The sequence below is a fragment of the Mus pahari genome, chromosome 6 (assembly GCF_900095145.1).
Source record: "Mus pahari chromosome 6, PAHARI_EIJ_v1.1, whole genome shotgun sequence".
NCBI lineage: Eukaryota > Metazoa > Chordata > Mammalia > Rodentia > Muridae > Mus > Mus pahari.
Window position 1 is genome coordinate 100,461,966 of NC_034595.1, and position 70,507 is coordinate 100,532,472.

The 70,507-nt window shown below is 50.0% G+C and overlaps 1 protein-coding gene and 1 non-coding gene across 3 annotated transcripts; one reads left to right on the top strand and one right to left on the bottom strand.

The window, feature by feature from the left end:
- Positions 1-8,329: 8,329 nt before the first annotated feature.
- LOC115064381 lies at positions 8,330-8,433 on the bottom strand. Its single transcript, XR_003844199.1, has one exon. It is a non-coding gene; the product is annotated as a U6 spliceosomal RNA (small nuclear RNA).
- A 1,411-nt stretch (positions 8,434-9,844) lies between these two features.
- Positions 9,845-57,382, top strand: Ctnnbip1 (catenin beta interacting protein 1). 2 transcript variants are annotated; one of them, XM_021200390.2, is made up of 5 exons: positions 9,845-10,056; positions 30,523-30,607; positions 36,791-36,911; positions 37,531-37,621; positions 55,214-57,382. In XM_021200390.2, the coding sequence occupies exons 3-5, from the start codon at positions 36,816-36,818 to the stop codon at positions 55,270-55,272; spliced, it is 246 nt and encodes an 81-aa protein (XP_021056049.1). In that variant the 5' UTR covers positions 9,845-10,056; positions 30,523-30,607; positions 36,791-36,815; the 3' UTR covers positions 55,273-57,382. The 2 variants fall into 2 exon arrangements, with proteins under 2 accessions (XP_021056049.1, XP_029396291.1); XM_029540431.1 differs by lacking the exons at positions 9,845-10,056; positions 30,523-30,607 and adding an exon at positions 31,986-32,042.
- The last annotated feature ends 13,125 nt before the right edge of the window (positions 57,383-70,507 follow it).

Below are 70,507 nucleotides of genomic sequence, written 5' to 3' on the forward strand. Positions count from 1 at the left end.
CCATTCTTACTATAGTCCTACTGGTGTAGGGGTGGGGCGTGCTGAGGTTGAACTTTGACCTTTATACTTGCTATACCCACAAGCTTCCACTAAGCTACTCTTCTAATCTCCATCATTATCTATTCGTATATAAATCTGATGATGTCATACCCTTATTTAAACCCCCTGCCTTAGTTACTTTTCTATTAACACGACAAAGTTCCATGACCAAGGCAACTGACAAAGAGAGTGCTTAAGTTGGGGCTCATGGTCTCAGGGGTTGAGAGTCCACAAGAAGCTTGGCAGCAGGCAGGTAGTCATGGCAACGGAACAATAGCTGAGATATTACACCTTGATTGACAGGCATGAGGTAGAGAGCTAACTATGAATGGCATGGGCTTTTGAATCCTCAAAGGCCACCGATAGCGACATACCTCCTCCAACAAGGCCACACCTCCTAATCCTGCCTGAATGGTTCTCCCAACTGGAGATTGAGTCTTCAAATATTTGAGCCTATGGAGGTCATGCTCAGTCAGACCACCATGTAGCTCAGTAGTCCTCTTTACTGTTGGGATAAAGACCGAAAGTGTAGCTTCTGAAATCTGAAAAGACCTGGACTTAGCCTCCTTGACCAGCCTCCTTGGTGTCTCTCCATCCCTCTACAAACAGCCTCCAGCCTTCTCTCTCAGTTGTATGGGCCTATTGCTGCTGCTGCTGCTTCTTCTTCTTCTTCTTCTTCTTCTTCTTCTTCTTCTTCTTCTTCTTCTTCTTCTTCTTCTTCTTCTTCTTCTTTTATTTTCTTTCCTCCTCATGATCTTTGCCTGGGCTAGACCCCCTGATGACAGCACATTTCTCCCTGTTCCTTGCCAAGTTAATTCCCAATTCATAACTTCAGTGTAAACTTTTTTTTTTTGTTTTTTTGAGGCAGGGTTTCTCTGTGTAGCCCTGGCTATCCTGGAACTCACTCTGTAGACCAGGCTGACCTCGAACTCAGAAATCCACCTGCCTCTGCCTCCCAAGTGCTGGGATTAAAGGTATGCACCACCACCGCCCGGCTCAGTGTAAACTTTTTTTTTTAAGCTGGATGTAGTGGCACATGCCTTTAATCCCAGCACTCAGGAGGCAGAGGCAGGCAGATCTTTGAGTTTGAAGCCAGCCTGATCTACAGAGTGAGGTTCAGGACAGCCAGCACTGCAAAGTGAAACCCTGTCTCAAAACAAAGTCCAACAAAAATGGTTTACATTTTTATTAGTCTTTATTTGGGTATTGTGTTTTGCTTTGCCTTGCTTTGAGGCAGGGTCTTCCATAGCCCAAGCTGCCTGCAAACTTGTGCTGGAGAAGATGACTTGAACACTATTCTCCTGCCTCAGCCCCTTATTTCAGTGCTACCACATCCACTTCAAGTGTAAAGTTAAATGTGACTCTTCTATGGATGAAGGACCCTAATAGAACACAAGGTTTTATTCCTACAGGAGTTCAGCTTTTAGCACTTAGCCGAAGTTACAAAGAATTCCCCTATGTTCATCTCCTTTGGCATGTGTCACATCCACCACGAAGGCAAAGACAATGTAAGCGATTTGCAGAAGACACCTGCAAAGGTGATGCTCTCAGCAGGCCTTGGAGACAGGTTAGTGACAGTGATAATGAGAGATGTCTAAATGGCGCTGAGTTAGAAGTGAACACCGTGGTAAGAGAAATAGCATTAATATTAGGAAGATGGGTCACATGGGAAGATTACACTGGGAGGGGGCCTGGGAGTTTGAGGTGAGTGGCCGCAGCCCTGGAATATGAAAATAACATCAAAACCATGCCCCCCCCTTTGGTTCTTAACTTTAAAAATGGTGTGAACGCTTTTGAAAGACACTGTCGTAAGTACCCAGGATGTGCAGAGGACAGGCAAGACCTGTAAGATTTGATTTTTGAATTGAAATTCTCAGCAGAGCATGATGGTGCACACCTGGAACCCCAGCCCCTGGGAGGGAAAGCAGGAAGATCAGGAGCTCATGAGCACCTCATGATGCCAAGAACAAGTCAGGCTGGCGATCTGACAAGGGCTAGGGAGGTGGCTCAGAAGCTCAGAGTTCTTACTACACTAGCGTGAGGACCAGAGTTCAAATTCCCAGCACCCACATAAAAAGTAGGTGTGGCTCCAAGAACCTGTAGCCCCCATACAGTGATACAAGGTGATCACAGGTTGACTAACTGCCAGACTATAAGAAAAGCTGTGAGCTCTAGATTCAGAAAGAGACCCTACTTCAGGGGAATAGGTCGGGTGGAGTTAGAACAGGATACTAATGTCCTCCTGCGGCACACATGGTCGTACACCCCTACACATAGGTTTGCATGCACCATGCATACATATAGCACTTGCGTACAAAAATCTCATCAACATTTCATGCCCTTTCCTTGATATCATAAAAGGAAGCCTGCTGAAGCAAGTTTATTTTAAATTCTACTTTGTCCATGCTATTTCCAAACATAACCCAACTTGTCTTTTTTTAAAGGGAAAAGAAAGTACTAGAAAAAAATGAAATCATCTTTTCCTAGTATCTTGATATAGTTCTCTGAGCTCTGTAGCTTATGTTAATTAAAGTGACTTCAACAGAGGATCCAAGAGTGTAGCTTCCTTAAAAAAAAAAAAAAATGGCCTGTGTTGGCTCGAATGTTCATTGCTTAAATAATTAATAATCATGGCTGCCTGTCATGCACCATGTGGGAGCAGAGTGAGTCCTCTCAGATCACAGCATATGTGCACCATGCACGTCTGCATTAGCTTCTGTGTGAAGCTCTTCATTAGCAGGCATCAGGGCCAAGATGTGCCACCCTCAGCCTTTAGTGTTTATTACCCTTAAAAAAAATCGAGGCCTCTCTGCTTAACCAGCTGGGAGGCCTCTGCTGCCAATGGGAAGTAATTTCCCACAAGAATTGTAATGAAGCGACAAAAAGGTTGGGTTGTGGAGAAACACAACTACAAAGTTCATTTAGATTGAGCAATCTCTGCTGGACAGAGTAAAATCTGTCTGTCACAGCGTGCAAGGTGAGAAGGCAAGGTTAGACCCGAGCTGCATACATCAGAGAGAACTCCAGACCACCAATAGCAAAAGATGTCTGTGACACAGGAAGGCCCGGTGTAGGGGAGGTTTGCTGTTTCCTACCATCCTGTGAGGGGAAAGGCAGAACAAGGGCTGCAGATAGCAGTGACCGACCAGCTCTGGGACCTCACACTGCTGAGCAGTCCATCCCTCTAGGTGGCCAGGAAGGAGCTGCTGGTCAGTCATGGTCTCAGCCTCTCCAGATACTCTGATAATCCCGCAGCATCTGCAGGTATGAAATCAGGTAGCCATGTTCTAGGAGGGGCATGGTGAGTGTTTTAGCATTCACTCACACACAGAGAGTGGAAGCTATTTGCTTTTAGGGATTGTCTTTTTCTTTAGTCCTTAATTGGACAATAACCAGCGATACAAAAGCATTTAAAGGCAGCAGGCTGAGTGTTTGCATTCAAAGTGAGATCTCATCGTTCTATCAAGTGATTAGAATGTCCGAAGTTGTACCTGCAGTCTAACCCAGTGCACTCTCACAAACACGCAGGTCTACAAACTACTAGGCCCAGGAATGAAGCAGTAACTTCTGGATACTGATCCTGAGCACATATATCAGGGCTTTGTGATGTGATGGGCACCTCCTTATCAAATGTTGTGGAGACCAACATTCTGGGAGCAGGCTGCCAGCCAGCCAGATGTTCACAGCTGCACCTACCCTACTCAGGACACAAAATATGTATGTTCGCAGATCTACAAAATGCTTTCATCGGCATGCTTAATAATTCCTTGTTATCTCCAAAGGAAAATTGGTTGAGTTTTTGCCAAGTCACAACCAAGGAGGATGGAACCTGACTGCTGTCCCCTGTCCCCTGTGCATCTGGCCTCCAAATGTTCATCCTCTGAAAAGTTAGAGCCATCCCAAATATAAGTAGATCTCAGGAGCAGGGACCAGAACAAAAGGCACTTGTTTCACTTAAACATGCACACATGCACCGTGATGCACATATTAAAGTCTACGGATAGTCTTGAATCAGTCTTCAGCTCCCACCTTGTTTGAGACAAGATGTCTGTTCAGCTACACCCACACCAGGCTAGCTGGCTGTGAACTTCCAGGGGTTCTCAATTCTCTGCCTCCTGATCAGGCCCTAGGATTAGATATGCACTACCTTGTCTGCCTTTAAAGGGTTCTGGGGATCAGAACCCAGGACAGGGTTATAGATTTGTCATATAATTGTCCTTAGTGCTTTGCCCTCTGTCCAACCCCCTACCCCCACCCCTGTGCGTGTTCGTGTGTGTGTGTGTGTGTCAGTGTAGTGCATGTGTATGTTCGTGTGTGTAGGACCACTGTATGGAGTTGATTCCCTCCTTCCATTTTCTTGGGTTAGAATATCAAACTCAGCTCATAAGGCTTGTGGGTCAAGTACTTTAACCCACCGTGTCACATCAATGGTTTTTTTTGTTGGTGATTTTAAAACAGATTCCCACTTCCATAGCCCAGGCTAGCCTGAAGCTTAATATGTAACAGCAAAGTCTAGTCTTGCTTCAGACTTGTGGCAGTCTTCCTGTGTCAGGCTCAGGAGACTGAAGGTGTGAGCCACCATGCTCAGCCTGTTCACTATACTTTTTGTTAGCTAATAGTTGCTACGTTTAAATTTTATTATTTAACTTGTTTGTTTGCGCATATATATATATATATATATATATATATATATATATATATATAATTTTGGTTTCTTGAAACAGGGTTTCTCAAAACAAGGTTTCTCTGTAGAGCCCTGGCTGTCCTGAAACCAGCTCTGCAGACCAGGCTGGTCTCGAACTCATAAATATTCACTTGTCTTTGTCTTCCAAATGCTCCCAGTCACTACCTAGTACAGTTATCTTTTTTAAAGATTTATTTATTTTATGTATATGAGTACACTGTAGCTGTCTTCAGACACACCAGAAGAGGGCATTAGATCACGTTCCAGATGGTTGTGAGCCACTATGTAGTTTCTGGGAATTGAACTCAGGACCTCTGGAAGAGCAGTCGGTGCTCTTAACCACTGAGCCATCTCTCCAAGTCCTTTAAAAAAATTTTTTTAAAGATTTATTTATTTATTTATTTATTATATGTAAATACACTGTAGCTGTCTTCAGATCATGTTACGGATGGTTATAAGCCACCATGTGGTTGCTGGGATTTGAACTCCAGACCTTCGGAAGAGCAGTCGGGTACTCTTACCCACTGAGCCATCTCACCAGCCTCCTAAATTTTTTTTTTTTTAAAAACTGGTTTATTCACTCCTTTTGTGGCACTGGGGTCAGACGCAGTACCTGTCCATGCTAGGCGAGCAGGTGGCCACAGAGGTACACCTCAGCCTATGTTTATGTTACTTTCGTGTCTACTTAAGGAAGGGCTTATTTTAATGTGTGGTTGAGCAGTCCATCATGATGGGGAGGCCTGACAGTGGGGTGGGGGCGGCTGCTCACATCACACCTGCACCTGCCGGCAGGAAGCAGAGGGATGGATGCTGTGTCCAGCTCGCTTTCTCCTTTTCATGAGCCTGGGACTGCAACCTGTGGGGTAATGCTGCCCACATTTAATTCATCTCATCAAGTTAATACCGTGCAGACATGCCCACAGATGTGTCTCCAGGGTGAGTTTAAGCCCCATCATATTGACAGTTAGTATTAACCATCATTGTCAGAGTCTAACATTCTTGTTCAGCTTCTGAGGTTGTTTTGAGCTATGTAATGGCGGTGTCCATCCTGGCTCTGGGCTTGTGTCCTTCCTGCTTCTCAAGGAGGGACTGTAACAACTGACAAATGTCCCTTACTTCCTAGGCATAGAGTGGAGCCAGAGCTAATCTAAAGTAATTCTGCTGCCTAGAAATGCCCATTGCCCAACTCTGAACTCCTGGGGTAACGCCGAGGCTGGCCTGTGTTGATACATTTACTGTCAGTTTGAACCCTGAACACAATAGAGAGATGGCTTATGGGTAGGAGCACTGGCTGTTCTTGCAGAAGATCAGGGTTGGGTTCCCAGCACCCACATGGCAAGCAGTTCACAGTCATTTGTAGTTTCACTTCCAAGGAGCCCAGTGCCCTCTTTTGAGATCTGAGGGTGCACATGGTGATCAGACACACAGTCAGGCTAACACTCAGACACATGGTCAAGCCAACACTCAGACATATAAAACCAAATAATGAAAACTTTAAAAAATACATGTGAAAACTGGGGAAAACTCAGTAGCCATTCTTTCTCACCAGCACATGTAATCTGCACTTCCTTCCTGCTTGGTCCTTAAGGATATCTTTATGAGAACATAATCCATGCTCTTACATCCCGACTAGCAAGCAACACCAACAGTGTTTACTGATTTGCGTGTAAACATGGATATTTACAGAAAAACACTGTGCGCGTGTGCTTCTGCATCTGTGCGTTCCCTGGGAAACCTGAAGGCCCCACTGGGAAGCTGTAGTCCTGGCAAATATTTGTTGAGCCTTTGCTCCAGGCACAGTGCCTTCTGGACACTGTTGGAGATCCAGTCATGAGTAAAGCAAATGCAAGGCCTTCGAGGATTCATAATCCCATCACCACCGTGTCACTCAGATATGAGTAAGGTACAGTTTGTGGAATCAAGAGTACAGAGCAATCTGAGCACCTCAGAATATAAGCATAGTGTTTTTAAATGTCTACAGCGAGAGGCGGGGAGGCTGGTAGTGAATCCCCAGCACCCACATAAAAGCTTGTAATCAAAGAGCTGAGTAGGCAGAGCCCTGGGGCTTGCCAGTCTAGCTGGTCTACTCTTAATTAATTAAAAAATATTTTTAACATGTTTGAATGGAGGTACTCTGTGTGGATGGATAATGCTGCTTCCAGAAGCTGTAAGTCTTCAGTGGCAGGTGTGGGCCTCTCTCTCTGAGCTGGTGGCCCGGGAGCCACAGAGGCTTCAAAACAATGGAGGTGCCATTGTGTGGTACTGCTCTTGATCACCTACCTGCTGCCTTGTTGAAGACACCACACACTAGGGATGCTGTACACAGTCAAATCAAAGTGAAACCAAGCTAGCAGCTTTCTGCCTTCTGGCTAGCAAAGTGTACACAGTGCTATGCAGGCTGCTGCTGGATGAGAAAACTCACCAAGAGGCTGGAGAGATGGCTCAGTGGTGAACACCGACTGCTCTTTCAGAGGACCAGTTCCCAGCACCCACGCGGCAGCTCACAACTATCTGTAACTCCAGTTCCAGGGGGTCCAATACCCTCACACATGAAGGCAAGACACCAATACATATGAAATAAAGATAAATAAATCATTAAAAGAAATAAAAAAACCCATGAAGTGTTCCTCAGCTTCAGGACCAATGAGAGAAACTAACTTACTCAAAAAAAAAAAAAAAAAAAAAAAACAAAACACAAACAAACAAAAACAAAAAACAAAAAAATAGAATAGGGCAACAAAGAAAACCAGAAGATACCAGACTTTGACTTTTGACCTCCACACAGATGTACAAATACAAACAACATGCACACATTTAACTGTTTTGTAGCTGTTCCCTCCAAGATGAAAACCTTCTGTCTTTGAAGGAAGCTTCTTTAAACACAGATGTTAAAGGGAAGTCTAAGGGACTGTAGTTTGTTTTAAAGGAAGATAAAACATTCTATCTTACAGCTAAACTCATTAAGCTCAGGAGGTAAACAATTCAATGGCTTCAGGAAGTTCCTGAAATTGACCAGATTCACTAGCCCCCTCCCTTTCCAAGCATATATAGGCAATAAAGCCAACTGAACTGCCTAGAAGAGACATGGGCCAACCAAGCTACAGGGCAAGGACATTCTCCAACCTGCTGTGCTTCCTACAGACTGTGTAGTGTGTCTCAGGTTCCCAGCTTTTAGGAGCTGTCATTCATGCTGGGGTGGACTTTGGTGACACAGCTGTCTTTGAGTCATTTCTGTTCCTGTAACTTCACCCATACTTCTGTAAGTCAAATCAATAAAATTTTTTGGTCTGCAGTTGGCTCCCTGTCTGAGGTGAGTAGATGTTTGCTCTCCCCAGGCATAGTCATGTAACAACAACACACAAGAGTTTACTGTATTTTTAAGGTTTTACTTTTTATCATTTTTAAATTTTATTTTATTTTTTTTAAACATTTATTTATTTATTATATGTAATAATTGTCTTCAGACACTCCAGAAGAGGGCGTCAGATCTGGTTACGGATGGTTGTGAGCCACCATGTGGTTGCTGGGATTTGAACTTAGGACCTTTGGAAGAGCAGTCGGGTGCTCTTACCTGCTGAGCCATCTCACCAGCACTTAAATTTTATTTTTAATATGGAATGCTTTACAGATCTGTGTGTCTTCCTTGTGCCAGGCCCATGCTAATCTCTGTATTGTTTCAATTTTAGTATGTATGCTACCAGGACGAGTACCATTTTTAGGTTTTAAATTTATTTATTCAATTGATTTATATGTGTGGATGCCTGTTGTATGTATACCATGGTTAGGTGCCCATGAACACTAGCAGAGAGTTTTAAATCCTCCAGAACTGGAATTTTAGTCCGTTGTGGGCTACCAGATGTGGGTGCTTGGAATCAATGCCAGGTCCTCTGTGAGAGCAGCTAGTGCTCCTAACTACCGACTCATCTTTTCACTCTTCCTTTTTATATTTTGAAAATCTTATGCATTATGTGTCTATGCGTACGGTTTTGTGCATGTGAATGCAGTGCTCACTGAGGGCAGAAGAGGGCATCGGATCCCCTGGAGCTGAGTTAAGATGGTTTGTGAGCTGTTTGAGTGGATGCCAGGAATCAAACTTGGGTCCTCCATAAGAGCAATATGTTATCCTAACTCCTGAGCCATCCCTTCAGCCCCCGATTTTATTCTCCTCCCTAAGGGGAGGGGAAAATGTACAGAAAAGTGTGGAATAAAAAGCAGAAGACACTGAAAGGTGGAGAAGGGGTAACTGACCCGAGAGTCAGGACTCCATAACAGTGAGCTAATACCCCGGAAACCTGGGGTTGGAGTGATAAATGACTCAGCTAAGAGCTCTTGCTGCTTCTGTAGAGGACCAGAGTTCAGTTCCCAGCCCCACATGGTTGCTCACAACTGTCTGTAATTCGTTTCAGGGAATCCAGTGCCAAGGCATTAGATATACATGTGGCACACATACATACATACATACATACATGGAGGCACACACATAAATATTTCAAAAATGAATTGGAAATGATACCACACTTAAGCATTCATATGTCTTTAAAAGCATGTCAAATACTAAAAGCAATTTTCCGAAAGTGAACAATTTTCCCTTTTCAACCTCTCCAGATACAGCAAGACTGCCCGTAGAAACATTTTAATCACAGAGGCCCTGGGCACTGTGGACTTCACAGACCCCAGGCTAGGCCCCAAATTCAAGAGCAGACCTAACTGTTCCAAGATACCACGCCCACGCCTCTAAATAGTCTGCAACCTCTTCCATTTCAGATTCTTTCCCGGGTTCTGGGTCAAGTGGCCCCAGTGAAGATTCTACCCTATATGACCCCTCACTCTAGCCTCGCCTGCTCCTGCCCTGGGTCTCAGTACAGACAGAGCCCCTACCCACCCACCGCGAGACCCCGCCCACGAGCCGCTGGTCCCGCCCTCAACCCGAGATGACCAATGAGTTGTCCTTCTCGTGGCGAGGCTCAGGGCTCCGCCCTCCAGCAAGCAGCCCGCCCCAAAGGTGTGTTAACCAATGCCTGTTCCTTTCCCGCATTAGGGGCTCCACCCCATTCAGGCCCCGCCCCCGAGCACCTCCCTCTGGGGCGTGGTCGGCGCCGCGCCTCCGCCGCGCGCGCGGAGCCTGATGCCGCCCCCTCCGCCGGTCCCTCCTCCGGCAGCCTGGCGCCTCCCTCCCTCCCGGCCGCGGTGACTCACGGAGAGGCGGAGGCTGAAGCGGCCGCTCCTGGTGCTGCTGCCGCCGCCGCGGCTGCTTCTCCGGCTGAGCGCGCCCCGGAACAGGCCGCCGCGCTCCGGACCCGCAGCCCCCGGCGCCGCGCGTTCGGGCGGCCCAGGTAAGCGCGAGGCCGGGCCGCGACCGCAGCATGGGGGCCGGCGCTGCGCCGGGACGCGGGGGAGCGTCCGGCCCTTTGTCTCCCGGGGAGGGGCCGCGGAAGGCACCTTCGACCCCGCAGAGACCCACCGGGCCGGCTCCGCTGGCGCGGCGCCCTGGGCCTGGACCCGTCGTCCCTACCACACCCGGCGCTGCTACCTCCCGCCGCAGACCACCCTGCTGCCTTCCTCCCTTTCTCTTGGGGGTCTCCTCCACAGGTGTCCCAGTTGCTCACCCCTCTGGGCCCGCGTGCTTGTCATCGTCTGTCCACCCTCCTGGTCCCATTGCCCTGTCTCTCCCTCACCTTACCGCACCTCTTTCCCAGCATCCTGACTCTCCATGTTTCCCTTACTAGATGCTGCCAAGGTCTGTCTGTCTGCCCAGCTGCCCTTCCTCCCTTTCTAGTTTAAATGCACCGTCCGCTCCCCCGATTCCACCTCCCCCTGGTGTTTTTAGAAGGTACATGTGAGAGACACATGTCTCACCTTCGCAGGGCACTTGGGAACGTGAGCCTGCAGATTAACCACTCGGACCTCCAAACTGCACGTATCCCCTCCTTTTTTGCCACATCTAGCAAGGCTGCACTTCCCTTTTTCTTGACTCTACCTGCAGAGGCCCTGCAGCCTTTGCCTGCTTCTGTGGATGGAACTTGACTGAGGAGTAACTCTGTCGGTTAGCTCGGTTAGCTCGTGGGAAGGCCCAAGGGGATCAAGAGTTTTATGAATAATGAGGCGTGCGGCTTGCAGCACTTCCTATCTGAGGATCTAACTGTTAATTATTCTGTCTCCTGTCACTTACAGATCCCAAGGAAGTGTGCCTAGATAACTGCTGGGTAAATTGAGGCACAGAGTAGGTTGCTATGGGATCCGGAGGCAAGTCAGTTTGTCTTGAGGTTTACTTCTCAAGTGGCTTCTGGCTTCTTGGGTTCTGGCTCCCTCCTACCACCTCTAGGCTCTTGTTCCTGGCTGGAAACCCTGTGATAACTGATCTCTTCTGCCATTAAGGTGTCTGGAGACGCCAGCACTTCCTTGGATTCAAAGCAGGACTTTGAATCACAAATAAACGTGCCAACTGTTAAGTGCCAGTGTGTCACTCATGGCTTCCTGGTAGAGCCAGTGTGGTCCATGCAGACGGACAGAAGTTACTTCTGTGAGATGGAGATCAATTCGTGCCTTCCATGCTCTGGGGCATACATAGTCCTTGCCTTCTGGGAGCTGTCAACCAAGGAAGGAAAGAGCACAGATAATAAATGAGTGAAGAAATGAGTGGCTGAAACCATTAGGTGCTATGAAGGGGCCAGAAAACTTAAGAATCGATGGAACAAGAAGTCGTCATGACCCTCTTGAAAAGGAGAAAGGAAGGAAGGGTCTAGGTGGGAAGAGTCTGTTGTGTAGGGTATGATACATTATTCAAAAGAGTTAGAAGCCATTAGAGTGAATTGAACAGAAAGATATTAACACATGGTCTAGGTGTCAAAAGATTGTTCTGAGCAGGAAGGTGGTGGCACGTGCCTTTAATCCCAACACTCAGGAGGCAGAAGCAGGCAGATCTCTGTGAGGTCGAGGCCAGCCCGGTCTACAGGACAAGCTCTAGGACAGTCTGAGCGACATAGAGAAACCCAGTCTCAAAAATAAATCAATACTATAAATGAACAAATGATTGTTCTGTCAGCCATGAAGAGACAGGGTTGTGGGGGAGGGGCATTGGAGGTTGAGACTAGAGATGGTAATAGAAGGAAGTAGAGCCAGTCTGTCCCCGATACTGGATGCAGGGAACTGGGAAGTAACACTCTGAGGAACAGCCCCTGAAAGTTCGCTGTAGAGAGCGTCTCCATTTGACTTCGCTCAGGTTGAGCTCAGCGAGTCTTGTTCAGGGTCTGTTGTGAATCAGGTACTGTGTTGGACTCAGACACAGATGAGATGAGACTCCTGACTGTGAGTTTGCAGTCTGGTGGATCTCATGGCTTAACTGGAAACAGTCCCCATGTTACAGCAATGTACTCACAGAATAGGCCAGCCCCTCTGATGGAGGACAGCTTGTGGGTTTGTAAATCAGTTAGAGGTGGAGGACAGAGGACGCACTGGGCTCTGTTCCCAAGCCTGGCTGCATCGTTTACATGGAAGCATTAGTGCCATGCCTCTGTTGTATGTTGTTGCAAGAAGAAGCTGAAGGGGCTAAGAATGTAGCGCAGTTGGAGAAAATGTGTGAGGCTCTGGGTTTGGTGTATAGCACCCTCAAGGTTAAGAAACTGGGATAAATATTCTCATACACTTAATCCCAGCATTTGGGAGGCAGTCACAGGCAGATTTCTGTGAGTTCAAGGTCAGCCTGGTCTACATAGTGAGTCCAGACCAGCCAGGAGCTACATAGAGAGACTCTGTTATAAAAAAAAAATAAAAATTTAAAGGATGAGGAAGAAGAGGAAAATAAGACAGTTAGGGTGCCTTGATTACAGGCTGGAGAACACCAGAGTGGGCCGTGAACTTGAGCTATTACATAGAATTAAACTTGGTTCTCTGCTGCTCTAATTCTGTGCCGACAGAGAGACCTTTGGAGGTCACCTGTGTGGGCAGTGAGGACCTAGGGCTGGCTAACTCCTTTGAAGTCCCCTAGCAGGTTGTTCCTTTGCTTCAGTGCCTGTCATATCTCTATGTCAGCTCTGTGTATATGCGTGTGTCTGAGCTGTCTGAGGCCAGGGTCTCCACTGAAGTCATCTTGTGTCTTTCGAGGTGTTTGAGGTCAGTGACCTGCACAAAGTGTAAAGGTTGGCTGGCTGGCAGTCCAACCTCTGCCAGTGTCTTTTTTCGTCAGACTGTGCCTCCTGGTAGACCCCTTTCTTAGAGTGATCTGGCGGAAACTCAGCAGGTCGTCAGTGACTGTGCTTACTGGACAGGGCAGCTCTTCTTAGATGGGGTTGTTCTCTGTCCAGCCCTGCCCCCAGAGAACAGCTGCCGAGCGTGCTGACCGTGTAGTTATTTAACACTCAGCAAATATGAAGTGTTGCTCTTAATTAGAGCACGGACTTTATCCCAAACTCTGGGCTTGGATCTCGGTTCTGCCACCATAGGCTGCGTGAGCTTCAGAAAGTCCTTAGCTGCTCCCTGTCTAAGCTTTCCCATTTGAAAAACAGTGATATTCCGTCAGAGTTTTTGAATGGATTCAGTTAAGTAATACCTATTCAGTGCTCGGAATGGCGCCTTGCACGTAGTAAGTGCTTCACTGAACTGCTAGCTACTGTCTCACTTTTTAAAAGGTTAGGGCTGGGAAAATGGCTCAGGGGGTAAAGTATTTGCCAGGCAACAACAGTAAGGCCTGGAGTTCAGATCCCCAGAACCCAGATAAATGTTGGGTGGGTGTGCTGGCCTGATAGTAATTCCAGACTCAGAAGACAGACAGGAGACCCTGTGGTAAACTGGCTAGCAAGAGCCATGAGGAGGCTCTGAGCTTGATTGAGAGACCCTGCCTCAATGAGGGAGGTAGAAGAACAATGGAAGATAGTTCCAGATATTAGCTTTGGGCTACACATGCCTGTGTACACACATGTAACCCTTCACACGTGCAAAGCATGCATGTATATGCACACCACATACGTGAAAAGGGAAATAGAAAGAGGGTGGAGAGAGAGAGACAGGGGATGTGTGTGTACAACGCTCAGAAGTTGGTTCTCTTCTTCCTCTGCCATGTGGGTTCTGAGATTGCTCTCAGGTTAGCAGGCTTGCCTGGCAAGTGCTTCACCCATTGAGCCCGCTCATCGGCCCACTTATCTCTTTGTTCTTCCTTTCTCTATCCATCTCTTCCTTCCTGCCAAAACTTACGCTCTCTGAGAGCAGAGAGCTTTGTCTTTGTCTGTTATTATGGTTCAATTCAGATACTCAGTAAATAATTGTTTAATTGAAGCTGGGCATGATGGCACACACCCTTAATCCCAGGATTTGGGAAGCAGAGGCAGGAGCGTCTCTGAATTTGAGCTGGTCTACACAGTGAGTTACAGACAAACCAGGGCCTTATAATTGAGGCCCTGTCTCAATAAACAAACAAACAAGCAAACAAATAAATTAGCTGATACCAGACAGCAGTCATTATTGTGTTGCAGATGTAGCCAAGATTCATTATCTCCTGGAGTTTAGTTTTAAGATTTGGTTAGTTAATTTTCTTGGATACTAAACTCAGGAGCTCAGAGCAGCAAGTGCTTGAGGAGCACCAAGTGCTACTCAACTGCTGGCCAGGCACACTCATCTCTTCCTTTACTGAGCGTATTTACTGTAGGTCAGCTTTATAACTCGGCGACAGAGCGCATCCTTAAGATCCCTGAAGCCCAGGGTTCTGCATCTAGCAATGGAGAATAACACTAAAAAGTGAGTTAATGAACAGATGCACCTAGGGTGTTGAGGGAATGGAGCTAGCTGTGAGATGGGTGAGGGCGAGGGTCCAGCTTGTTCTGAGAGGTGACTTTTTAATGGTGATGTTGAAAGCCAAAAGGGCAGCTCTGTAGGCAGCAGGTAATGGGGGCTGGGGTGTGGTGAGCAGAGTCAGGGCTGGATCCGTGGTCGTGGTCATAGGAGGGAGTTGGGTTTTCTCTTGGATTCTGGAGAGTGAGAGGTTGCTGCCTGCCCGCCCGGGAGCTCTTCCTGGAGTTTTCAGAATGCATTCCAGGAGAAGGATCAGGAAGCCAGGAAGAACAGTTGGCCTGAGTGGGAGCTGCTAGTTCTGCGGAGGTCTTTGCAGGCCAGCAGGTTCTGATTGGATAACACTCAGAAAATCCAGGAGTCAATGGCTAGGTTGGCCAGACCTGCAGACTTAACTGAGCTTTTTTCTCCTGGAGTCTGTAAATCAGCAAGCATTGTCTAGTGCTAGGACACTAGGTGAGCATGGCCAGCCCTTAGCTTCTTGCTTTCCAGCAAGGGCGTGTCTCACAGACTTTGTTTCAAGCTATGTAAATTACTCCTCCCTCCCACCCCATTCCCTCTGTCCTCTTTCCTATTCTTCACTATTATTATTATTATTATTATTATTATTATTATTATTATTATTATTATTATTATTGCAGTACTGGACTCAAACCCAGGGTCTTGCACATATTAGGCAAACGCTTTAGCCTTGAGCTACACTCCTAGCCCTGACCTTCTGATATAGGATGGTTGAATAGGTAGCTTTCCTGATTTCTCTTCTCTAGACTCCTTCCAAGTATCAGCAGGCCTGCTTTGGAGAGCCAGGCACATTGTCACCTCTGAGCACCTGCTGTCTGGTCACCTGATAAGAACACCGAAAGATAAGTCTAGAAAGAACAGGTTTTCTTTGCTCTTCATGGAGCAGAACTAGAAACTTAGCAGAGAAGTGTGGGAACCAGAGCTGCCTTGGCCTGATGCAGTAGCAACTCCCATGCCCCCTCAGGCATGCCATTGTCCATTATGGTGCGTGTCGCCCATGTCCGCCAACCTGGAGAGGCCAAAGGACTTAGCAGGGATCAAATTGGTCTCTTTTTACAAGTCCCACTCAGGGTCCTAGGCATTTCATTGACAGAGTCCAAAACAACAATTAGTCATATGTCGTCTGTGCTCCCCTAAGAACTAAGCTCAGAGTGGGTGCAGCCTCTCGCTCGCTCACATAGCAGGGTCCCTTATTATGAGAGTGGTGTGTGCTTGTTCAGACAGCGAGAGACACTCTGTGTTCATTGTCTTTTCTGACCTTCATCAGACTTCTGAAGATGCATGGAGTTATTGCCACTTGTGTAACCAGAAACCGAGGCCTAGCAAGGTTAGCGACCTTGTTTGGGGTTCAGCTTGTCAGGGACAAAGAGCTGGCTCCCTGGCTGTGGCAAAGGTTTGAATCCTATGCCCTTTCCTCATCTTTTCTGACCTAATTAGGGTTAATTAGCCTTCCTTTACCTCATTTTCTTTTCCTAGTGGTAAATAGAGATAATGCTGCCTGGGCTTGAACTAGGTTTATGAGAGAGGACTGGGCACCAGCTGCTGACATAGTCACTTACTCAAGGCCCATTATGCTCTGGTCTCCCACAGACAGGAGGACAGTGTCCCTAGAGAGAAGTCTACCTTGTGGTCAGTGTAACTGGACTAAAATGTCCTCCTTTTGAAGTATATGAAGGATTGAAGGATTATGAATGAATCTGTTTGTTTTGTTTTTCAAGACAGGGTTTCTCTGTGTAGCCCTGGCTGTCCTGGAACTCACTCTGTAGACCAGGCTGGCCTCAAACTCAGAAATCCGCCTGCCTCTGCCTCCCAAGTGCTGGATTAAAGGCGTGCGTCACCACCACCACCAGGCAGGTCTGTTTTCTACAGTTGTGTCCTGTGTGAGCATCTGTAAGCAGGTGTGTAAACTGTATGACACCCATGATGGAAGGGTGTTGATGTCAGGGTCACATGTGGAGCTGAGGAAGTTGGTCATTTAGGCAAAGACCAGAGATGAAGAAGTGGTTGCCTCCCATGTGTCATTCTTTTTTCTAGCAAGTCATTCAGTTAGTGAACAGTTGGAGGGCTGAGAGGAAAGGCCAGCAGTGCAGGCTTATCTAGCTCGTGGGCAGCAGGACTACTGTGGTGGGTAGAGCAAAAATATCCCCAAGAGGCTGACTGTCTCATGGAGTCACATGAGTCAAAACTGTGTTCACGGGAGTGTCTGGAACTCCTGGGAACAGACTCCGAATAGAGTTTTCAGATGTGCATGGCAGCCCTGGTGTCATGTCACTGCTAAGAAGAGCAAGGGGAAGAGCTAATAGCCTAGAGCCTTTCCGTGTCAGGCAGCAGATGCTGCACTTAGTGTGGGCTTTGCTGGCCACAAGGAGTACCTTGGAATCTGGGCTTAGGAAGAACTTGTTCCCACGCTGGGTATGCTGGTGTGTTCCTGTGATCCCAGCACTCTGGAGGCAGGAGGAACAAGAGTTTAAGGCCATCTTGGCTACAGAGCTAGTTATGGCCAACCTGTGCTACATGACACTGTCAGAAAGGAAGGAACCTGCTTCCCTTTCGAGGGTTGCTTTGTCTTTTCTTTGAGGCTTCGTCTCACTGAAGGTCTTTTTCCATAAACCTGGTGCCCTTTTGGTTTTTTTGTTTGTTTTTGGTTTTTGGTGTATTGTTTTGAGGCATTGTTTTGTTTTGTTTTGCTTTTGAGGCTGAGTCACTATGTAGCTCTGGCTGGCCTGGAACGCACTGTGAAGGCCAGGCTGGCCTCAAACTGAGAAACCCACCTACCTCTGCCTTTCAAGTGCTGAGACTACAGGTGTGTGTCACCATGCCCAGCCACCTGATGTCTTTAAGTAACAAATGTCCTGCCTTGATTCTCTGGGATTCTTTTCCTACCAGACAGGTTCCTCTGCTGCCAGCTTCAAAAACAGGCCCACAGTGGTGGGTGGGCTGTGGGGCCCTCCGGTGTGCCCACAGAGTTCCTCAAGCAACTCGTGCATGTGGTACCCCTGCTGCAGGTCAATAAGTGCAGAATGGGGTGGGGACCAGATTCTTCTTCCCCAAATCTGCCCAGTGTTAGGCCTGTCTATCTCCTCAGAGACCAAGGTCAGGGAGGCCCAACAGGTTGTGGGAAAGCACACAGTGTCCCCTCCTCCCCGGCAGGGTGGCAGGGTTGAGAGAGCAAAGGGCTAGCAGAGGCAACTTCCCATATTTGGAGGGAGAGGAAGATGGAAGGGCATTATGGCAAAGCTCATTATGGTGCTCATGGATTAATGGGCATAGCCCGATCCTCCAGGCCATGCTGGGGCAGAATCTATCAGATGGTGGGCGCAGCAAGGACACCAGGTCACTCAGTGCTTCTTCTTCAAGTGAGGTTGGAGCCTGCGGTGATCCACTCGCAGCCTGGAAAGTGTGACCCACTTCTGCCTCCTCTCCTGTGTGGGGAGCTGGGCAGGAGGCTTTGAGACAGGCTCCAATTAGGCTTTTCTCAGACCTGCATATCACCTAAGTGTCCAACCATACATTTCCTGCCGCTGGAATCCCATGGTCCTTGTCCCTGAACTGAACAAGCAAATGAGCTTACCGCCTGTTATTCTGCAACCTTGGGCTCCGCCAACGGGGTTTCCTGTGGAGATCAGGGTCCCTCGTGGATCAAACACCTCTCACTGTGTGGTCCCACCCCTGTTCTTCCTGCCAAATCATGAGGCTAATAGTGGACCTGTTTCCATGGCGATAGTTTAGCCCTGCCCATACCTAGGTCTCATAGTCTGCGGCTCTAAGCAGTCCAGCTTCCCAGAAACCCATCCCGGCTCCCACTGTGGGGCTGTGAAATAAGAACTGCTTCTAGTTTCTACCAGATGACAAACACTTCAATGCCCTTTCACTTGTGACATGTCTGGTGTGTGTGTGTGGGGGGGGGGGTTGCTGATGTAAACACATGAAGGAAGAGTACTGCGAAGATAATTCGATATTTATAGCTGATGAGGTCTAATAAATCTGTCCCTGATGGATGCCATTTTGTTTACGAAGGCAGCCATTAAAGATGGGGACAGCAAAGGTCAGCTGTGGCAAGGCCATGGGAACCCTTCCCTAACTGGGTGCTTTCTGCTCTTCTAGACCTATCATCCTATCTGTCAATGTCAGTGACAGTGCTTGTAGCCTTAGGAACATGGCCTTCCTCTGGCCAGACACTGGGGTTGCAGGAAGATGGGGTGCTGGTGATTTTTAGGAGGGCATTGTGGGGCTTTCAGGCAAGCATCTAGCTGTGAGGCACTCCTCCCTGTCCCCCCATTCAGGTTCCTTCTCAGAGTAGCCTGCCGGAGCTTTGGACAGACCCTGATGGGGTGGACTGTTAATGCAGAGCTGGATTTCTTCCCCTGGGGAGGTGCTGCCACCGCCACCTGAGAGCCCTCGGGCTGTGCACTCTCCCTGCACTATGGGTAGTAGCCAGTCACAGTTACTCCTTGGTCCCTGTAGAGCAGAGACTTTTGAGCCTCAGTACAGCGGTGGAGAATGTCAGACACTGCCCTGGACCTGCAGTCCACTCATATTCCTTTGTCTTTTTTTTTTTTAAGATGTACTTATTTTAGTCTATGCGTATGAGTATTCCCCCCCCCCCCGTGTATGTGTGTGCACTATGCGTGTGCCTGGTGCCCAAAAAAGGCCAGAGGAAGGCATCGTGCCTTCTAGAACTGGAGAAAATGATCGTTTTGAGCTGCTTTTCTGGATGCTGGGAACCTACAGGAGCAACCAGTGCTCTTCACTGCTGAGCCATCTCACAGGAGGGCAGGTCCTGATGGCTTAAGGCTTTTATTGTGAAAAGTGACAGTCTTTGGTGAGTCATTTTAATTTAAAACCAGGAATATTTGCCAGCAGGACACTCACACACCAGTTTTGCCAGGAACTTCCACTCCCTTTCTGAGGCTTGGTGGTTTGGGGACTGAAGGATTGTCATTACATGTGGGTTGTATGGATTTAGCTCCTGGATTGCATTACCAGGGTGTATGCCTTGTTCTGAGTATATTATACCTACACTTGTTGACAGTGGGGACAGTTCCTTGGAAGCATCATACCAGTCCCCATTGTTTCTGACCACTTTCCTGAGCTTGGTTATCTTTGGAAGCCCTGGCTGTAAACCCCGCTTACACACCCATTCCCATAGCGTGAGCTAGCTCCTTGGAGCATGCACTGTCTGATCTTCCCTCACCTGAGACACAGCCGGTACTGCCCATGCCTTCAGAGTGGACGAGGCCTGGACCCTCTTCAGTGTTCCTCTTGATGCCGTTTCCCCAGTTAATGGAACAAACACCTGCAGATCCTGAGGTCATCTCTGTCGTCAGGCGGCTGGGAGGAAGGAAGTGAGACCCGCGGCAGCTCTTGATGGGGAGGGCTCCTCCTTCCTTGGACTCTATCCTGTTCCGAGGTAGCTGGAGACGGAGGAAAGGAAAGGTTGCTGGTTGTGGCACGTTACCCAGAGGCCGTCTGGTCTGCGGAGTTACTAGGTACATTGTAACTTACAGGTACCTGTGTCTATGCACAACTTCCCACATTCCTGTGTGCCGAGATTAGAGTGGAAAGGGGCAGTAACCCCACAGCTTTCTCCAGAGTGGTCTCTAGGAGTTCAGCCCAGGAGGCCACTCTGGAGTTCTAAGCTCAGTATAACAATTCAGAATTATGATCCCAAAGATGGACAAAGAAATGGGATTGCTCCCAGACTGAGCCTGTGGGGACATCAGTGAGATTAATGAATCCTCATACTGTAGGCCATCCTATTGATATCTAGTGCTCCATGGTAGAAGGCTTGAGGCTCTGGTGCCTTGGGAGGCTGAGGCAGAAGACCTGTGGAGAGAGATGAATCTATCTATCTATCTATCTATCTATCTATCTATCTATCTATCTATCTATCTAATTATTGTATGTCTATGCACCATGTGCATGTCTGGTGCCCACAGAGGCCAGAAGAGGGCATCAGATCCCAAAATTGGAGTTAGAGATGGAGGTGAGCTGCCATGTGAATTCTGGGAATTGAACCCAGATCTTTTGGAAGATCAGCTAGTACACTTCACCACTGAGCCAGGAAATGGTTCTGAGGCAGTAGGCTGTGCTGGGATGGTTTGGGAGACCCTACCAGGCCTGCTTTTGAGACGGCTTTGACCCATGAGAGTGAAGGGCACTGAGCAGGTCTGTGGCTCAGTGCAGAGGCCATATGCAGTTCGTGAGGAAACTGGAATGGCCTTGCCCTGACAAGTGCATGCCACCGCCTCAGCTTCCTCCTTCCCCTAGAAGACAATTTTCTATTTCTCAGTTTAACTAGAATGGCTAACTGTGGTCACAAGGAGTTGATACAGCTGTGGAGTGGAGTCAACAGCGCTCCGATGGTTCACATTTCCACTCTGGCCTCTTCCTGTGGAGGAGACCCAAGCTCTGTGAACTTCCTGGCTAGGCTTCTTCCTTAAGATTAGTGGGCCTGAAACTGACCTTTCCAACCTAAAACTGACGTACAAGAAAATAAAACATCAGTTTCCTTCAGGGAGCGGGGCCTAGGGCAGCTGTGGGGTCAGTAGGTCACAGAAGAAAGGGCCTTCTGCTGGCCACTCCTGGGCAGAGGCCTCCTTCTGATGTCCTTGCTTAGGGTACTTGCTGCCAGGACCCAGCCCTGGTAGAAGACCTTTTGGGTTGGGATTCGAGAGGTGCTTGCACTCTCTCAAGAGCGGAGGAGCTCACTTATAAATAGACCGAGTCCCCAGACTGCATTACCCGCCCCCTGGGATCCGACAGAGACTGATGGTCCTGGGACAGGTTAGATTAGAGGAGGAGCCGAAGCCGGATCCTGTAGGCGAGTCGGTTCCTGACTTAAGGTCTTAGACCGTGACTTGGCCAGGTTTCAGCGTGCCAGCTGTTCTCTGGGGAGGGATAAAAAGGAGCTATGTCTTTCTCCTTTTCACTGCTGTCTGCTCCTGCGCACAAATGAAACCTGGATGGTCCTTGGTCAGAACTAAGGAGCCTAAGACACGGATGCTTCCACAGCTCAACGCCCTCTTGCTGTGTGCTCTGTCCCCTGCTGACACACCACACCGAGGCTTGCTTGCTGCTTGCTTGTGTCATCCAAGGGGACAGACGGTTCAGTTAGTTGGGCCAACAACAGGTATCTGATTATAGAACTATAAGTATATACACACGTGTGTACACACACACACACACACACACACACACACATCCTGGCTCCCATCAGCCCTTGATGTTTGAGGATTATCTGAAGTTCTGAAGTGAAGTGTCAAGTAGAAGGAGGAGCCACTGTGATGTCCTCTGTGTGTAGTCCCAGCTGTTCAGAAGGCTGAGGCAGGAGAATCAGTTAAATTTAGGTTTAACACCAGCCTAAGTGACAGAGCAAGCTCCTGACCCACAAACAAAAAGGATGAATTTAAAAAATTGATCCTGGCATCTGTCATCCCAGCACTTGGGGGGGCAGAGGGACTGTGAGTTTGAGACCAGAGTGGGCTGCCTAGCAAGACTATGTTTAATTGGAAAAAAAAATAGGGGCCAGTAAGTTGGCCCAATAGGTGTAAGCCTGTGGACTGCAGTTCATCCCTGGAGCCCACATGGAAACAGAAGGAGAAAACCAACTCTACAAAGTTGTCCTCTGACCTCCACACAGGTATGCTACATCCACATATCACACATTCATAATGAGTTCATTCACTGGGCGTGGTAGTGCATGCTTTTATCCCAGTACTCAGGAGGCAGGGGAAGACGGATCTCTGAGTTTGGGAACAGCATGGTCTATAGAGTAAGTTTCAGGACAGCCAGGGCTACACAACAAAACCCTGTCTTGAACCCCCCACCCCACAAAAAGTTTAGTCATTATGGTTTTTTTTTTGTTTTAATTTTAAAATTTAAAAATTAAGGAGGCACTGGGCGTGGTGGCACACGCCTTTAATCCCAGCACTTGGGAGGCAGAGGCAGGTGGATTTCTGAGTTCAATGCCAGCCTGGTCTACAAAGTGAGTTTTCTCTGTATAGCCTGGGCTATACAGAGAAACCCTGTCTCGAAAAAACAAAAAACAAAAACAAAAAATTAAGGAAGCATTGTTCTAGACTAGGCTCCTGCCCTGGATGATAACAGTCTCAGCTGTCAGCTATGTAGTAAGTTCAAGGCCAACCTAGGCTACACGAGAACATGTCTATAAAATAAACAGACAAAAAACTATGAGGCAGAGACAATTGAATCTCTGAGTTTAAGGACAGCCTGGTCTACACAGTGAGTTCTAGGCAGGTAGAGCTACATAATGAGACCCTCTCTTTAAAAAAAAAAAAAACATGGAGGGCTGGAGAGATGACTTAGTGGTTAAGAGCACTGACTGCTCTTCCAGAGGTCCTGAATTCAATTCCCAGCAACCACATGGTGGCTTACAACCATCTGTAATGGGCTCTGATACCCTCTTCTGGTGTGTCTGAAGAAAGCAGTGGTGGTGTACTCATGCATTAAATAAATAAATAAATAAATAAATAAATAAATAAATAAATCTTTTTTAAAAAATGGAGATGAAGAGATGGCTCCTTAGGATAAGGGCACTGGCTACCCTTCTAGAGGACCCAGGTCAATTTCCAGCACCCACATGGCAGCTCAAAACTGTTTGTAACTCCACTTCTATGGGACCTGATGCTCCATGGTACACAAATATACATGCAGGCAAAACACATAAAAATCTTTAAGAGAGAGGAAATGCAGGAAGGTAAAGGTCTTTTGTTATGAGGAATACTATATTTAATGAGAGTCCTTTAGAATGGCTTCCTTATATTTATGGGTCCTTTAGAATGGCTTTCTGAGAACAGGGTCGCACAGGGCTGTGGACTGTCCCTTAACCACCTTCTGCTTGCCCTCAGCCACACTTTGGGCGCCGCAGCCTGAGTGAAGAGGTGCAGGTAGGTGTGTAGACATAGACACACACCGTGGCACGGCAGCAGCAGTCAGTAGGGATGGGTGTCAGGAGTTGGGAGGGGAGGAAGAATGCTTCTGACTGAGGAAATAGCAGATGCAAAGGCCCAGCGGTATGTAGAGCAGGGTGTGGCTGGCTACAGTGATGTGTCCATGCACCAGCTTTTCTTGGCCTTGATTCCTGGCTCTGATGTAGTACAGTTGTGCCTCGTATCCTTAGAGCCATCTGTAGACACTAAAGTCCGCAGATGCTCCAGTCCCTTGGGTAAAATGACTTGGTGTTTCATATTGGGAGTGTATATCTTTCAATGTAATGGCTTTGAGACAGTCTCATAGCTCTCTCTGGCTGGTCTCAAACTCCCCAAGTCCCTGACAAGGATCCCGAACTATATCACACACATGGAGGTTAGAGAGAGGACAGCTCGCTGGGGTTGTTCCCACTGTTGTGTGGGCTCTGGTTACGGGAGTTCCGGCCCTTAGACGAGGGCCCTTCTTCACTGAGCCGCTTGCTGGTCTTCTCCACTCTGCACTAAACCATCACTCTTAGCACCTAATGCCATGGGGTGACTGTGTAAACGGTGGCTATGGTAGTTTCAGATCTAATGACATGAAGGGGAAGTGCTCCACACACAGTAAAGAACTGGCACTTTCCCTCCATTCTCAACTCTAGTTGATTGAATCTGGACATGGATCATGTGGACACAAAGGGCTAATGTAGCAACCTCCAAGTTGAAATGATCAAAAAATACCTTCCATCAGCTGGAAGTGGTGGGACACGCCTTTAACCACAGCATTTAGGAGGCAGAAGCAGCCTTGTCTACAGAGAGTTCCAGGAGTCAGTGCTACACAGAGAAACCCTGTCTCAAAAACCAAACATAAACAAAGGAAGTCTTCCATGGGCTGGCTCTTCAATCAAGGGTAATTGCTGCTGTTGCAGAGGGCTTATGTTCTGAACATTCAAGTCAGGTGGCTCACAACCTCCCTCTAACTCCAGCTCCAGGAGGTCGGATACTTTCTGCATGCATGTGCTTAGACCCACACACAGACCCATAGGCATATCCATAAAAATAAAAATAAACTTTTTTTTAATGTTGGGGCTGGAGAGGTGGGTCAGTGGTTAAGAGTCTGTGCTGCTTTTGCAGAGAACCTGAGTTCAGTTCCCAGCACCCACATTATGTGACTCCCAGCCACCTAAGCTCCAGCTCCCAGGGGACCTTTTGCCTCTAGCTTCCTTGGGCACTGCACTCACATGCACATACCCACACACAACACTCACAATTAAATTAAATTAAGAATTCTGAAAACAAAACAAAACAAAAACAAAAACAAAAAGCTCCTAGCTAGGAATGGTGGTATACAACTTTAATCTCAGCATCCAGGGGAGAGAGCAACCAGGACTGCATAGTGAGATCCTATCTATAAACAAACCAAGTCTTAATGGGCTGGAGACTGTAGTTCAGAGGTAAAGTACCTGCCTTGTATATTTGAGTCTGTTCCAGGGCAAGAAACAAAATATCTGTAGGCATTGCCAAATGACTCCGGGGAAGTGAAATTGCAGGCAGCGAGAGCCACAGTGCAGAAGGGACAATGGTGAACTTGGGTCTGACCATCTGCCCCCTGCCACGGACAGAAGGAGAGCGGCCCTTCTTGCCTCCTCTGTAGCCTACCTGCCCTGGGAAAGCTGTCCCCAGGTGGGTCCTGGGACCCTTTTGTTTTGTGTGTTGGTGTCTTTGGGCCTTGCTCTGAGCCAGGGTCACTACACAGACAGGAAGAGTCACATCTTCTGAACTCTTAGGGAGTTCCCTGCACCCTCTCCATGTTGTGAAGGTGGAGGCTTTATTGGTGGCTTTATTAGTGCTCCTCTTGTGACAGATAGGGTGCTGGGTTAGATTCAGTACTGTCAGAACCTCACTGAGAGACCTTTGTGGGAGCACTGTGCACCTGATTCACCTGAAGGACTGGCACGGCCACGAATGGGGCGGGCAGGTAGCTTGTGGTAGACAGAGAGTTATGTGGAGTTAGAGTCACTCCTGAACCAGAGACCTGTGGCCTGAGAGACTGGCACATCATACATGGGCCTCACGGCCATCCCCTACTTGATGAAGTCTCATACACTGGGACTGAGGTAGGGCCGTTAGGCCTTCAGAGACCTACTGTGTGTCTCCCTCCTGCCTGAAATAGTTATGAGTTCCAGGTGGGTTTTCTTTTCTTTTTTTTTTCTTTTTTTTTCTTTTTTTAATGCTTCCTTTTCTCGATTCTAATTTTGTTTTCAAAGCTATGAAAAATTTGTAATATATACCCTTTGCTAGACTCATCAATTTTTTTGTGTAAAGAAGTGTTATTTGTGTTTGTGATGGCAGTGGCCATGTGTAGGATGTGGCACACATGTTGAGGTCAGAGGACAGCTTGACAGTCGTTTGTCTTCCCCTGTGGGCTTTGTGGTTCACACTGAGATGGTCAGGCTTAGGGGGCAAGGCCTCGACACGGCACTCACCAGCCTAGTTCACCAAGTGTTGCTGTATACACCTTCATGTTGTCCGTCAGCCAGCACACATCCGTGAAGTCACACACACAAAAACAAAGCAAAACACAACAAAATGGGAAGCAGAATACAGCGTTCAGCGGCCTCTGGGACATGAACATAGGCACAGACATGCATAAAGGCATGCATGCCCATGTGCACACTCACAATGTTCATATGTGTATTATGTTATTTTCAGTTGCCCAATAATATTCTTTATAGCTCTACCCTCAGATGCAGCTCAAAGCAGGAACTCAAATACAGGCTCTGCCTTGGAGTCTCTTCATGGCCTTGGGCAGAGTGCTTAGCTTCCCTGAGGCTCAGTTGCCTCATCTATAAAATGGGAATAATTCCTACCTTGCAGGCTCTTGAAGTCTAAATTTAAATAAGACAATGCATAGAACATGGCTTAGTCCATGCCCTGCACTTGGGAAATACCATAGCAGCAGTCATAATCATCATTGTTCTGTTGCACGGCCTGGCTTCACAAGCAGGAAGGAGCTGGGCCAGATTTGAATTTGGGTTGGCATCCTCAGGACAAATTCCTAATCCCAAGCTCAGCCCCCAAGAATGGCACTGCACCCTGAAAACTGCATGACTTGCCTGAGCCGTCATCAGGAGCCAAGCTGTTACAGGTTAATTACTGAGAATGGAGCAGGTGAATTTTTCTGTGATGCCACGTGTTCACTGTGTCCCTGGAGGACCTTAGCTGCCACCCTGTGTGGGATTCCTGCAGAGCTGGAACTCAGGCCTACCTCCCTCTCCTGTCCCAGAGCACATTTTTACTGACTTACTGGAGGGCAACAGAGGAGTCCACATGACCTGGGTTTAAGCCCATATTCAGGCTGTGTGTAAGAAAGGGGTTTATGCAGCCAGTCTACTTCCCACTACGTTCCTGACTGATGGCAGAGGCAAGGGGCGCTGGTACTGTAGCAGTCAGGGCTTGGGCATTCTGCAGGCTCCGTTCCTCTAGCTGAACTCTGCCTTCCTATTTCAAGCTAAGGACTTTGCCTGGTATGATTCTCAGAAGACAATGGCCTTTGTGTTCAGATGGGAAGTCCTCCTTGCACTTCAGTCATCCCACTTCAGCCCACTTGTGCAAGCTCTCAGTCTCTCTCTCTGTCTCTCTGTTTTTCTCTCTATCTATCTGTTTCTCTGTCTCTCTGTCTCTGTCTCTGTCTCTGTCTCTCTCTCTCTGTCTCTCTCTCTCTCTCTCTCTCTCTCTCTCTCTCTCTCTCTGTGTACACGCATGTGAATGTGATATGACCAGGGTTAGATCAAGAGAGCAATCGATGCCTGCCGGTGGCCCTGCTTCCTTGCCTGTGCCCTTCCTGAGTCTCTCAGTCTTCTGCTCTTCTCTCTGTGATGTGCCCTTTGTGCCCTTTTGCATGTGTAGACCGCCCTCATCTTCCCTTGCTTGCTTGAATTGGGTCATTTGTTTGCTTATTTGTTTGTTTTTTGAGACAAGGTCTCAAGTAGCCTAGGCTTGTCTGGTCTCAGCTCCCTAAATAACTGAGAATGACCTTGGACTCTTGCCTCTGCCTCCCAAGTTCAGGAATTATAGGCTCGTGCCACCAGGCCCGACTCCCTTGTTTCTTTTGGACTATGTAGATGTGATCTTGAGAATCCCCCCAAACACTGTCAGCTGGCCTCACCCTTGAGAGCAAAGCTAAGATTAAGAATGGTTACAGACAAGACTCAGGCCAGTCTCCTGCAAACAGTACAGGGGTGTGGGTGGCCCACCTAACAGACATGGGCCATACGGGTAGAGAACAAAGAAGACTGCATCTAAAGGGGAACAGACAGGAGGCTGGCAGTACCAGTGCTGTGCTGGGGGTAGAGGAGGCGCTGAGAGCCAGAAACCTAGGAAGAAGCAGAAGAGCTTCCACCTGAGAAGGGGAGAAGGGAGGTGCTGGCTTGGACCGAGCGGCCCTGCTGCGGAGGGGCTCTCAGTAATGGCTGGGTTAGTGAGTCTGTGAGCAGTGGGGCCTGACTGGGGTAAGGTGGGTAGGCTGTCCTCTGACTGCCACGCTCCCCTGTAAAGGATCCTGTCCTGGATCCTTTCACTCTGCCATCTTCTCTGCTTTCCCTTAGGCTTCACCGCTTTGCTTGGAAGGCCTCTTAGCTCAGTCACCCCTAGACCAGGGATTGATGCTCTGTGGCAAGGTGGACTTGGTTCAGCTGAAGGAGTTTTCTCCTGGCTCCTGCCCTGCTGTGTGCTCTGCTGCAGCCCGGGCCTGCTGTGTTGTTCTGGGCTTCTGACTCTCAAGGCTTCTCTTCCCCAAGAGCCCCATCCTTGCTCTAGGACCACTCAGGAGACCCTCCTGCCTCCCAGGCTGGTTGTCTCCTTTCTGGTCCCAGAGATTTTTGGAGATCCTCACTATGTGCCCACTTTATCTGAAGGAAGAGTCTGTTCCTGTCATCTTTCTGTAGGCTTCTCAGTCCTTCTTTTCTGTGGGCTCTGACTGGGCCCCAGCAGGCCCCTCACAGCAGTCCTCACAGCACTCCTGGAAGTATGTCCCCAGGAGGCCTTACATTTCTGTCCATGTTCTTTGTCACACACAGTGTCTGAGAAGCATTGCTCTAACATGACTTGAATGGAGTCCGTCTCCTCTCACCACAAGTTGAGAATACACAGATCAATTTGTGATGAGGTGAGACAGACTCCAAGTCATACTCAGGGGCCCTTGTCAGCATGAGGGCCCTTGTCACCATGCAGCCTGCAGTGTAGGAAGCCAGCCGTCACCCCATGTCCACCTGTGGGGCACACAACTCAAGCTCCTTTTGACATACTGTGAACACATGGCACATGGCTTGGTGACTAGTCTTGAGTCACACTGCCAGTTAGTGGCAGCTGGTTGGGAACAGAAGCCAGCTCCTGGACCACAAAAGTATCCAGTGCTGCCCAGGACCTAGGCACTGTGAGCCTCAGTTTCTTTCTTTGTATCCTGGGACTGTAGGCCTGATTTTTAAGTGCATAGCTGGCTGGGAAGGCCTGGGTCATCCTGGCCTTCTGATGCGATCACTGAAGTCACAGAGTTCCCTCTCCTCCTTGGAAGGTCCTCAGCCCTGTGGACAGGAGGGATAATTAGTGGTCTCGGCTGTAGAAGAACTAAAAGCCTCAGAAGTAGGAGGTTCTCTTTTCATCTCTTAGGGTGGAAGTCCCCAGGGTTCCCTGGTATTTCAGTGCTTTGATATCTGGAGGAAGAAGGGAGCAATTCATCCCTGTAAATGGCTCTTCCTATAGGGCTGCTCTGATGGTGGGTTGGGATGTCAGGCAGCATGCTAGCACTTCTATCCCAGCCACCCCCGATGGGGGACCCGCACACCGGGGTGGCATCTGACGTAGGGAGACTGTCGAAGTTCCACTGTGTGGGCTGGGAAGGTGGCTCAGCGGGTAAGAGCAGCTGTTATAACACGAGGACCTGAGTTCAAATTCCCAGCACTGTGGAAAAAGAAAAAGAAAGGAGGGAATGGCCACATGTGCTCATAACACATTGCAGGATGGGGTAGACAGGGATAGGCAGAGCCTAAGAAACGGTCAGCTAGCCAGCGGCTGGCCAGACGGTGAGATTCAGGTTCTGGGCGAGACCCTGTCTTAGAGATATGAGGCTGAGAGTTACAGAGGGAGATGCACCACTCCTGCCTCTGACCTCTGCATGCATGCTCAAGTGTTTGCTCTCACACACATTCCCTCCGTGCCTCCCCCCTCTCTGTGCCTGCCTGCCTGCCTGCCTGTCTGTCTGTCTATCTGTCTGCCTGCCTGCCTGCCTGCCTGTCTGTCTGTCTGTCTGTGTGTATAGATCCTTGTGTGCCTTCCTCAGCCTTGGCAGCTTTGTCTATTCCAGGCTGCTTTGGTCCTTCCTGCATGGCAGGGCTGAACAGGGTTGAGAACTTTGATGGACTACGAAGACTGGCAAGTTCTAAGTGCCCTGGAGTGATGGCCACTGGTCCCCTCAGTAGGCCACACTTGAACCAGGTTAGCTAGTACATGTTATCCAGGGGATGAGGACATTGGGAAAAGCTAGAGAAGTTGTGTTCTTTCATTCTTGGAGGAGGTGTGTTGGGGCAGACAGACTGCTGCCAGGCTAGTCAGTATGTAAGCCTCAGTTGTGCCTCCTGTATGTGTGACATGTGTCTGTACCAGAGGACAGCTACAGATGTCAACTATGTACAGAGGGAACTATGTACACAGCTGGAGCATGCAGGAGGCCGAAGTTGAGGGACCTGGCCTTGTTATCTGAGGTGTTTGGTGGATGGGAGGTCATCTGTCATAGTGAGTCATCCTGGTCCCATGTTTCTAGACAAGGTGACTAGCCAGAGGAGGGGCAGTATGTTGTGTGGAGTGGGCAGACCTGCCTTAGCCTGGTGCACACTCAGCACCCTGTCTTGGAGGTGTTAGAGCAGGCTTCCTGGGCTTGCCTGACACACAGGTATTTCTGGACTATGACAGAGCCATGACCACAGGCTCTGCGCCAGCGGTTCTGGTCCCTCAGGGTGGGGGCGTGCACATGGGCCCTTCAGGCTCCTCCCATGACCATGTTCTGTGTTTCCACAGGGCGGCACCTTCCTATTTCTTCTCAGCCACAGCCCTCCCCTTAGAGTTGAGCATCTGTTTGCCTGAAGTTAATTTCCAGAAGCAGGTAAGGACTTGAGGGGAAGGCTCTGTTCTGTGACCTTGGGACAGTGCTGTGGTGGACGGAGGGTGGGGGAAGTCTTGAGACCAGACCCCAGGGGTGGACACCATAGTCAGTCACCCACCTGACTGCCTCTCTCCATGGCCCCTCCCACATGATGCTTCTTTCTTCCAGTGTGGGGCTTCCTTTTCTTTCTTGTTTTTGTTTGTTTATTTGTTTGTGTTTTGTTTTGTTTTTAACTTTACTGCTGGGACTTGAACCCTGACCTATGCATAATAACAAACGCACTGTACCGCTCAGCTGCCTACCTGATGTGTGGACCCTTGCAGTCGGTGTCACAGTGCTGCTGGGTGTTCAGGCTAAGATTTGAGCAGATAGTTTATTATTGTGTGTGATAGAGTCAGTGCCACAGTGCACATGTGACATTGGTTCTCCCTGCCCGCCTCTGTGAGTTCAGCAGACTTGGGCAGCCAGTGCCTCCCCTGCCCAGCTGTCTGGGCTGCCCTGGGCTGCCCCAGCTTAGGAGTTTCTATAAACCCTGTGCGTTATGATTTCTCTTTTGTTTGCTATAAGCCTTGTATAAACGTATACACTTAAAGGTTGCAGAGATGTTTGTTTTTGTGGTACATTGCAGATGGAGCTCAGGGCCTTATTACTGCAAGCTAGGAAGTGTCTTACTTACCCGTCAGCCACATCCCCAGCTTTCATGCCCTTGTGGGGTGTGTGTGTGTGTCTGTGTGTCTGTGTCTGCCTATCTGTCTGCGTCTGTCTATCTGTCTGTGTCTATCTGCCTTTATGGGGGTGTGTCTGTGGGGGTGTGTCTTTGTGGGTGTGTGTGTATGTGTATGTCTGTGTGGGATGTGTCCGTGTGTATGTTGCCTGTTTGTGTTTTGGAAACAGGGTCTGCTGTAGTCCAGGCTGGCCTCAAACTCATTATGTAGTTGAGGATGGCCTTAGAAGTCCTGCTCCCTCAGCATCCAAGTGGTAGGATTGTAGCTGTGAACCACTATGCCAAGCTCCTTTTTTAAAAAAATTGTTAGATGCTTTAAAAATTACTTTTGAACCAGGCATTGTGGCGCACGCCTTTAACCGCAGCTCTTGGGAGGCAGAGGCAGGTGGATTTCTGCGAGTTTGAGGTCAGCCTGGTCTCCAGGACAGCCAAGGCAATGTAGAAAGACCTGGCCTCCAAAAACAAAAAAAATTTTTTTTTGACATAGGTAATCTTATTTTATAGTCTAGGTTGACTCAAAACACACTGCACATCCCAGGGTAGTCCCAAGTTAGAGGGAAACCTCCATGCCTGGCTCTCATGGTGCGTGTTTTGTTTGGGTTTTTAGCAGAGTATGTTACTGTCTTTCTGTGGGCTGGGACTCAGTGTGTGGATCAGACTGGTTCAAGCTTGTGGCATCCTCCTGCTCCTTCCCGAGTGCTGGGATCCCAGGTGAGAGCCATCACCCCTGGCTTCCTAGTGTGGTGCACCCCAGAGGGCCTCGGCCCTTGTGCCCAGAAGGGTCCAGCCTGTGCCCCAAAGGGTCCAGCCTGTGCTCTGACTCGGCTTAAGGCTTCTTCCTTTTGTATATTTTTCTAAGCAGATGCAAGACCCCCCATTGTTATAAACTAATATTTGTTTGTTTTTTAAATAAATGCAAGTGTGCAAATAGCATTAGCCTCAGGTTTATAAATAATAGCAAGCACAATGGCTCTGTGTCCAGGGTCACTCAAGCAGGTCAAAGGGAGGCCAGCCTGTCGGCTTCTTATCAGCTGATAGAGACCTACATGGTAGCTCTGGCTCCTCCTGCCCTGCCTCCTAACTCCTCCAGACTGCCATTGCCTGGTCCACGTAGGTCTGTGTAGCTGGGTGGGAATACAGCGTCTGTGTCCTGATGTCTCCCACACTTCAGTGCCTGTGTCAGCCGATGACCTCACAGTTCTTTTCCCTGTGTGGATCCTGCACAGCTATTGGGAGCCTCTTTTCCTTGACCAGCCTTGCTTCCTGCAGCAGAGGGGCAGCCTCAGAACTACCAACTGCATGTGCATGCAGCGTCTGTCTGTGTGTCTTGACCCTAGTATTTGTTTGTTCTCTGCCAGATGGAATTTTCTGGCGTGGTACAACTTTATACACAACGTGTGGTTTACCACCACGTAATAGGAAACCGCAGGCCTCACCCCCCTTCATTAGCATGATTGACAGCTGCATGTTGCTTCTTTCCACTTTCCCTCATCTGTGTCTCTTCTGACTCCTGAGAAATTTTCTTAGTGGGAAGGAAGCGCTGGCCTGTTTTTAGGGGTGGGGTGTGTGTAGGGAAAGCTGAAGCCATTCCTGAGATGCATCGTTTCTGAGCTTGGATGAATAATTAGTATCTAAATTAATTGCAGTGTGAGCTTATGTAATTTAGGCACATTTTAATGGAGACCAGTTCTTAATCCCTACAGGGGAAACTAGGAATCCTCCAGTGATATTAATGTACTGCCTGACAGAACCATGATCAAAATTTAATAACATACTAGCTTCAGTAGGCAACCAACCCAAGCGTGCTATGATGTGCTTGTGGCACATCTGTCTGGGGCGATTGTGATTCATTCTCTTCAAAGATTCATTTTCTGCACATTGACACCTTTACTGTGAATTAGGACAGACTTGCATCCTAGAGCAGTTGGCCTGGAACTTGAAGGGCAGGGACCTGTGCTCCACTTTCTATCCCAGAGCCAGCCCTGGGTGTTCCTTCCCATCGTGTGGCAAGGCAGGGGCAGCAAAGCAGGGCAGGAACACCACCAGTGGACACTTGCCACCACGTCCTTTGAGAGTTCAATCCCTGGGAGAAAACTGAACTGGAAAATCATCTTCTCTGCTTTCACATGTGCACCGTGGTGAGCACACAAACAGAAAGAAATACATGTAAGGGAGCTGGAGAGATGACTCAGCAGTTAAGAGCACCAACTGCTTTTCTGAAGGTCCTGAGTTCAAATCCCAGCAACCACATGATGACTCACAACCATCTGTAATGAGATCTGATGCCCTCTTCTGGGTTGTCTGAAGACAGCTACAGTGTATTTACATATAATAAATAAATAAATCTTTTTTAAAAAAGGAAAGAAAAGAAAAAGAAATACATGTAAACAGAATGCAAGATGGCAAGAAGTTCTAGAAACGCTGTCAGGATTCTTCTGACGTTTAGGAGACAGTGTTGTGCCAGGCAGGCACATTGAAGTAAGAAGACCCCATGGTGCCCGGCTGCTATAAGCCCTGAGAGCTCACAGCCAGGCTGCAGCAGTGAGCAGGATGGGCTGTGCCAGTCTATGGGGATAGAGAGTGTCTTAGTCAGGGTTTGTATTCCTGCACAAACATCATGACCAAGAAGCAGGTTGGGGAGGAAAGGGTTTATTCAGCTTACACTTCCACATTGCTATTGATTACCAAAGGATGCAGGACTGGAACTCAAGCAGGTCAGGAAGCAGGAGCTGATGCAGAGGCCATGGAGGGATGTTNNTTACTGGCTTGCTTCCCCTGGCTTGTTCAGCCTGCTCTCTTATAAACCCAAGACTACCAGCCCAGAGATGACACCACCCACAAGGGGACCTCCCCCCTTGATCACTAATTGAGAAAATGCCCCACAGCTGAATCTCATGGAGACATTTCCCCAACTGAAGCTCCTTACTCTGTGATAGCTCCAGATTGTGTCAAGTTGACACAAAACTAGCCAGTACAGAGGGTAAGGCTGTGGTGCTGTGATGTAAATTGACTGCACACTGCTGAACAATGGCGTTTCTCCAGCTAGCACTGACATGACAGCCCACCAACCTGTAGGGGCAGCTCCCTGAGTGAGCAGATATGAATTCCCTGGGACCCACTGTGATTGGCGTGTGCTTTGTGAGAGCTTCCCTTGAGGGTGGACAGCAGGATTCTTCTTGGGTTACCAAGATACCCTGAAAGCTCCAATGCTCTGGTGTGTGGCGGCCCCTAGTGGCCGTTCTAGGTATGTCACTGCTTCTTAGGGGCAGACCCACTGAGAACCTAACAGGACAGAGTTGGAAGATCTTGCTCTTAGGAGCTCTGATTGCCAGTTTGAAGGCTTTAAGGAACACTTCCCGTGTTTTCTAGAGATCACAGTGGCTCAAACCACACTACATACTTTGAGAAGGAGAATCCTTTGGAAATGTTCAAGTTGGTTGTGGGACTCTACTGTTTGTTTGTTTGTTTGAGATATGATTTCTCTGTGTAACCCTCACTGTCTTTTAGACTAGGCTGGCTTTGAACTCAGAGTTCCACCTGCCTCTGCCTCCCAAGTGGTGGGATTCAAGGCAAGCTCTACCATGCCTGGCTTGCTTAAATCTCTTAATATAATGACACTGGTTCCAGATAGAACCAAATAGTAGAGAGAGGAGATCTGAGACACTGAGGACTGCTCCCCTGCCCCATTCAGCCAGGTGGGCACTACTTACCAAGTGCCCGCTGGGTGCCAGGCCCTAGGAGAACAGGGGCAAGCAGAGCAGATGCAGCTTGGCCTTCTAGCAGAAAGGAAAGCGACAATAAGCAGACGTTCCAACAAGACACTCAGAGAGCTAGGACAGTGTGACAGGGTTGTGTGACAGGAGGTGAGGGCACACGACTGGCTCCCCTGGAAAGGTACCTTGAGGCTGAGATGAAGCCAGTTCTGGGCCCAGGGAGTGGCTACCCAGTGCAGAGGCTGACCAGTAAGAGTAGGGAGAGCTAGGCTGCAGAGGGAACAGGCTGACCACACTGGGCATGTATTTCCAGGTAGGACTAGACTGGGGGTGGTGTTGTCTCTCCTGACCTGTGGAGGATGTGAGTAGGCTGTGAGGTCAAGGCCAAACAGTAGTCCAGATGGAGGCATCAGGGAGGAGACGTGGACCACAGTGTCCATACTCAAGGTCCAGGTAGGAGCCACCACGAAGCCAAGTGTGGTCCATCCCCGGAGCAGCAATGCTGGTGCCTGAACTAGAGTGAGAACAGGGGAAGTGAGGGAGAGATACCCCAGAGCTTTCTGCTGAGTTCTGCAGCAGGCGAGGCCCCCCAGAGGCTGGGGTGTGCCCTGGAACTGCTGTGCCTTTTCCCAGGCCCTCGTAGTTGCTCTGGCCCTTTTCTGAGCCCAGGCTGAGTTGGAAGGGAGTGGACCACAGAGAAGAATGGATTCTAGGGCTCCAAGGGTGGATACAAAGACTCTGGAAGAAATCCTGTGCTGTGTCGAGTATTCAGGCATGATGTCAGCCCCATCTGGACAGGTGTTCAACCTGTTGTGTGGGCTTTCAGGGCGAGGGCCCTATTAGGCTTTTGAGCGGCTGACGCGTAGATACTGGGGAGCTGCTGCCGAGGCTTTGGCACATTCCCAGACACGCCCTTGGCATGGAGGATTGCCTTGTCCAGCATGTCACTGTCTAGGACTCACGGGGCACTGAGAGGAGATGGCGTGAGGACTGTCCTTAGCTTGTCAGTCCTGTGCTCGCTCCCTCATTCCCCGAGTGCAGCTCCTTGGTAGCAGGGCTGCGGAGGCTCCACCCCACCAGCTGCTGCGTTATTTCTGACTTGTCCAAGAGTTCAAGTGTGTAACCCAAACCCCTAGATCCTGCCTCTCCCCCAGCTCCTTCTGGAAGAGGAGGAGGCTCTGGGCTGCTCTGTCTGGGGCTGGCTGTGGCTCAGACCAGCGACACCTGGACACAGCCACTGGCCTTCACAGCTATCTTCAGGAGCTCTCGAACAGGTGGGGTGGGTGTGTGAGGGTGCCCCGGGCAGTCATCCGGTAGAGGGACTCCTTGGTGCCTTGCCCAGGAGCTGGCCGCTTGAGCTCAGTAGGGGCTTTGCACAGGGTGTTGTCGCTGATCTCCACATAGCCGCCTCTGTTCAAACCTCCTTATTTGCGCTTGTTCCTTGCATCGAAAACCTACAACTCTTGGGGCTCCATTTCTCATTTGTCCTCTGGCTCTTAATAGAAACCTTGGCTGCCTCCTGCAGTGTCTGCTCTGGAGTAAGGGCTCCTCAGCCATACTGCCTGGGCCTCAGGCCAGAACGCATCAAAGACCCGCCACCTCCTCACAACCCCTCCTGTGCTGTGAGAGCTGAGGTCCCTACTGGGCAGGGACTGTTTGAGAAAGGGGTACATCACTTACAGGGGTCAATGGTAGAGTGTATCTCATCCTGACATTCTCCCCATAACGTTTCCCGTCTCCTTGCAGGTGTCCCCAGAACTGGGCCAGGGGGATGAACCGTGAGGGAGCACCCGGGAAGAGTCCGGAGGAGATGTACATTCAGCAGAAGGTCCGCGTGCTGCTCATGCTGAGGAAGATGGGGTCAAACGTGAGTGCCTGTGGACTGCAGGGTACCTGTGTGTGAGTGACTGTGGGCTGCAAGGTGCCTGTGGCCCTGAAGGACGGAAGGGCGGTGCAGCCACCTCCTGGATCTCCAGGAACCAGAAGAGGGCTGTGGGCCTGGGGATCACCTGCTTCCAGTTCAGGCTCCCCAATCCCACATGTTCAGTTTAGGGAGCACTGCTGAGATTATCTTTCCACTCCACTTTTTATTTTGAGCCAGGGGCGGTGAGGACTTTGACCCTCCTTTCTGATCCCCAGTGGTCTCAGAGAGGTTTCTCTTCTGGGGGCAGACACAGGGTAGCTGGGCAGGGTGGCCGCTGAAGAGAGCAGTAGTATCAAGCACAAGGACGTCTTCTGAGAGAGAAATGGAGAGCCCTGAGATTGCTGACTGGCCATCGGTGTGTGCCCTGCGCCAGAACAGACGCTGATCTAGATACAAAGGGAGAGGCAAGGCGTGGGAACTTCAGGGACCTGGTTTTCAGGACGGGAGCAAGATGTGACTGCTAGACACTAACAAGGCCAGAGGGAAGGTGTGGGGACAGCAGGTGCGGGGACTTGGGGGGACAGGTTCACCCTCATCTCACCACAGCGCTCTCACCCTGCAGCTGACCGCCAGTGAGGAGGAATTCCTGCGCACCTATGCAGGGGTCGTCAGCAGCCAGCTCAGCCAGCTGCCCCAGCACTCCATCGACCAGGGTGAGCCGCAGGCCAGGCGTCAGCCAAGCCCTCCCGAGCACTGAGCATGGGTGATCAGGAGTTCAGGGAAGGGAGAGCAGGCTGCTGTTGCTCCTGTCTGTCCCAGCGGCGGGGACCCAGCAAGGCAGCTGGTGGGTCTCTTTCTAGGCCCGGAGGAAGGAGGAGGTAGACATGTGTGGGGCCTTGTGCAACCACAGACGGTCTGATTAATGCATCCCTTAAGCCTCAGCCTGACCCCTAACTGCTCAGCACCTAGTTCAGGGACAGTGAAACTGCTCTGTGTTCTGAGAGCACTGTCCCCGTCAGGTACAGCTGTGCAGTGACTGGTGGGTCTGCCACCAGTAGGAAGAGGCGACTCAAAGGGCCTGATATCTCCACATGCAAAAGGGATCCTGACAGTCAAAAGTTCTACTCGAGTGTTTATTGTACAACAGGGGCGGTGCCAGGGATCAATACACAACATTTGGCCCTTGACAGCTGTTGCTTGTATTACTTCCAGTTAGCAGGCAGTGTTTGGGAAGCAGGAAGTCATTGCCCTTGACAATACAGAGGTGCCAGGAGCCAACTGTTCCTCGCTGACCAGGCTGCTGGGCTTCGAGCTCCACAGCCCTTTGCTTCTTAGGGAGCTTCCTCCCCTCTGAGAGCCCTGCCTGACACTGCAGCATGTTCTGAGCAGCATCTCCTCCTGGTCCTTTTCTGTTAATCTTTCATGCTTGGTTGGGGCTACACAGAATCTTAGTGAGCCAGGCAGTGTGGGCCACACCTTTAATCCCAACACTCAGGAGGCCAGCCTGTTCTACAGATCAAGTTCTAAGAGAGCCAGGGCTACACAGAGAAACCCTGTCTCCAAAAAAAAAAAAAAAAAAAAAAGGTACTTAGTGGCCTGTGACATGTTCATGTTCAGGCAGGAGCAGCCACCAGAGCAGAGCAGAGCAGAATGTGTTCGCTGTGTTGCGGCCGCTGGGGAGGAAGCAGATGCAGCACACTGGACAACCTTTATGTTGTGGGCTCAGCCCTAGATCTAGGGCTTGCTTCCTCAGCTCTGGTGCTTGCCCCAGCCAGCTCAGGAGAGATCTTTCAGGGAACCTCTGGTAACTCAGCAATTTGGGCCTGTGCATATGTCATACAAAACCATGCCCGGGCGTGCCTGCTCAAGTGTGCTACGCAGCCAAGTGTGTTTACAGTCGGCCCTGCCTTCCTTCCCTCTGGCTCTTGAAGGAGTCCTTTTCTTCTTGATGGCTGGTATAGGTTTCCCCACCTAGAACACTTCAGACTTCTGAGTTAGTTCCAGGGAACTTTTTTTCCCTCCCACGTGATTGAGTCATTGAGTTTCTGAGTCTCTGTGCAGATGTCCCTAGTGGAATGCCCTAAATAGGAAAGGTAAAGAAGCTGGGGACCATGGCAGACTAGGCCACACCCACCACATGTCCTCTTGTCTTGAATGGATGTAGAACAGCCGAAGGGATATGTACTGGGCTGTTAATAGGAAAAATGGTTTATGTGGTGTTGAGGATCCGCCCTGGAGCCTCATGTATGGTAGGTAGCCTGTGCTCTCCCTCTGGGGCTGCGCCCCTTGAGAGAGCAGGGACTGGGCGGAGGTCTCCTTAATGGACTTTTACTTGCCGAGTTAGCGGGTTTTGTAAGCTGATTTTTGTGTGTTGTTCATGCATTCTTTGTAAGAAGTGAAAACTCTTCACTGGATCCAGCACAGGCCCTTGGGCGTGCTAGGCAGGCACTCTAGTATTCTGTTATCTCCCCCGCCTTTAAGAAGTTATATGTAGACCCAGAGGATGGCTCAGCAGTTAAGAGCAAGTACTGTTTTTTGCAGATGGCCAGAGTTCAATTCCCAGCACACCCATATCAGACAACTCACAACTACCTGTAATTCCAGTGCAACCGAATGTCTCTGGCCTCCGTAGGTACCTGCACTCACATGCACAGACACACACACTTAACAACAACAACAAAATAATAAAATAAATCTTTTTAAAAGTTACTATTTATTATTTAGCTGAACATGTTGGTATACACTTATGTATCTCATATATATTTCATGTATATATAAAGCATACACACACACACACACACGTATGAAAACTCACTTTGCAGAACCAGCAATTGAGAATATAAATACAGTCAGCTATGCTGTTTAGGAAGGTCGAGGTTAAGGCTGAAGATATCACTCAGTTGGCGGAGTGCTTGCCTGGCATCCGTGAAAGCTTGGGTTTACTCCCCAGCACCAGATGACGTCCCAGCCCTTGGGAGGCAGGAGGATCAGTTAAGTCATTCTTGACTACATAGTGAGATGGAGGTTGGCTTGGGCTACTTGAAACTCAGTCTCACAAAAAGGAGGTGACCATGGTGGCCTCAGTGTGCCTTGGCTCCGAAACTGCTGATGTAGCGAGAAACAGCTGTGGGCAGGTAGGTGTGGCTGTCACAGACACTCTGGAATCTGGGGCACCCATAGACACTTTCTTTGCCGTTTCCTGGCATGGGTTTCCTGGATTGGGGGAGAATCATATCTGAGGAATGGTGTGGCACATTTGTGCTGCTGATGCCCTGTACCTCTGGAAGTCACACAGACCTAGAGCAAATGCTACTTCAGGAGGCTTGGGGACTCCAAGGACTGTGACTTAGAGCCAGGAGGCCCCAACTTGGAGGATCTTCTCCAGCTTCCTTTTATTTTCTCTGTGTTACAAGTAAACCCATGTATTTATACATATACCCTGGGCTAGTGTACAGTCTAGGCCAGGCGCTCATGTCTCTGTCTGTGCTGTGAGGCTGAGTGGCACTGGCCTAGCCAACCTCTGCTCATGTACCAAATGTCCTGCTGTCTCTGCCTAGGCGGCCAAGGGATCTTATACATCTGTCCACTAGGTGGCTCTATCTCTCAGCAGATGACAAGGCTCCACCCTAGGCTTCCTAGACCTAGACAAGATCTCCAGCATCTTCCTTTAGATGTCCTTCTCAACAGAGATCCTGAGGCGGAGTCAGCCACAGGACAACCCAGTCTTATACACTCTTGTCCGCTGAGGCTGGAAGGGTCTGGTACCTGAGTACTTCTCTACCCACCACAGCCCAGCTGTGTTTATAGAGAGTAGGCAGGTGCTGGAAAAGATGCTGGGGCAGAAGTCTGCACCGTAACGTTGACCAAGTGGTTCCTGCAGGGGCCCAGTGTCTCCCAGAACTGAACAGTGGTCCCTCAGTTCTCAGCCTGCCCTATCTCTACTAAGCAGAGATCACTGTGACCGCCTGCTTCCTCCTCTTCCTCCTAAGTGCTCCCCTCCCTCCTCCAGCCCTCTCCAGTGTATTGGTGCCTCTAGATTGAGTTCTTTCTCTTACCCTTTCCCTCTTTACCTATTTCACGTGATTTCCATAGTCTTCAGGTCAGCACCTTCCAGATATACCCTCAGCCCAGACCCCATTCCTGACCCCCAGAGCTTTTGGCTGTCTGTCTTGACACACCCAACCCTTCGTACTCAGCAGGTCCAGCTGGGCCCCTCCTTTCGGCTCCCTTTCTTCACGGTGTGCTCACATGGTGAGGGAACAGGTCACAGCCCAGGCGCACGCGCAGCACTGCCATTGCTCCTGAGGCCTTGGATCTCCTTGCTCGGTGCTCCCAACCAGCCTCCTCCTCCTAGATTGTTGTTGTTTTGTTTTGTTTTTTTTAAGATTAATTTATTTTTATTTTTGTATGTATGTATGTATGTATGTATGTATGTATGTATACCATATGCGTGCAGTGCCCACAGAGACCAGAACTGGGCATTGGATTCCCTGGAACTGCAGTTACAGATGATTGTGAGCCACCGAGTGTGTGTGTGTGTGTGTGTGTGTGTGTGTGTGTGCGCGTGTGTGTGTGTGTGCGCGCGCGTGTGCGTGCACGCGCGCTGGAGTCTGGATGCAGGTTCTCTAAAGGAGCAGCCAACGCTCTTAGCCTCTGAGCCATCTCTCCAGCCCCAGCTGTCTTGGGCTTTTTGTTTGTTTCAGGCAGGGTCTTATATGGAGTATACTGGTCTTGAATTTGCTTTATAGCTGAGGATAATCTTAATCTTTAAAATTTTTTCCATTTGTTTATGTGTATTAACAAGCCTGCCATGACCCGTGTGTATGGCAGTCAGAGGGCCATTGGCAGGAGTTAATCTTCTCCTTCCATTATGAGGGACCCAGAGATTGAACTCAAGCTCTGAAGCTTGGCGGCAGATGCCTTTCCCTGCTGAGCCATTATGCCCACCCTGTCTTGAACTTTGATCCTCTTCAGTGTTGGGATTATTGACACGCACCAGCACGCAGTATTGAGAGTCACACTCAGAGATTTGTGCGTGCAGACAAGCACTCTACCAATTGAGCTGCTCCCCAGCCCTGCTAGCTCAATTATTCTTGAAGTTAAACTACAGCTTAGTTTATTTTTGTGTGTACGAGTGTTTCCCTTGTATGTAAGTTAAGTGTGCCTGGAACCAGCAGAGGCTGGAAGAAGACACTAGATGCTATGGACTGGAGTTACATGTGGGTGGGTGGTTGTAAGCTACCATTTGGGTGCTAGGAGTCAAATCCAGAGGACCTCTTAACCACTGAGTCATCTCTCCGTCCCCTTTAACTCAGTGTTTACCGAGTGTTCCTAACTGACATCATTTTGTTTGGTTGGTTTTTAAAGACAGGGTTCCTCTGTGTAGCACTGGCTGTCCTAGAACTCACTCTGTAGACCAGCTGGCCTTGAATTCAGAGATCTGCCTCCTGGGTGTTGGGATTAAAGGTGTGCACCACCACAGCCCAGCTTCTAAACTGACATCTTGATTGATATTAGTCCCTGCTCCACTCTCCACTGCCATAGCCAGAGTGACTTTGGAAGTCTCAGAAGTCAGTGCAGTCCCAGTGGCTCCCTGCCACCCTACACCATGCCTTTTCACACCCTGGTAGGCATGCGGACTGACTTCATCCACACCGCCGGCTTCTCCCCTCCTGTCACGCTCTAGGACTCCTCCTCAGCCTCCTGCAGCCCAGGCCAGGCCCTCTGTGACTGATGCTGAGCCTCCTTCTAGGTGGGCATCCGTGTGGCTGCATAGACCTCACCAGGCTCTTGGTGAAGACGGTTGAATGTGGTGATTGAGCAGGTTCTGGGGCTAGAGTTAGAGAGGCAGTGACATGTGTGAGTACTGTCTCTGGTCCCCAAGGATGGCCAAGCAGACTTGACAGTCAGGCAGGACTCTGCTTTGAGCCAAAGGAAATCAATGCTTCTCTGGGAAGTTGGCCTTCTGAGATGGGCCAGCTGCAGACATGGTGGGGGGTGGGAGGCTGCAGCGTCTTGACGCAGGCACAGAAGGCTGAATATCCGTTTCTCCTCAGTGCTATCCCATAGGTGTGCATTGACTCTCCTGGCTCGGAAGTGATACATGGTCTCTGTAGAAAATTGGAGAGAGAGACGAAAGTTTAAAGGATTGGGTCCTACTATATAGCCTGGTATATACATACTCTGTATACAAACTCTGTTTCCTTTCCTTCCTTTTTTTCAGCTTTTGCAAGATAGGCAGTCACTTCTATTGGGGTTTACTTTACAGCCATATATATATATATATATATATAATCTATTTTCAGGCAGTCTCATTAAGATCTTCAATGATTTTCAAGAAAATGTTTTGGCCGTTGTGTAATGTGCAGCATCTGTCATACCTTAAGATACTAACCAGCCTCTTCCTGTTAGAACTCACTTCTACTATTAATCATAATGGCAGACATTTGTTAGGCTCCTTCTCTGTGCCAAGTTTCCTTGCAAAGTAATGTACAAGGTTCTCCCAGTGAATGTCACCACAGCACTGTGACGTGTTCTCTCTGGCATAGAGAGTCAGCCAGTGTGGGCTCCAGATGTGACAGATGTTGATCAGCATCATTTGTACACATTTATCATTTATGTTGAGATAGATCTGTGGGTGGCTTACAGGCTGAAGAGGGGTTCGTTGTTGCTTCCCTGCCTTGCTTTCTTTTGCTTTCTTTCTGTTCTAGGCATTGAACATAAGCCCTCACTCATGCTAGGCAAGCACATTGAGATATGTATATGTCCCCAGATCTTCATATGTCTTTTTAAGCAGGACAGCATATTACCTGAGGATCAAGTATAATTGAATTTGCTACATAGTGTCACTGAGGGGATGAGGGAGATTGGGGGCTCTTTCTGCTGTTCTGGCCCCTGAACCTGCAGGAAGCTTTGAATGTGCCCACTCTGGGCGGTCTATGCTCTAGTGCTGTACATGGGACAGGGCATACAGTGAGTACCAGGTATTCCAAACCTCTGGTTTGCAAAGGCCATACATGTCATGGGATGTGTGTAGAGGTCAGAGGACAGCTTGTGGTAGTTATTCCTGCCATCCTGTGTGCCCAAAGGTGGAACACCAGTTGCCAGGCTAGGCTGCATCTAGCTCTACCCACTGAACCATCTGGCTGGTCCCTAAGTTTTGTTATGTTTTGCTTAAGATTTATTTTACCTTTTGATTACATGGATATGTGTGGTATGTGGAAGGTATGTGTATACATCTATGGGTATATGCATGTATGAGTGAAGTGCCTGTGGAAACCTGAAGGGGATGTTAGAATTCCTGGAGCTGGAGTCACCCAACATGGGTGCTGGGAACTGAACTTGGGTTCTCTGCAAGTATATTAACCACATGGTCTCTTAATTGCTGAGCCATCTCTCCAGCCCCCACCAGAGTTGTGGGCTTTTTTGTCATTATTATTTCCTGTGAATGGGTGTTTTGCCTGCATGTATGTTAGTGTGTCATGTGAGTGCCTGATTCCTTCAGTGATAAGAAGAGGGTATTTGATCTTTTGGAACTAGAGTTACAGTTGAGCTGTCATGTGGGTGCTGGGTCTTGAACTGAGGTCCTCTAGAAGAACAGTCAGTGTACCTAACCACTGTGCCATCTCTCCAGCCTCCTAGAGATGTTTTTACATGGCTTCACTTGTTTTTGTTTGTTTGTTTGTTTGTTTGTTTTGCAATATGTAGCCTACATTGGCTTTGAACTTATGATTTGCCTCAGCCTCTCAAATGCTGGGATTACCCATGAGTGCCATCACACCTGGTGGACCCTTGTCCAGTGTCCCAAGGCTGACATGGCTCGTCTTGACCTCCTTGTTCTTTCTCAGTCTAGGGAATCCTAGGAGACATGCCTGGTCTGCCTTTGAGAGCTGCTGGTTGTCACAGTAGCTCCCTAGGCCTGGCATAGCCCTTGTCAGAGTCCACTTTCTCCAAGGGATTTCCAGTAAAGGACTGTGAGCTTTCACAGGCCTGCTGACTTCCCGTACAGAAACAGGCACCTGGTTGAGGGTGCTCCTGGAGAGCCTAAAATAGTTTCCTTGGTCTCATGGATAAAACTGACTTATTATTTAGCTTATTATGTAGACTTACTATGATAGCCATGTTCGAGGGAAAACAGCAGGAACTAGGCACTTTGGAAGTGACCCAGTTCTGCAGTTGCTCCACTTGACCCTTGAGGTGCCCTGGATGGAGCGGGGTAGAATGAGCGGCTCCATTTCCCACCCAGTGTGTTAAGTTCTGTGGAGTCCCCTCCCACCCAGTGTGTTAAGTTCTGTGGAGTCCCCTTCCCTAGCAGCATCCTGCCTCTGCTCTTTCTCTTCCCCTCTCGTACCCTCCCAGAGTCAGCTGGTACCCGGCTGGGACCTTCCAGAACAGAGAACAGAGTCCAGTGTCTGCTCTCTGAATGTGTGGTCACAGTGTCAGGAGTCTGTGAGAAAGGGTCTGTGGTTTGTTCACAGCCCACATCCAGGCCCAGAGCTGTTCCTGCTTAGACCAAAGCCTGCGTGGCTTCCTCGCAGCATCTCTCTCTGCCTCCCTTGTTGTGTAGGCCCTCCGCTGTGGTTTCTGGCTCTCCACTCCCCATGCCTGGCTACTTGGAGGCTCCTTCTAGAGGCCCCGGGTGAAATCAGTCAGTGCTGAAATTAGAGTCAGCCCAGGGAGGATTCTCTGTGGGCAGGAAGCTCAGTCTCTTAACTTTAATCAACATTTCTATGAGAATTACCTGTAACCCAGTAACAAAGTTGAGCCAGAAGTCACGTGAGGGTACAGAAATCCATGGGGATCTGATTCCTAACTCCTGTCACTGAGAAGAAAGGAAGAGTGACAAATGTGCTGAGATGCCGGCTGGCTGCTCTCCCAGCATCCAGTTCTGCACACTTTAGCCCAGCATCCAGTTGTGCTCGCTTTAGCCCAGCATCCAGTTGTGCGCACTTTAGCCCAGCGTGGTGGGGTCTATTCTTTAAAGCTGAGAACAAATGCTTGGAAGGCCTTAAGCCCCTGGCATGCCTCAGACTGCCTAAGAGGTGGGTCTCGGTCCTGGAGGGGAAGCTGAGGGCTACTCTGCAGCAGCCGGACAGTTCCAGTCACATTAGCCTCTCATTACTATAAACTCAGCATAGTGTCTGATGACAGCCCTCTCCTCCATGAAGGGCAGACAGTAGGGTATCTGTACAAATGCAGAAGAGCTTTGAGTGTGTAGATTTCCTCGTGTGACTGCCTGGGAGTGGGGCCCACCCAGGAGGCTAGAATGCAGGCTCCAGGTCGTTCCTTGGCCCCAGTGAATCACAGTACCTGCCAGGAGAGCCTGGCAATCTGCATTAAACAAAGCAGTGCATGGGGTTGCACACTGCAGTCTTAGCAGTGCTGCACAGAGGGATGCTGTAGAGTACAGGCTCCTGTGCTCTTCCCCAGACTCCGGGAATCAGAGTGACTGCCGCGTATACATATCTACGATGCTGCATTGTTAACAAAGCAGGCTATGATGAGGTTGGTCTGCTGTCTAGCCACTGTGGAAGCTGAGGTAGTAGGGCCACCAGAGCTTAGGAATCCCAGGCTAGTCTCAGGCAAGGTGTCAAAACTCTGACTTGGGGATGAGGTGGAAGGAAAAAAAACAAAAAAACAAGCCACAGCAAGGAAAGACCTCCAGGGTGGCCCTGGTGCGCAGAGCCTAATGCAGGGTCTTCAGTGCACCCTTGGAGAGACAGGCCCATGTCACTCCCACATGCTGTCCCACTCTGCTTGCTTGCTTGCTTGTTTTTCTGTTGCCCAGAAGCCACTTAGGAGAGGAAGGGATTTATGTCATCATGGGGACCCCAGGCCATTACTGAGGGCCCCGAGCAGGTGCTCAAGGCAGGCTCAAGGACTCACAGCCAAGGAGGCCCAGCAGAGGTGTCTTCCTGACTCACCCCACCCCACCCCGACCCTGCTAGGCTTTCTTCTGCAGCTCAGGGCACCTGCCCAGGGAGAGAAGCCTTCCGTGATGGGCTGGCCTCCTAGATAAGTTAGTAATGAAAGCAGTCTCAGGCCCGGACAGTCCTTCAGTTGAGGCTCACTTCTGAGGTGATCCTAAGCTCTGTCAAGTTGACAGTAGATGTGAAGTAGTATTTATGACAGACTCACATTCTTTGGTCTGGAAGTGCTTATATTTTGGAGGAGACATTGGAAAAAAAATTTTTTTTTTTTTTTTTGGTTTTTGGTTTTTGGTTTTTGGTTTTTCGAGACAGGGTTTCTCTGTNTAGCCCTGGCTNTCCTGGNACTCACTNTGTNGACCAGGCTGGCCTCGAACTCAGAAATCCACCTGCCTCTGCCTCCCAAGTGCTGGGATTAAAGGCGTGCGCCACCACGCCCAGCTGACATTGGAAAATTTAAGTGAGGAGAATGAACACCTCACCTAGGAAAGGAAACTGTAAAGGGTGTGTGTGTGTGTGTCTGTGTGTGTCTGTGTACATGTGTCTGTGTATCTGTGTGTGTACGTGTCTGTGTGTGTCTGTGTGTGTGTGTGTCTGTGTACATGTGTGTGTGTGTACGGTGTGTGTCTGTGTACATGTGTGTGTCTGTCTGTGTGCCTGTATACGTGTGTGTGTGTGTCTGTGTACATGTGTGTGTGTGTCTGTCTGTGTCTCTACATGTGTGTGTCTTTGTGTGTGTGTGTCTGTGTATGTGTGTGTGTACACATGTGTGTACGCATGTGGGGTGCATCTCGGCAGGGTGGAGGGTGGGATTGGGTGCAGGACCTCAGGGACCAAAGCTGAATTTGACCCTACAGTTGTCCTTATACATTATTCCTAGTGTGTTAGAACAATGGGACAGGTGTTCCTTAACATACTTTGCAAATGTGTAAACTGAGGCTGGGTGAGCAGGGACTTCCCTTGGATACACAGGTAGCTAGGGTCAGCCCAGGTTCCACATGCCAAGTCTTTCTCCTGGGGTACACTGAGGCAACTGAAGCCTGGGGAGGACCTGTGGTTGTCTCCTGTACCTTCATTAGCCCATGCTAAGAATCCACCTCTGACAGCTCTGGGTGCTGGAGCCCAGTAGGCACCACTGAGCCTCCTGCTGCTAAGTCCTTGGTGAATCAGAGCCCACTGTTCCCATAGCAACTTAAGTGTGGTGCTACCTTGGGTAAAAAGCATCCGCTGGGAGCTTTGGGGTATCAAAGCGGAGGTGTATAGAACACCTGGCTCAGAGCCTTGGGCTGCTAAAAACAGCACATGCTCCCAGTGGGTGTGGGTTTATGTGGAAGGCAGCCCAGCACAGGGTGAGCCCCAGCCTTACTCCCTTCAGAAGTTCTTTCCTATGGTGGGCCTCTGGGACCCGCTTTTCCAAGCAGCCATTCCCCAGAGCTGGAAGCTGAGGCATTGCAGTTGAGTAACAGGCGCTTGGTAATGAGCTTCTGGCACAAGGTAATGAGCTTCTGGCACGAGGAAGTGCTTCCAACCCAGGTAGGTGGGTGCTCCCAACCCAGGTAGTCAGGGCAGCGGCCGGAGGACCCCGAGTGGGAATCACTGGAGCCCTGGCAGCCTTTACTCCTGCATGAGCTGGTGCCATGTGTGCTGGTGATGTCTCACTGAGCCTGGAGCTCACAGGTGCAGGAGAGGTGCTCCCTGGAGATATGGAAGCACTTAACCCAAGTGCCTGACGTTGGTGATGGCTCACAGAGGGGCTTCTCTCTCCCCCGGGGGTCTCTGCAGCCATAGAGTTGTGGTTCTTTAGCTTTTCATGCTTCTAATTTAGAAAAAAAAGGCTTATTTTATTTTGTATTTATGAATGTTTTGCCTGTTTCTATGTCTGTATACCACATGAATGGCTGGTGCTCACAGAGGTCAGAAGAAGCCATTGGATTTCCTGGAACTAAAATTACAAATGGTTGTGAGCCACCAAGTAGGTGCTAGGAACCAAACAGATGTCCTCTACAATAGCAACAGGTGTTACCCCTGAGGATGCTGGACTGCAGATCCACACACCCTGTTCTGCTCCTTTACAATCCCTGAGGATGCTGGACTACAGATGCACACACCATGTTCTGCTCCTTTACAAGGCTCGGGGATTTAACTTAAGTCGCCGCATTGCCAGCCTTCTACCTTATGTTTGAGATAGGATCTCTGACTGAGTCTGGAGTTTACCAGTTGGCTAAACTAGCTGGTGAGTGAGCCCCAGGGATGTTCATGTCTCTGTATAGCCTAGCCTGAAGGTTTCAGACGCATCCTGCTGTGCTACATGGATGCTGAGGATCTGAATACACGTCCTGCTTGCACAGTGAGCACTTTACCCACTGAACCACCAGGTCCCTAATCTTGTACTTTGGCTAGCGCTAGGTATAAGGTTCCATAGAAAGTACAAGAGCTAATGGGTACCTAACCCCAGGAGGTCTGAAGCTGGAGTCTCCCCTGGGACACCTATGCCAGTAAGGGGTGCTGTGACCATAAGGGTGGCAGAGCCAAGGCCCCCATCCGCAGGGCTCATGTTAGCATGGAGGTTGGTCTTGGATGTCTTATGGTATCCAGCGTGGCTGGCGCTGCTCCTTTGAGTCCCTCTTTTCCACAACATCGCCTACATAGGGCAGTGCCCATCCTGGTTTGTGGGGTCTTTGGGTTTGCAAGAGACAAGTTCAAGGTCAGCCTGGGCTATATATTGTGAACTTGTCTTAGGTTGCAACAAAAGATAACAAGAGTGATTCTCATCCAACTTCAGGAACCCTTCTCTGAACCTCATTGTCACTGACGTGATCTGGTTTGGGCGTGAGTGCGGGCTTGAGACGGAGGCTGGCTTCCAACACTGCTGGTGTGAACTCATCCCCGGCTCACAAACAGACCAGTGACCCCATTGTCTGCCTCCCACCCCCAGCCAGGGGCCAGCTTCCCTGTTTCTATGCTTCTGCATATTTGTCATTTTTCTCTCCCCAGTCACTTGACTAGCTCCACTGAGGGCCAAAGCTGGCATTGGGCGTGGGGTGGAAGGAGCAGTGGGTGCCTGCCCCACCCTGTCCAGAGAGCTGAGCCTCAGCCCTGCTTTTGGATGAGCCACAGTAGTGCAGGGAGGACAGTTGGCACTTGACTCCATCCCGGGCTGTGGTGGTGGTGGTGGTGGTGGTGGTGGTGGGTTTTAATCCTGGGTCTAGGTTCCATTCAGTGACGCAGAGATCGGTCCAGGCTTTGACTGAGGCTTGGCAAACCTCTATGCTCTGGGTGACTACAGACAGACAGACAGTTGTTTCCCTTCTCCTGGGTGACTACAGACAGACAGTTGTTTCCCTTCTCCTGGGTGACTACAGACAGACAGTTGTTTCCCTTCTCCTGAGTGACTACAGACAGACAGTTGTTTCCCTTCTCCTGGGTGACTACAGACAGACAGTTGTTTCCCTTCTCTTGGGTTGTTAAAGGCAAGGGCTTCGGAGCCTGGGCCTCTGGTTCACCCAGCTGCTTCAAGTCTCTGAGCAAAGGCTCTGACTATGACCAAGAACAAGGCTAGTCCTGATCCCATTGCATGTTCACCAGATAAAGATCAGACTAATGGGGATGTAAGTCAGCTGTAGACTGCTTACCCAGCATCCCTGAGGCTTTGGCTTGGTCCCCAGTACTACACAAAGCTGGATGTGAGGTGCACACCTGTAATCTCAGCACTTGGGAATGAGAGGTAGGAAGGCTAGAAGAGGAAAGGCATCTCAATTGCACAGTGAGTTCAAGGCTAGCCTGGGCTTCATCAAGGCTAGACTGGGCTTCATGAGACCATGTTTTCTACCCTCACCCCTAACTCCCACTACCATGGTGCTAAGAATGCTGCAGCAGCCTGGGTAACAAGCTATGGTGCACAGTTTCAGAATGGCCATCAGGTTTGTTCAGGGAAGGCTCTGATTTCTCCCCCTCCTTATCAGCCTTTGCGTCTGTCTGCCTTTTACCCTGCCTGCCCTATTCATGTATGTGATGCTGCACCTCCTGGGAACTTGGACTTGGGTTTCCAGGATGATGCAGAGCAGCCCTCATGAGCTTGCTGACCATGCCTGTAATCCCAGCAGAGACAGAGGATCCTGAGTTTGAGGCCAGTCTGGGTTACATAGTGAGACCCTGTCTCTAAGACAACTGTTCAGCTGGAGATGTAGCTCAGTGGTGATCTAGCCTCTTGCTCTTGTGCCCTGGATTGATTTATTTAATCCATCACTGAAAAGGACAGCCAGGGCTACATGGAGAAACTTCATCTCAGAAAACAAACAAACAATGCCTGAGTTCTATCTCCAAGGACCCACATGGTGGAAGGAAAGAACAGACTCCTGCAGTTGTCCTTTGACCTCTGCCATGATGCACACGCGCATAAACACCACCACCACCACCACCACACACACATTCTCAGGTCGCTCATTGCTACTGTCTACAGGCAGACATGCACATTGGTCTTATGCCCCACAGTGTATCAGTCCCTACTTCTGAGAGCTGTTTAGCAGATATTACAGAGCATTCTCTACTTATAAGATTATGACATCTACAAATAGAAGTAGGTCCTTCTTCTATTGTGTATACCATGTTATTTTTGCCTAATTGCCCAGGAATGAACCTTTAGAACAATCTAGAGAAGCCAGGTGTGGTGTCTTGGTCCTGAAATGTCAGCACCAGGGAGACGAAGGAAGAGGCTTGTCAGTCAAAGGCAAGTCTGTCACGAGACACCTTTGGTCAGGTGGAACCTCTCTGATGCATCTTCTATCATGAGGGATGTTGGATTCTGTTAGATTCACTTTCTGTGTCTGTTAAGAGGATTGTGTGGGGTTTGCCCTTTATGCTGTTGGTAAACTATATTATATCACCTGATTTTGAGATGTTAAGCCAACCTTGCATTACTAGAGTAAATCTCATTTGGTCTGGAAATATGACCCTTTTTATATGTTGCTGTGCGTAATTTGCTAACATTCTGTTAAACATCTTTGTCTATATTTATAGGAGGTCCACATCTGTGGTACGTGTGTGTGTGTGTGTGTGTGTGTGTGTGTGTGTGTGTACATGTGTGTATATGTGTGAGACAAATTGTCTGGTTTCAATAGTCTTATTGCTCAGTTTGTTAGGGAAGATGTTCAGGAGCATCCGAGTAGCTCCTGTGTGCCTGGGCTAACCTGCATCTGGTGGGAATCAATGAACAGATGTTCTGAGCACAAGAGCTGTCAGTGGGTACCACTGGGGAAGACAGAGCCTTACCTATACAATGGATTGCTGGCCTGGAGGTAGAGGATGGGCACTTATAGGACAGTAGAGAGGGTACTTGGGGGATCTGCTGTGCCCCTTTGTCTCAGGAACTGAATTTTAGGGCTGGAGCCAAGATGACCAGCTGAGTAGCTCTCCCATCCTTTTTGTTTCCTGATCCAAAGTCCAGAGAAGGGAGGGACCACCAGCTTTAACTGAAGGCCGAGTGCCTGGCCCACTCCTAATGGGAACAAGTCAGAGGATGCTCAAGTCAGAGGATACTCTGCCCTCTCTCTGGCTTTGAAGGAAGGAAGTTCTGGTGGACAGCAAATCCTTTGGGAACGGGAACGGGAACGCGTGCAGGATGGGCAGCATCTCTGAGGACTCCTTCTGCAGCCCCTGACAACAGAACATAGACTTTGAAATGAGGCCTGTGGGTTCCCAGTCAGGGAGGATCCAGCCAGCCGGCAGTGTGGGAGGGAGGGTAAAATTCCTACAAAGCTTTTGCTCTGGGTGTCCTATTACTTATTCATCGGAGTAAATGTGTGACCTTGACAAGGTCATTTCTATTACTGTTGTGAAACACCATGACCAAAGGCAACTTGGGAGAAAAGGATCTATTTCACTCAGCTTCCATATAACAGTTCGTCATCAACAGCAGCGAGGGCAGGAACTTAAGCAGGGCAGGAACCTGGAGGCAGAGCTGCTGCAGAGGCCACGGAGGATGCTGCTGACTGGTTATCTCTCCATGCCTTGCTCAGCCTGCTTTCTTATAGAACCCAGGACCACAGGCCAGGAGTGGCCCCTCCCACATCGATCACTAATTAATGAAAGGCCCTAAAGGTTTTCCTGCTTGCCTGCAGCGCAGTCTTAGGAGAGCTTATTTCTCAATTGAGGTTTCCTCCTTTCAGATGCCCTCAGCTTGTGTCAGGTTGACATAAAAAAGAGCCAGCACAGTTGCTGTCTTCATAGCACAGGACATGGACCCACGAACAGTTTGCAGAGCCCAGTGGTGGGGATTTGAGCTTCTCTAAGGAGCCAGTGGCCCATTTCCTCCTGGGGACCCAGTGCTATTTTTGTGCATGCAGCTCTCTGCAGAGGCCCAAGGTCCCTGTGAGAAAGCCCACGAGGCAGATGAGGAAGGAAGAGAGTGGGTTGTCACCATTCATTGCCACAGAAGCATCTTCTGCTGACACCTCCCCAGCACGGTCTTGCTTCGACCCCCTCATGCCTAGCGAGCTGTAGGCAGCCCTCAGAGAAACCAGCGCCTGTTAGACACCCAGCTCAGCCGCCACACAGGGTATGATGTAATCCTGGTGACAATCCTGCTTGCAGTGATAGTGCATGGTCCCAGGACTGGAGTTAGAACAGAGAAAGGATCTGAGGGCTTCTCAAGCAAGAAGCCAGATGTCTGCGCTCCTTTCTGGAGGCTTGTCTGTCTTTCCAAGACCTCCAATGAAGCTGGGTGGATGATAGATTACGTTCCCTTAGTACCACTGTGCTGATGTGAAGGCAGGATTTCCAAAAGTCGCGTGTTCATATGGGCCACCCTTCTGCAGAACTACCTGGGCTGCCTCCTGGCTCCTCCAGGCAGCAAGGTGCATGCACAGGAAGCCCTTCTTTATGGTGGACATGGATGGCCAACAAATGCTATGCTGACTCTGGTCCAAGAGCCAGAGGCCCTGGTGCACCCCACCCCCACCTAACCAACCGAGTCCTTGGAGGCCTTTCCTTTCCCTGCTGTTCCCATCTGCCTCTTCCAGGGAGATAGCCTCCCGTAGCACAGCAGGGAGGTGTGCCAGAGGGCACAGGCAGCCTCACTGTTACCGCTTAGGGCAAGATGCTGAACCACCACACTTTAGAAAAGGCGGGCAGAGAGTGCAGCACAGGGAGCAGGAGGTACCGACAGCCTGGGTAGGCTAGCATTTCCTGCTCCTTCCCTCCTCCCCTTGCCTCTTCTGGCTATGTATCAGAGCCTGTCTTAGGGAAAACAAGACAAAGGGAGCGATTTCATGAGTGGCTGGACTAGAATCTCAAATTCAGGATTAAAAAAAAAAATCATAAGAAATGGGTATATTTCTGTCAAGTCTGGCAGGCAGCAGGCTGGAAATGGGCGTGGCCAGGCTCCTTGGAACAAAGGATGGGTTTGAGCAAAGGGAGGCTGTCACAGAGGTGAATAGTGTTTGCATTCATAGTGGGAGGGCTGGCAAGAGGGCTCAGTGTGTACAGGAGCTTGCCAACAAGCTTGATCACCTGAGTTCGATCCCCAAAGCCCATGTGAAGGTGGAAGGAAGGAACCAGTTTTATGGGGTTGTCATCTGACCTTTACACACATGCAGGGGTGTGTTGCCCCACCCTATAACAATGATAAGTAAGCAGTTTTCAATTATTTGATTTGATTTTCAGTCACAAATGGCTATGGGTATTGGACATAATGGCATATGGCTTCAATCCCAGAGGGTTGTGAGGCAGTGTGTAGGTGCTGGGAACCGATCCTGGGTCCTCTGTAAGAACTGTCTCTCCACTACCAAGATCTACACTTGAGAAGAGAGAGGGTCCCAAGAAAACCTTACCTCCCATCCTAATGTGATGACCTTGGAGCAAGGGACAGGGGCTGAGCAGAGTCCTGCCCCAGGACTTGGCTCATCTTCTAGCCATGCGGCCTTGAACCAGCCTCTGGACCGTCCCCTGAAGCTTTGTAGCAGGGGGGGGGGGGGTCACTGTCGTGTCCCCAGCTTGGCTGTAGGAAGTCTAATAAGAGGGGACTTAATCAGAAACACTTCTGTCTCCTTCCCTGTAGAAGTTGCCATGTGCCCCCGGCTGGCCCTGAACTCACTGTGTCCAAGGATGACCATGAATTTCTGATCCCCTTGCCCTTGCCCTTGCGTACAGGAATCAGAGACTTATCACATCAGGCAGTTCATGTACTGCTAGGGGCCAACCCGGGGGCTTTTTGCAAGACAAGTGCTCTATCAACTGAATTACATCCGGACCTTTGAAGCACTCCGAGCTCAGCACTGTTTGCCAGGGGTGGGAGGATAAGGAGGGCTGCTCCCCAGTGAGCACAGCCTGTCTGCCTTGTCTGATACCAGAAGCCATCAGCAGTTCTTGTACCTTGGTCTGCAGGTGCAGAGGACGTGGTGATGGCCTTTTCCAGATCGGAGACAGAAGACCGGAGGCAGTAGCTGGAAGCCCCTCGGAACTCCCTGGAAGCTGCCGATGGCCAAGAGATCTGCGGGGCTCCTCTGCTGGTTGGATGGTAGCAAACCACCGTCTTCTTACCCTTAGCATCCCTTTCCCCATCAGACCCTCCCCACCCAGCCACTCAGCAGGGCTGCCATCAAGGTGGTTTGTGATTGGCTTGAAGGGATGGACTTGAGATTGGCTGCAGGAAGAAACCTTTTTATTTTTAAATCTTGACCAACGGAAACCTTTTATTTTTTATTTCTGACTCTTTATTTTTTTAAAACTCTGCGCCTCGGTATCTGGCTTCCCCGGAAGCTCTCCGAGCTCTGGTGCTTTATTTAGGTCATTTTTTTAGGAATGTGAAGAGGCCCGATTGGCTGCTTAAACTGGAAAAGGGTTATGATTGGCTGGCTAGTGGACGTGGTCTTTTCTTTGATTGGCTGCAGGTGTTCTCACAACTTCCGCTGTTCTGAAAGCAGAAAACAGGGTTTGGGATATTGTTATATTTGACTTGAAAAAAGAAAGAAAGAAATGAAACGAGCTTTGCAATATTTATTACACAAAGAGCTGGCTGCTGCCTTCACGTAGTGGGTTCGTGTTTGGATTTGATTGGCAGTAAGATGTGGGTTTGGTTTCCCATTGGCTCACCCCTGACTCCCGTTGCTATGGTCTTACTTCCACTCTGCTGCTTACGTGATGCCCGAGGGTACACCTGGAGAATGCTCGTGCTTTAATGGCCACACCTGCCTCCACCAGCGAAGGGACCCCAGGGACGCGAGCAAGGTCCACAGCTGGAGAACAGGGCCCCAAAGGAGCTTTGTGCTCTCCTGAGCCAGCAGCCCAGAGGTGGTGACCGGGAGGCAGGATTGATGTACTCAATCTAAGAGTTGGCAGCCAGCCAGTTTCCTGGAGCGAATGGATTGTGCAGAGCTCTTCAGGCCTCCCTGGCCAGCCCATGCTAAGTACAGGAGTGCTGCTGACCAGCGGCTCCAGCCTCTCTGCTGCCCCCTGGGTCTCACTTCCCCAGGCCTTGGCATCCCCAGATCCTGAAGATTATGAGGGGTCTTTACCGGAGCCTTGAACCCAAGCAGATACCCCAGTTTCACTTCTAGAGCCCCATAGGTTTCAAACTTGGCTCCAAGCACAACCTAGCCAGGCTTCCCAGGGCCCATTTCCAGTGGCCGTAGGCCCCGGATAGCAGATGTGTTCTACCTGAGCCCAAGCCCCCGTTACACCGTGTATCACCGTGTGTTTCAGCATAGAAGGGGGAGTAGCATGGCTTATTAGGAAGCACCCACTTGGAAGACCAGCTAGACTTTCACACAGTAGGCCCCACAGGCTACTCAGATCCAGCCCAAGGGTCACATTTTAGAGCAGCTACTGAGAAGGAGGATCTGGGTGGTCATCCCACGCCCACCACGCCTTCCCTGAGAGTGAGAGAAATGGTGATGGCCCTTTCTGGTCCTGGGTACCACGATCCAGAAAACTCTGGAGTATCTTTTCTCTTCTTGGGGCTTAGGCCTCCTGTGTGTCAGGGAGTGTGCAGGAGGCCAGTGCCAGCATGTCTTGAGATCAAGCCCTGGGCCACCTCACTGCTGGTGGGCGGTTCAAGCTTCCCAGCCTAATTCCAGGAGGAGAATGTGAACGTCTTGTCCTTCAGCGCATCGGCCCTGTTCGCTGACAGGAACATGCTTGCTTTGGCCATTGAGCTCCAGGGAGCGAGGACAGCGGAGAATCAGCTCCGCCAACCCCAGCGTGACCAGCAAGAGCCTGAGAGGAGAGCATCATTCCTGGAGAGGAGCAGCGTGTGTGTACAGGCACGGTATAAGCTCACACTGACTGACACGTGCTTGTCCTCTGGTGCAGTGTGGCCTGGAGATGTGGCTGGGTCCGTGGGCAGAGACGGGGTTGTTCAGTCTCCCTCACTTGCGTGATTATATCTAAAGTCGGGGGTTGGTTCCTGGGACTGCCTCTGCTCTGCTCTATCTTAGCAGTTGTTCTCAGCTCAGCCTTTGAGGAAGAAAGACACAAGTGTCTCTGTGGCTTCTTATTCTAACTGAAAGTCTATCGAATGGAGAAAAAAATAACAATAAAGATTTTTCACAGCTTGATGGGTGAGCTGAGCTGGTTTCTCTCTCAAAGCTGATGCTGCTGGACCCCTTCCCAGGGGTCATTCGAGGAGGGAGGGCAGCATCAAGTTTGATAAGTGGAGTGGCCTGGGTTGGGGATGTAGCTCAATGGCTAGTGCATACTTAGCATGCCTGAACCCTGCGTTGATCCCCAGCATCACATAAACCAATTGTGGTGACTCATACCTGTAATCCCAGTAATGTGAGGCTGAGGCAGGAGGATTGAGGTGAGTTCCAGGTCAGCTAGACTACGATGATACCTGTCTTGAAAAGAAAAAGAAAAAAGAAAAGAACAACAGCTAGGCATACTCACATATACATGAGGTCTCAGCTCTTGCAAGGTCGAAGGGGAATTAGGAGTTCGTGATCATTTTTGGCTATATAGTCAGTTCAAAGCCAGTGTGAACTACATGAGACCTTGCCTCAAAAGGGGAGAGTGGGGCTGGAGAGATGGCTCAGCCGGTAAGAGCACTGACTGTTCTTCCAGAGGTCTTGAGTTCAATTCCCAGCAACCACATGGTGGCTCACAACCATCTGTAATGGAGATTCGATGCCCTCTTCTGGGGTGTCTGAAGATAGTGACAGTGTACCCACATACATGAGATAAATAAATCCTAAATAAAACGGGGGCGGGGCTGTGTGGAAGTGGCGCACACCTTTAATCCCAGCACTCTGGAGGCAGAGGCAGGTGGATCTCTGTGAGTGTGAAGCCAGCCTGGTTCACATAGACAGTTCTAGGACAGCCAGGACTACGACAGGACTACGAAGTAAGACCCTGTCTCAGAAAGGGAGGAGGGCACTGGGGGTGTAGCTCAGTTGCTGCTGAGTTTGCCTATTTGGGGGTTCAGGCTTTCAGGAAGAGAAAGAAAAAAAAAGGATGTATACAGAATCTACCCTCTCCCTGTGGTTCTAAGCTCCTGGGGCCAGCCTTATAGTTTATCTAGCTAATCGGTCAGAGGGAGGGGGAGGGGCCGGCTGGCTCTGGTCCAGCAGAGCCTGGGTGGAGCTGCCAATCACTCACCTTGAACTGTCTAACTCAGGAGTCTGTAAAAGGAAGTAGGTCACTTAAGAAGAGCCAGGTCACTTGAACAAGTGAAGCAAAAGGGTCTCCCAGGGCCTTTGGCCCTGCAGCAGGCACCCTCAGGGCGCTGCCTTCCCTGGCACAGATGCACACTGCTGATGATAATGAGCTCAGAGGCAGGACTGGGATGAAGATGGGCTGTGGAGGGTACACAGCCTGCAGGAGCCTAGGGACCTGGAGGGCAGGGAGGCAGAACACCCTGTCCTTTGTTGGTGTCTCCCGTTCCCAGAGTAGGATGCAATTGAGAGTGGATTAAATGGTTCTCAGTCCCCGTAGGTAAGTAGCAGCTGTGGGCTTCCAGGCTGCCCTCAGCCTTTGAACAGGGTCCTTTGTCTCGGAGAAATCAGTCCCTTCTGCGGCACCCGATCTAGTTGATGGAGGCAGGAGCCAACTTCCTGAATGGGGCAGCTCTGGACTCCAGGGGACCTCAACACCACACAACACCCTCAGCAGTCTTGTGAGCAGGACCCCCGCACCTTCCCCCACAAGATGAACTAGACTCCAACTAACTCTGGGGGCCCCATTTACCTTTTATGCTGTCCTTTGTGATAATGTGATATTCTGGGAGCCGGCTGGCTGTTCAGGAGGTGAGGTCAGTGATAAATGTCTGGGGGGTGGGGGGTGGGGCTCAAGAGCTGGCTCAGCAGTTAAGAGCACTGACTGCTCCTTTAGAGGACCCAGGTTCAATTCCCAGCACCTACATGGCAGCTCACAAAGTCTGTAACTCCAGTTCTTGGGATCCAGCGCACCGGGCAAGAATGTGGTGCACATATCTGGGTATGCAGGCAAAATATCCATACACATAAAATCAAAACAAAACAGGGTCTCATGTATCCCAGGCTGACTTCACGTTATGTATCCGAGGATGGCCTTGAACTTCTGATCCTCCTGCCTCAACTTCTTGTGTACTGGAATTACAAGTATGGGCAGGGTCTATGCAGTGCTGGGGATAAGACCAGTGTTGTGCATCCTAAGCAAGCAGTGTGCTAATTAAGCTTCATTCTCAGCCTGCACACGTGTCTTAACATCAGCTAGTGTCTTCTCCCCACCTGGACAGCCTGGCTACTCTCCAGAGGGCCACCAGTCAGGAGCGTTGGCTAGCTACTTGTTGCCAAGTTCCACTCTCCTTCCAGCCTCCGCCTGGGCTTCTTCCCAAGGCTCCGGGAAGGAGCGTCTGTTTACACACCTGTGGGAGCCCCACCCACCCTGCACAGCCCTAAGAGGTAACATCAGACCCAGAATCTCCAAGACTTTCCACTTCCTGGCCTTGTTTCCCGCAGGAGAAGGTGATCATTCGCAGATCCCTTTGATTCCTTTAAACGTGTGTTATAATTTAAGTGTGGCCCCCCCCTAAAGTTCATGTGTGAAAAATTTAATCCCTCAATCCATATGTCCATGATATGTGTATGGGGCTTTTCAGAGGTCATTAGAATTGGATGATGTCATAGGGTGGGATCCCCATGACTGGTGCCTTTATCAGAGCAAGAGGCCTGTGCCTGGCTTACTCTGCATCACCAAGTGTTGCCATTCACTGTGTCCCACTGCAGCAAGAATTCACTAGACTCCCACACTATGCCCTTCATAGGCCTCCAAATCCATGAGCCAAATAACGTTCTGACTTGCCCAGTCCTAGGTATACAGCAACAGAAAACAGACCAAGATGTTGGGTATCTTGAATGTCCCAGTCTTGATGACACAGCTGGTGGGTGTTAGATGCTAATGTTCTGTGTGTAACCCTCTGCATGTGCCAGCCTCAGGAAGGGGGAGGCCTGTGTATTCCTAGTCTACCCCTGAGCACCCATCTGAACTCCATTTTCTTAGCTATCACACTGAGCAGACATGGCAGTTCACTGCTGAGCCAAACTGGTTTTTCTAGAAATTTCCATTCCACTTTAAGCCTCTTGGATTTAGAACATTGCTTGCTCCCACAAGATAAATCTTTATGTCCACATAGCCATAGCCAGGGTCTAGGAAGTCATTACTTAAGGTGACTGCTCTGGGGACCAAGGGAAGCATCTATCCCATGAGGCTGCTTTGGAGGAATCATGACAATTGGTAGGACATGCTCAGCACTGTGACCTATGTACAGTGAGTTGGTCAGGACATATGGTCACCATGAAGTCATCCTGGCAGGTGTCCCTCCACCCCCACCCGCTCATAGGTCACACAGAACACAGACTTATCTCTAGTACTTGGGGAGGAGCCCAGCCCCAAGTCCAATTAGGTGCCTCCTGAATGCTTTCTGATGAGGCTAGACAAGCTGGGATGATCCCTGAGTAGAAGCCAAGGCCAGCTGCCTTCCCCACCACCGAGCCTCTGGCTCACCTAAGAGGCTTCTTCCCTGGGGAGGGGGGGGGTGCTAACTGCCTTAACGTCCCTTGGACATCCCCAACCAGTGGGGCCAAGAGGGGTCCCCCACATGGCAAGGCAAGCAGAACCTGGGCACAGCAGCTCTGCCTTCTGGGGACCTTCCTTCTCCCCTGTCCTTTAAACTCTAAACACAATCACAGCCAGCCAGGGAAGGGGATAAAATTAAATCCTTGATCATGATCAAGTGGTTAAAATAAGCCATGGAAGCCAGAGGCTTCTTCCCACTTCCCAGTGCAGCCAGCTCTGTTCTGCTCTCAGCAGGGAGGAGGAGGAGGAGAAGGAGGGGGAAGGGGAGGAGGAGAGCTGAGCGGCACCCCATGTGCCCAGCACCCTCCTGCTTTCTTCTGTCACCCAATGGGACCCAGGGCCCAGGCTGCCACCCTGTTCCTAGACTGGGCGCCCCAGGCTTACTGAAGATGGGAACTCACATTAGGGTAGTCCCAGAGGCACATATTAGGAGCAGAACATAGGTCTCTGGGTCCATGTTTCTTAATCTGGAATGTAAGAACAACAATGACACCTCAGCAGCTGTTGTCTGCATTTATCAGCCACGGTGTGCCAGCAGTGGGATCATGTGGTACAGCGTGGGGAGCGACCTGCCTAGGGCTCAGGCCATGATGACTGGAGAGATTTTCAAGACGATAGGAAGTAAAGGTCTGGGCTAGAGAGATGGCTCAGCAGTTAAGAGCACTGGCTGAGCCGGGTGTGGTGGCGCACGCCTTTAATCCCAGCACTCAGGAGGCAGAGGCAGGCGGATTTCTGAGTTTGAGGCTAGCCTGGTCTACAAAGTGAGTTCCAGGACAGCCAGGGCTATACAGAGAGACCTTGTCTTGAAAAACCATAAAAAAAAAAAATTAAAAAGAGCACTGGCTGTTCTTCCAGAGGACCTAAAGTCAATTCCCAGCAACCGCATGGTGACTCACAACCATCTGTAATGGGATCAGACGCCCTCTTCTGGTGTGCATGAAGACAGCATACTCATATACATTAATAAATGATAGGACTGGAGAGATGACTCAGCGGTTAGGAGCACTGACTGTTCTTCCAGAGGTCCTGAGTTCAATTCCCAGCAACCACATGGTGGCTTACAACCATCTGTAATGAGATCTGATGCCCTCTTCTGGTATGTCTGAAGAGAGCAACAGTGTACTCACATACATAAAATAAATACATATCTTAAAAAACAAAATAAACCGGGCGTGGTGGCGCATGCCTTTAATCCCAGCACTTGGGAGGCAGAGGCAGGCAGATTTCTGAGTTTGAGGCCAGCCTGGTCTACAAAGTGAGTTCCAGGACAGCCANAGCTATACAGAGAAACCCTGCCTCGAAAAACCAATAAATAAATAAATAAATAAATAAATAAACCAATAAACAAATGATAAATTAATCTTTTCCTCACACCTGCTCTATGCAGGGACTGCTCTGACTCAGCCTGAAAAAAAATCCATCCCCAACCTTTTGGGGAGAAAAAGGTTGTCCCCTTTAGGGAGGACAACCCTGGCTGCTGGCCCTGTTCATGGTCTGGGGCTGAGGACAGCTTGGTGATACTTCCCTCCAGGATGGGCAGTGCCCTGAGCCTAGGCACCCAGCCTCAGAACGACAGTCAGACGGATGTATCATCTTCACACCGAAGAACCCTGTCGGCCCGGAGGCCGCACCTGATGGTGGTAGCTGCTGTAGCTCTAACCTGGCAGGGCAGAGCTGGCAGTGCCAGAGGATCTGTGATACACGTGGTGTGCCCCAGGCAGCACCAGGGTGTACCTTGGCTCAGGAGCTAGGAAGTGGGGTGAGAAAACAATGAGGTAGTAAAAATAGTCCTTTGTTTACGTAGCCCACATCCTTGTGTGTCCTTGCATGAAACAGAAACTACAGCCACGAGACTGGAGATTCGGATGAGTCTTGGTGGAAGGGGTTCAGGTTCCAGTGCAGGAGAGCCTGGCTGGGCAGGAGTGGGTACATACACCCTTGCAGGATCGCAAGTAGCCTCCTAGGCTACCTTCATGGCAAAGACCTTTTGCGTTGCCCCTTAGAAAGTCCTTGCTTCCTGCCCAAGCCCCGGACTCTTGAAGGGCCTGGCTGCTCCTTCCCATTTTCCTCTTCTTAGCTTAGGCTGCCTGTTCCCAGGGATATTACATTATCCTAGGGGACTCCATAATCGGTGAGCTCATTTCAAGCTGACCCACCTGCCCACTGCAAGTGCTGAAGCTGTCTGCCAAGAAGTGCTGACCTGGTAGGGGCAGCCTGGAGTCTGTCTGTAAGGGCTTCTGTCTAGAACCTTCCTCCAGATCTTTTGGGAAATTCCCCAAAGCATGCAGCTATCTACCGAGGTGAGCCTCAAGCCTTTGGCAGGCACCCAGGACTCCCCTGGAATCCTGGAGAGTTAACCCAACCCACTCTGAGCTAACTGGGCTCCCGCCAGATCGGAGCTGGTCGGAACCTGCTGGGCTCGGCTGAAAGGGCAGAAGTTTAAGATCCAGCCCTGCCCCTGAGTTGCTGAAGTTGCTGGAGACAGACTTGGAAAAATCCTCATCACCTGGAGGATGACATGTCATAACAAGCAGAACCAGGCTTGCCAGCAGGGAGGGACGCTGTCCCTTTGGAACCTCTGCACGTGCCCAAAGGGACTTTCTCTCTACTTTTCCCATGGCTGATTGGGAAAGTCAGGGAAGGTACGGAGGAGGCCTGTGAGTCTGATGGCCCAGAATGCTTCAGGAGTGGAAACTCCACAGAAACTGATTTGTCCAGACTGGCCCAGAAGTTTTGTGGAAAAGCCAGCTGTTTCACCACCATCCCAGTCCCAGTCGGGGGTTCCCCAATATGTTGGAGAGCAACAGCCAGCACCCGTTCAGGCTTGATTTTTTTTTCCAGCCCCACCCCAGTCCCCCGAGCCCCAAGCTGTGTTTTTCTAGGCCCCTAGGGAAGAGGAGGAGGCTGAGAAGGGCTGTCCCACCCAGTTGTGTCTGCTGGCAATGAGGATTTACCCAGTACTGAGGAGCAGAGGCTTAAGTGCCAGGAGGCAGAAAGGCTTAGAGGATTACTGTCTGGAGGTCAGCAGGGGGCCACACGGGGAAGCCGGCACCAAGGAGAGCATCAGACTCACCTGGAGCCAGGGCTGGGTTTGTACCTCCGCCTCCTTCCCACACCTTGGGTAACTCTGTTTCCATGCCTCTGAGACTCAGGGAGCCCTTAAGACACATTATTGCCAATTCCTATTTAACATTCCTATTTAAGTAACTTCTAGACATATAGATTGTATTTCTCTGCTCCCTTTAAGTGTGGCCTTAACTTGCCTTATCTAGATAATGAAGAGCCATTCTGGGTGGCAGCTTTGCAAGCCACTCTGTAGCATTCCAGAGGTGGCTGCCCGGTCAGCCTGTGTCCTGGCAGAGTTCCCTCCTTCTCCATGTATGAGGAAGGAACCATGGTGCTTCAGGCGCTGGGCGGCTTGGCCTTGTTTGTTTCTGCAGCACAACCCTCTGCTAGAGTTGCATCTCTTAAGCCTCTGCCTTCTAGGAGGCAGGCCTATGCTGGATCTAACAAAGGGTAAGCTGGTCTTACCCTTTGTTAGATCCAGCATAGGCCTACCCAATGGCTCCCCGAGGCTGGACAGCCATTTGCTTTTTCTGGTGCCTGTAGTTACACAAGTAAGGCCGTGCAGACTTCCATCCGGTGCCCTGGGAGCCATTAGAATTGAACATTCCCTTCTGGCCTGGTGCTGCCTTTGGTAGTGAACTCCTTTGAACCTCTGATCCTCTTCCCATTACCCCTGCTTGCTCCCTCCACTTACTGGCATCCTGACCTCTCTTTCCCAAACACTCTGAGCTTGCTCTCGTTTTAGGGCTTTTTTTTTTTTTTTTTTTTTTTTAGTGCTCTCCCAACATGGCTAACTGAACCTCAATCCTCTCTTGTTAGAACTGGGGATGGAGCTCAGTTGGTGGAGTCCTTGTGAGACAGGCAGGAAGCCCTGGGCTTGATCTCCTGCTAGTGGTGCCTTCCACAATCCCAGCACTTGGGAACTGGAAGCAGAAGGATCAGAAATTCAAAGTTGGTTCCTAGGTAGCATACGACTGACTTCTATCCCAGCACTCAGGAGGCAAGAGGCACATGGACCTTTGTGAGTTCAAGGCCACCTTGATCTACAGAGAGAGTTCCAGGACAACCAGAGCTACCTAGAGAAACCTTGTCTAGAAGGAAAAAAAAAAAGCTCAGGACCATCCTTGGCTACATGGTAAGTTTGAGGTTACATGAGACTGTCTCCGGGCTTCAGTGGTCTCCCTCACGTTAGGGTTCACTAATCACCATTTTTTTTTTCTACAAATAATGACACCTTTGGCTTTTTAAAATTTATGGACCTCTTTGTCTACTTGTTTACTTCTTCCTGCTAAGTGATTTGGATCCTTAACTGTGTACTCAGTACCTGGCAAGGCATGGCTCTCCATAAAGTTTCTTGTTTTGTTTTGTTTTGTTTTAGTTTTTTTTTTTTTTTTTTGAGGTAGCCCTGGCTATCCTGGAACTCTTTCTGTAGGCTGGGCTGGCCTCGAACTCACAGAGATCCACCTGCCTCTTCCACAGAGATCCACCTGCCTCTTCCTCAAGTTCCACCTGCCTCCGCCTCCTGAGTGCTGGGATTAGAGTGTACGGCCTTCACCTTGCCCTGCATTCTTTTAAGTGACTGGGTAACTTTGGCTCTGAAAGGCTCCTCTGCTGGGCCCCCTGTGGGCCACAGGTACAGTGGCTCTTTTCTGTGCAGAGAGGAGGAACATGTTCTTTCTGCAGCACTGGCTCAAACTCCCATGGGACATCTAGGGGCGCTGACCTCGGCCCCAAATGGCTCTCCATGCCTTCTGGTCCCGTTGGACCTGTCTCGTTGATGAATTGATTTGGGGCTACTGACGTGGTGGGGGTTAGAGAGCATGCGCACAGTCAGCAAAGGGCTAAGACTGTAGGAACCACGGCCTGGCCTCGCAGAGGGGTCCTAGAGCCCTGGCGACTCCTCCCTCCATGCGCTCCTGCTTTAGAGTTCTCATCTGCTCCCACACACACTGGCCTTCTCTCCCTGCCACAGCGACACAGCTCCTGGCAGTGCTGGTGGAAAGCAAGCTGCTTCCTACAGATCCCAAAGGATTCCCAAGGCGGACTCTGACCGAGTGTGCTTGGGTCACGTGTCACCAGCTGGACCAATCACGATGGCTGGAGATTTCGTTCTCTTTCCATTGACTAAATGACTGGGGTGGAGCATCCTATTGAAAAGGGACATCATCACTAGAGACACACAGAGGGGAGAGGCCATGCTGGTTCCTAAGAAGGATGTTGAGTGCTTCGAATAGGAATGTCTGCTACAGATCTCTGACGCTGGCTGAGTCCCCAGGGTGAGAAAATCGTGGCTCAGTCAGCCTGCCGCAGAGATGAGAACACAGACATTATGACCAAAGTCTTCCATGCTTTCAAACCACCTTCTAAGTATGTATGTCTATACCCATAGGCTGGGCTGCTCCCAGCCTTGGCCAGACAGACATCTTCTGCAGTTATTATTCCAGGGATGCATCCGAGTCTTCAGACCAAGCCACCATTAACGGCTCAGCCCCAAATAGGATCTCTATACTAGCACCTCCAAAGCTCAGGGGATGTCATGGAAGAAAGCATGGGAAGGACAGGGAGGGGTGTGTGAAGCGCATCTTCTGACATAACATGATCACTGTAGTCATGGACCTATTGCTGCTATGACATAACATGATCACTGTAGTCATGGACCTATTGCTGCTATGACATAACATGATCACTGTGGTCATGGACCTATTGCTGCTATGGTTGCCTGCACAAGACCAAGCTAGCAAGTTCAGTGAGCTTTCCAGCAGCCAGCACTAACTGGAATAATGGGTAAATAAATAAATAAAGGTGAGGATATGAAGGCGGGAAGGGGACCTGGGGGGGTTGTCCTGGGGGAGTGGGAGTTAGGAGTTGGTGTGGATACATTGTGTACACATAAGAAATTGTCAAAGAATAAATAAGAGGAAAAAATGCCCCCTTTTACAAGTAGATCTGTGGTATCTTCAGCGTGGTACTGTAGTGACATGTGGCCTTGCCTGCCAGAGACTTACTGTGCTTTGAGAAGCCCTACAGCAAAGACATCTTAAATAAAAACAAAAGCCAAACGACTGCAAAGCATCCTTCCCTACCTTCCTGTGTTTTGTTTGCTTATTTGCTTTGTAGCCCAGGATGGCCTCAGACTCACTATGTAGCTGGAGCTGGCCTTGGGCACCAAAGCCTCTTGTCACTGTGTCACCTGGGATTACAGGTATGTGCCACCACATATGGCTCTAACCCGGCCCTGTTCCTCCTCTGCCTTTTTTGTTTAACCTTCTAGTTTAGAGACAGAATCTTTTTTTTTTTTTTTTTGAGACAGAGTTTATCTGTATAGCCCTAGCTGTCCTGGAACTCACTCTGTAGACCAGTCTGGCCTCGAACTCAGGAATCTGCCTGCCTCTGCNTCCCAAGTGCTGGGATTAAAGACGTGCGCCACCCCCCCACCCCCCACCCCTGCTCGGAGACAGAATCTTTCTAAGCTGCCAAGGCTGACCTTGAACTCACTCTAACCATCTCCTCTTTAGACATTAGACATACAGAATTAGGTACAGCCTTACCCTGATGACTTCATTTTAACTTGATGACCACTGTGCAGGCCCAGTTAAGGTCACATCTGGAGATTAAGAACTCAACATACACATTTTAGGGGGCATAGTCAACCCCACAGTGGTGGGTCTTCTCTGCGGCAGGAATCCCCTCCCTCCATCTCACTGACATAACACGGTAGCCAGAAGCTCATGACTCGTGGTCTGCTGGAAGAGAAAGTGAGCCCATAATCGTGTTAATTGCCACAAAACCACGTCTGCAATTAATATGCCTTTAGAACAAAGAGCAAATGCACTAATGACTCGTAATTGGACTTCAGTTACACCCTCGGCAGAGCCGCGCTGCTGAGCCCCGGTGTTTATGCTCCGTTTCGAATTAGCAAAGATGAACAAATTAACATCCATTTCCCCTTCGCTCTGCTCTTGGGGAGCTGGAGGGCACCTTGGGGGTAGAGTTGTCTGATTGGTACCCTAGTTGGATCCTACACCAGGCACCTAGACCCAGCCTTTGAGTCAGTGGGCTAGGTGAGGGGGTCAGCATATTTATTGCTCTGCATGCTGACGCAGAGGGAATGTATCCAGACCCCTCCATGAATCCTGGAGCCATCACAAACCTAAACAGGGGTTTTGGCAGGCACCTGCTGGCACTGGGGGCTGGAGTGTCAGGTGACGGGGAAAGTGTGATTTATTCTCTGCTGTACTGGGGGGAACTCACACACAGGGGAGGGCAGTTGGGGCCCTGAGACAGGTCTGAGTGGCGTGTGGGAATCGGAAGCTCAGGGCCGCGGCCTGTCCGTCGCTGGAGTAGTGGTGAAGTCCGGGGGCAGATGGCTGACTGGGGAAGAGGAGTGGCAGGCCCCGCTCAGAGACATGGGTTAGACTCCTGGTTCTTCCTCCTCTCCCCCCTCTCCTCAGCCTCTCCCTGCCCTGCTTTGTGTCGCCAGGACCCTGGTACAGGCTGTCTGCTCACCTTGCCTCCTCCCCTCAGGAAGGTGCCCTGCTCAGGCCTGGAGGCAGCACCTCCACATCTCTGGGGCCAGCCACAGCCTTGTCACCTCTGCCTCCACATGGCTGCAACTCTTTGCTCTGGCCTCCCATCTGCCCCTTCCTCTAACTCCCTGGCCTCATCAAAGCACACCAGGGAAAAGGACCTTGCATCCAGCCTCTGGCTCAGGCAGTCACAATGCTTCCATCCATCACAGCTCCTGGCCGGGCCAGTGCTGTCAGGGAGAATCATTTACAGACTCCTCAGTGCCCCTCCCTCTTGTACGGGGGCCCCTAGTTTGTCTTTCCCCACCCCCAGCCTTAAAAGCAGCAAGGACCTGCCATGCTAGCTGGTCTTCTTGCCTTTCCCAGGTCTCTGGGGGCCTCCTCCTGGCTCCTCCTTCTCAGGGAAGCTCATCGAGAATTCTCTGCGCTCTGTAGCTGGCTGCTGGAGACGCTCTGCCATCCCCAGGCAGGCAGCTTCTCATTTGTAACCATCTAACTCAGTGACCGAAGGCCCAGCCCTGGCAACCTGGCTGAGGTGGGTGGGACACTGGGCAAACAGGGCCAGAGAGACAAAAGAGAGGAGAAGGGACAGCCCTGCCGCTGGCTGCTGGTGGCCTAAAGAGATCTAGAAACTGGAGGCTCTTGGGAGCCACCAGGGGAGGGGAGGCGGGAGTAAGCCCCAAGGGGTAGGAGCAGGCACTGCCTTTACCTCCAGACAGGTGCTCCCTTTCCATGGCTCTACTCACTGGCTTTACAGGAAGCAAGGACAGGCGGTACTGGGTTTTATGGACAGGGCTCGCTATGATGGTCCACTACCCAAAGATGTCAGGACCATGGAGTCTAGAAGGAGGATGTGGCTTAGACGCCACTGGGTCTCATTATGTAGCTAGCTCTGATTGGCCTGAAATCAGTATGTAGACTAGGCTGGGCTTGAACTCACAGAGATCTGCCTGCGTCTGGTTCATCGGTGGTGCTGAGATTAAAGACAAGCATCACCATGCCCAGAACTTTAGGGACCCTTCAGAAACCAGCAGAGCCAAGCATGGTCAATCATGCCTGCAATGCCAGAGTTCAGGAGGCTAGGACAAGAGGATCGTGCATTTAGGCCAGCCAAGGCTAGACAGAAAAGCTCTCTCACAAACAATAAACCCAAGAACCGTAGAAATTAGCTATACAGAGAGTGGGGGTGTCACGTATCCCCAGCCTGTTCACACCTGTGGGTGTGTGATAAAGGATAATAAGTCTGCCCAGAATGACGAGCATCGTTTACGGAGTCCTCTCGAGGGCCACACTCCCACAGCATCCCTTGAGAGGCACACACACCATCATCTCCCGGCTTCTGTAGATGAACAAATGGAGGGTCAGATGCCACAGGACCGAAGGATGTGGCAGAGCCAGGGTTACATGAGAAGAGACCCCCAGAAGTGTTTGGAAACCTGCCAAGGGCCGTGTGCCAAGGACGAGCCTGCAGCCTGTTAGGGCGTGATCTGGAAGGGCACAGTCAGACATCTCTCATTGCTCTATCCCAGCATTTGGCTGCATCCTGACATCATAACACGAGCCCTCAGAGCTGGGGTGGGAAGCCAGACTGTAGCAGGCAGACAGATCTTCATGGCCTTACAGACTTTTCAATGCCAGGCCGTTGGTGGAGGTAGAGTGTTGGTTCGGGGACAGGTAGCTGGCTGGTGGTGAGAGAGGTGGCAAGCCCCCTTCAGAGGCACACATCAAACTCCTGTCCTTTCTTACTGTCCCCTCCTGTCTCCTCTCAGCACACACGTATACCTGCTTTGACTCTTCATAGCTGCAAAGACAGGCTGTCAGACTTAGCTGTGTAATTTTGGGCAAACCACTTAACGTCTCTGAATATTGGTGTCCTCCTCTGTGTGAGAGGGATCATAATTATATTAATTGTGTGGGATCGCTGCCAGTGTGGACTCAGACAAGGCACACAGCATCCTTTGTGGAAGGCTGTCCCACGGCTAACAACGTGGGAGCAGAGCTGGTTATGTCTCCATCTCTAGAGGCGTGATTAATC

Bases quoted from the DNA above. Each gene is read 5' to 3' on its own strand.
- Ctnnbip1 (XM_021200390.2), top strand. From the start codon at position 36,816: ATGAACCGTGAGGGAGCACCCGGGAAGAGTCCGGAGGAGATGTACATT. The intron at 36,912-37,530 runs GTGAGTGCCTGT...CTCACCCTGCAG, and splicing joins TGAGGAAGATGGGGTCAAAC to CTGACCGCCAGTGAGGAGGA. The intron at 37,622-55,213 runs GTGAGCCGCAGG...CTTGGTCTGCAG, and splicing joins CCAGCACTCCATCGACCAGG to GTGCAGAGGACGTGGTGATG.